This window comes from Glandiceps talaboti, chromosome 22, assembly GCF_964340395.1.
Source record: "Glandiceps talaboti chromosome 22, keGlaTala1.1, whole genome shotgun sequence".
NCBI classification, from domain to species: domain Eukaryota; kingdom Metazoa; phylum Hemichordata; class Enteropneusta; family Spengelidae; genus Glandiceps; species Glandiceps talaboti.
In genome coordinates, this window is record NC_135570.1 from 1,062,938 (window position 1) to 1,135,026 (window position 72,089).

The window sequence follows — 72,089 nt, forward strand, 5'->3', positions numbered from 1 at the left end:
AGGCGCTCATCAAATCATTTCCACGAACCTAGGAGCTTAAATCAACTTCATCTAGGGAAAAGTAATTTGCATGCCGAATCCACCCAACGTATTAGTAGGAATCTCAGACGAGATTAACAAAGCTCGCGAGATTTGGTTGAAAGATCATTGAGGTTGAACATAAGAAACCACGATATGAAAACAATCCCCTTGTTTTCAAGGGAATACAAGATAATGCAGTAAACATGTACGTCTTTTTACTCTCTTATTGCCGTCGTATACCTCTGAACAAATATATCATGTCAAATGCATTTACAGCTCTCATAAAATGTAGCCTTACAGTCGATTGGTTAATACAGTGTCAAAGGTCAACTAATTCTCTAACGATCATGCAAATTACACAAGGAGATATTGTCTTCTTGGAATTTATGATCATTACTTATTAGTTTTAAACATAGTCCATATTTGTACTTTCTATTTGTTTTATGTGGCGGGACAAATCACAGAATGTGATTTATATCTTAGATTGGAATAATTGTCAAATGAATCATTTGGCGCCTTAATATCTCAAGTTTTATAGAAACACAGTCTCTAAATTTGACGTCTTACAAACCTGGACTCGGGCTTCTGTGAGATTGATCTTCATGGCTAGATCTTCCCTTGTGAACACATCGGGATAGTGAGTTTTCGCGAAAGCTGTTTCAAGTTCTTCAAGCTAATAACGAAAATAAAAATTACATATCATTCATGAGACAAGATATTGTCTGTGAAAACTAGCGGGAAAATCAGTTTTCTCACCCTCACCCTCACCCTCACCCTCACCCTTTCTGTTTACATGTCTGTAACTACATATCTGTCTGTCGTAATAGTCGATTGATCTGTTTGCCTCAAAGTTTGTCTCTTTGTCAGCAGCACATCTGTCTGCATGGCTGGATGGTTGGTTGGCTAACAGCGTCATGTCTGTTGTCTTTCGACTTGTCTTGTCTTTCTCTATTCATATTGCCAACTTTTCTCTCTCTACCTATACCTTCCCAAACACACATCTACCAAACAAAATTACTAAAGACTGGACTTTTCTGTATTGTTCTAATTTTGTATAATCTATTATTTTAACTATTTAATTACAACAGGTGTAATATTGAAAATCAATTTCAACAAAACAAAAAGCAAGCTACGCGATTAAAAAGTTCAAAACAGTGGCAATCTCACTTTTTGTAAACGTAATGATTAATGATATTTGCAATACTTCGTTCTCAGTGATACTTAACTTTTGACTCAAGTATATTGATGTGAGGTCCATAAATATATGATGACGTGTATAACACTAAAATGTATGATGACGTCACCATAACACTGAGATCAGACAACAATGAATCAACGGCCATACACAAAAAACGTCGATTCTCGTATCTCTTCCGGAAAACAGTGCATCGATCTCCGATCGTATCACTTGCATTACGGCGTAAGTTCTCTTATCAATTCGCTAACATTACGTTGCCTGCCTACCTGTTGTAGAGTGAACGTAGTTCTGTTTCGTCTCTGTTTACGGCGAGCAAATCCGTCGTCGAAATCGGGGGGATAATGGAGGCCATCTGCAAGAGAAAAAAACATTTGGCCTTAATGTAGCATTAAGGGGTACTCTTTGCATTGATGATATATCGCCATTTGATCAGCGACATTAACGTTATATCAAACAGATTAATATTCAGATGGCTTGCAGCTTATAAGTGTCGGGATAGTCTACCCATCAATCATATAATACCGTTTTATGACAACGTGAGATTGTAAACGAGAGTAAACAGGTAAAAGAGGGAGTCGTTTCCCACTCTGTCTTTTCCCGCTCTGTCGTTTCAAATTGTATTTCTAGAATACACAGTGAAACATCTAGTTCTATCCTGAAAATCAACATTTATCAAAATGATAAATGATGCGGCTAAATTACAAACACTTTATCTATTTTTCACTATTTCATCTCTTTCTATGATGCAATTAGTATGTTTTATCAATTATTTCATATTCCTTAATTTCGAGTCGTTCTTTTACTTTTTCCCGCTAAATCTGTGACGGTTATTGTCGTTTTACAGCAACCATGCCCCATGGTGAGTTTGAGTAGAGCAAAGTACGCATACCAATCATCCATATTAGTTCTGTTTTGATTTTGTTTTTAAAATATAAAACATCAAATCATTTTAAAGGAGTGTGCTTTCCATTACATTTTTTTGTGCTTGGTCTTTGTAAGGATGGGGGGGTGGGGGTACATACATAGGCTAGCTTGTATGACTCGTACGATGATATCAGGGATAATCTTTGCAGGAAACATTTGAAAATGGGGAACTTTGACTAGAATGTGATTCGACTATTGACAATCATAGTTTCTTAAACCAAAGCTGTATAGACAACCTAATCTTTGCTACGGTCACTTTGATTTGTTAAAAAGTGGTCAATTGAATGCAATTTGATAGTAAATGTACCAAGCTAAATCTGTTAACATATTATATTCCTGAAGTTAGACATTCAAACAATAGTAGGTGAATCATTTTAATTAGTTTAGCTGACGACACTTCGACTTTCGCAACTTTTGGACAATGTGTGGTTGTTTATTTTGTTCCTAGAACTTTACAAGAAGCCTGTATTTAGCAAACAGCTTTCCATGATAAAATCTGTGCATTTGGCAAAAAAAAAATTAATGCTTGTTTGGTTGGGATAATGACGACAACAATGACGTGAGGCTTTGACAAAGATTGAAAAACTCCACTAACTCAGACACTAGGGCGCGCTATTTACTTCACATATTTTCCCAGGGATCTCTGCGAGACTCATCACTTTGTAGAGAGTGGACAGTTCATGAATGATAGATTGTATCATAATACACGAACGGTGAAAATGTTTATAGAATGATATGGTATAATGAATAATTCATAATGTTACCTTTCATCGAGTTGTTATGAGAGTGTCGCAGAGGCCCATGGGATTTTGACATTGTTTTTGCATTCTGCATATAAATTTACAAGTTTGGAATGATTCAACACGTCAGTTCATTAAAATCAACCTGTCATATAGTTTAAGAAAGATTTATGACAAAAAATATGACATTACAGAATTGCTTTTTATAATATTTAAAATATTAAAAAAATATATAAAAATAGTCTACTGGACGACTTGAGGGAATCTAATGTTGAGAGACTATTTCAAATACTTTTCAAGTCAATAATATTTCATCGCCGGATCTGCGTATTTTTATTTTCATATGTCTAACAAATTCTACAAAAGAGCTAGAGGACATACAGTGCTTGAAATACAGATTTTCTATTAGATTTATTTTAACCCGACACTTGTTCGGGATCAGTTTTCATAATGTCGACTGTTCGTTTATTGCTTGTCTGTTTGACCATAAATCCATCTGTCTGCCTGGCTGTCATACGTCTATCTGTCTCTCTGTCTCTCTGTATGTCTGCCTTACTGTCTTAGTCTTGTCGTCACGGTTTATCTCGTTGGTTTCATATGACAATATTGTCTTCATATTAGCTCTATTTATCAGACATACTTTTGAACTTAAGTCACTTATCCTACTGGTTAGAAGTCACGCGTATATCGACAATGCCAGTTTTAAGGTCTTCGGCCTAGTAACGTTTGTTCCGGACATTTGTATAGAAACAGGACACATAGTTCATTGTCCAGTAGCCAAACTCTACATAGTTCATTGTCCAGTAGCCAAACTCTACATAGTTCATTGTCCAGTAGCCAAACTCTACATAGTTCATTGTCCAGTAGCCAAACTCTATGGTAGTCATCATAAATAGACACCCAATTTTTGATAAATGTGTATCATTTTCACTAAAATTGACAAATCAAAGAGGAAATTAAATATATAGTATTCTTTGACTTTATATTAGCAGGTTGCGTAGAGCATTAATTAAGTGCATATGCTGTTAATTGACATCAAGACTGGCTTGTTTTTTTTGTTACGAACGGAGACAAAACTTATCACAAATGACTGTGCATAATTGATACATTAATTTGGTATTATCCAGACTATTGCTAATTTTATTAGAAAGATTTTTGTGATCGGAGTTGTACCAATTCGTCGAGAACTTGCATCAATTCGTCGAGTACTTGCACTGTAAAATTCTTTATATTAATATGTAATTCCTTTTGAAAGTTAAACTCCTATACAAAGACGAGTGTAGGTTGGATGCTAGGCAAAGTAGAATGTAGGTTGGGTGCTAGGCAAAGACGAGTGTAGGTTGGATGCTAGGCAAAGTAGAATGTAGGTTGGATGCTAGGCAAAGTAGAATGTAGGTTGGATGCTAGGCAAAGTAGAATGTAGGTTGGATGCTAGGCAAAGTAGAATGTAGGTTGGGTGCTAGGCAAAGACGAGTGTAGGTTGGATGCTAGGCAAAGTAGAATGTAGGTTGGATGCTAGGCAAAGTAGAATGTAGGTTGGATGCTAGGCAAAGTAGAATGTAGGTTGGATGCTAGGCAAAGTAGAATGTAGGTTGGAGTACATACATACGAAGTACATTTTTTTTTCTTCGTGTTTGTTTGTTTGTTTGTTTGTTTGTTTGTTTGTTTGTTTGTTTGTTTGTTTGTTTTGTTTGTTTGTTTGTTTGTTTGTAGTAGTATCCAGCTCCGATCGTGATAATATAGTGTAACTTTAATTCATAAAGTATATCTATGTCTAACCTCTAAACTGATATCACATTAGAATGGACTTTCAATATCCTCACATTAACGGGTAATAGCCATTGCAGGGTGAATCCTTTACAAATATTAATTCCAGCATACGTCAAAATATGAGTTGAGAACAAAATAAATGAAATGAAATAGATAAATTAACAATGATCTAAATGTAAAGTAGGAATTATTTATAAATGATTAGTCTATATTACAGACCTTGAGGTCCTGACGGATCGTAGCCTAATCAACGTAATTAGACGATTTACGAGCTGCCTGATTATGTTAACTCTACAATAGATAATATTTCAATATTTTAAATAGTTGATATTTAATAACCCCTCTCCATCAAAGGTTTTGACGACCAGTGAACAGAGCCTATACTTGCTAATTTTGCACGCTCCAGTCACTCCAGAATCATCGAAATTGGCAAAATTAAAAGAAAAAAAGGGGGATAAATTACAAACAGACACGTGCAAGGGATTCCATTAAAGCAAGCAAATGCTATCGGTAGCATCACTTACATGGTAACAATCACAAATTTGACCACTAGCATCTGATATTTCCTCGTCTAAATCTGAGATTTCACTTTCACATTTCCTCGGGTGAATTTAAACATTGTCTGTCTACGCTAAATGGATCAGCGACTTGTATAATTAAATTGGCAGAAGGAATCGCACTTCAGCATTCCGTGGTTGATGTCGAAACAGGCATATTCTGTTACCCTTATCAGACGGTGACTTGATGAACAAGGTTCATAGTTGGTGCCGACAAGCGAAATCGAAGCAGCGCTTTGAGAGATGTTCAAAGCATTAGCTTCGGCTACTCGGGGTTGTCTAGTAGTCTTAAGATCACAAAAATGATGGTACTCCCTTCAGATACTGTTGCTGTATGGAGGCACTGCAACGACATTTCTGAAAGGGAATTGTTCGCCCCTGCTTTTAGTTTGAGACACGCATCGGCTTGCAACGAATAATCAGCAATACAAACACATGATATCGTCTAATTATCTGAGTCCGAAGGCGATTCAAAGCGTTGTATACTTGTTTCTTATTGTCTACGGCACGAACGATGAACACGTTACGAACTATACGATCGGGAATGATTCTAATGTCAATGAATGAATGGTGAAAGCCTATAGAAAATAAGGAGACGTCTGATATATACCTCAAAGGCTTAACGTTCCTGTTATAAAGTATATACACACACAATTTGTCATCAAGATTATAATATACAATCTTTTTCCTAGAGTTTCTTTTGTTATTTTGTGTTCACAAGTACGATGGTAATGTACATTTTGATTTCGTATGACCGATGACAGTTTGCATTTAAAACACCCACATCCTTCAATGTTTTTAACAAGAAGTTTTTTTTAAATATATACTTCTTAACAATGAATCGTAAAAATGACAATCTAATATGTACAAAGGATAAATCTCACATATCACAAACGTGTTTTGTACTCAACGATCGACTAACATTATCAAATTCATATTATAAAAATGATATATTTTATTGGACTGTTTAATTGTACATACTAGAACTAAACAATTATATACATTATTATATACACGTTTGATGGACATATACATTTATTTATTTTACCTGATAAACATGCAACAATAAATGATTTTTTAGTAGTGAATGCGTGATTTCAAATATCTCTGCCTTTTACGCTAACCTAAGAGTTCTTCAAGTGCTCGACTGACAGGCTTTTGGAGTATAAATGAAGTTACAGTGACTGACAGACAGACAGACAGACAGACAGACAGACAGACAGACAGACAGACAGACAGACAGACAGACAGACAGACATACAGACAGACATACAGACAAACAGACAGACAGACAGACAGACAGACAGACAGACAGACAGACAGACAGACAGACGGACGGACGGACGGGCTGGCAGACAGGTAGGTTTAGTAGGTAGGTAGGTAGGTAGTTAGGTAGGTAGGTGGATGGGCGATCAAACGATAGATAGACAGATAGACAGACAGGTAGATAGATAGATAGATTCAATGTTTGTATCGAATAGATAATGTATTTTAAGATAAAATAACTATAAAATAACTATAAAATAACTATAAAAAACCTGATGTTTAGTAGATTTAATTAATTTGTCGTTCTTTACACACTGACATTAATTTGTGAAAGTAACGAATTATGCAATAACATTGTTTTAAGTAGCAATATTTGGTAGAATTGCTGTGATTAGCAATATTTGGTAGAATTACTGTGAGTAGCAATATTTGGTAGAAATGATGTGAGTAGCAATATTTGGTAGAATTGCTGTGAGTAGCAATATTCGGTGGAATTGCTGTGTATAGCAATATTTGGTAGAAATGATGTGAGTAGCAATATTTGGTCGAATAGCAATATTTGGTAGAATTGCTGTGAGTAGCAATATTTGGTCGAATAGCAATATTTGATAGAATTGCTGTGAGTAGCAATATTTGGTCGAATAGCAATATTTGATAGAATTGCTGTGATTACCAATATTTGGTCGAATAGCAATATTTGGTAGAATTGCTGTGAGTATGAATATTTGACAGAATTGCTGTGTATAGCAACATTTGATAGCATTGCTGTGAGTAGCAATATTTGGTAGAATTGCAGTGAGTAGCAATATTTGATAGCATTGCTGTGTATAGCAATATTTGGTCGAATAGCAATATTTGCAAAAGTGTTTATTGTGTGTTTGTTCGTTTATATGTTTGGTAGATTCTTTTTTTGTCATGATTTTATTTTCAATTTATTTGGGTATAAATCTGGATTATGTTCCCATTTAACGTAACCTATCAATATTAGGAATAAGTAGGTTAGAATGAATGCATATATTTTAGTGAAAAAAGTTCTCTATAGCTTGTTGCAATTGTATCCCTAAAATAACACTAAATGTCATGATTATAATAAATATCCTCTCCGATACACGTACAATTTATCTGCTCCGGGGGCTTCTTGTGATGACGCGGGTCAAATATCATTCGCTAAATTTATTAAGATAATTGTAGCAATATGAGTGGTAGTTTCAAAATAATACCCGGTGTGATTATTCCCTAAAACGTTGTACAATCAGCCAGTGAGAATTGAACAAAGGAACTTTGTAACTTAGCCTAGACGGCCAGTATGCCACGGGCCGAAGACATCGCCAAATGACAATTCCAATGTCTATAGCCTGAGGGACACACTTTCATCTCGGTGTACATAAATATCAACTGAACAATAGCTTTGAAAAAATATATCTAAATTTTGAAATAAAAAATTTCACAAAGTCTCTGTTTAGTACCTATATACTTAACCCGTTGACGTGATCTAAACAAGTCTAGAAGAGTAAACGTTGTAAACGCAGTCTATAATTTGGGGGAAACGACAATTTCTTGCCAAAAAATGGCGGGAAATGAAGTAACCGATTGAAAATGAGATCTTTGAATACTGTCTGTTTTGAAAGTATTACAATTATATATACTTACAAGTTAATGGTGGACAACCGGTCATCAGTGTTTCCATGTCAACGTGGTGGGCATGAGCGTGTGGTTGATACGGAGATGTACAGTGATAGCAGTACATCATGATGATGAGAAGGAAATAGCCACAAGATACAGTCACAAATTTGATCGAAACTTTAAGAGATTAGCTTTGAATTACCAATGTCAAGTTGTGAGATGTTAATTAGCTGAGATCTACTCGAGTTTTTCCTTTGATTTTGGAGCCGACGTGTCTTGTTTTTTAGTGACAAGTAACAGTCTCTGAAGTGTAAGAATTTATGTCACGACGATTTGATTATTTGCCGGAAAGTGTTCAGAATCGATGACCGAAAATTCCCTGTCCGCAGTCGTATCTGTTGTCAGCGTAGCCGAAGTATACTGTCACCACCAGCCACTCTGGGAGTCGATGTATTACAAACTTGCTTCTCCAACGACCTGAGAGAAATAAAATAAAGACATAATCTTAATTTGCCCATGCCTCGAATAAAGTGAGCTTTGGGACACTAATATTCTATCTGGGTTAAAAGCAACAGCTGAAGTAATGTCAAATAGACTTGCACTATCAAATGAAGAATTAAGGGGCGTGGGGTATCAATCGTAGAGACCTTGGGTGACTAGCTGATTAATCATTAGCCGTGTATCAAGGGTGTTATGAAATATCATTAGTATGATATTGTACGTTCCTACAATCAATAAAGTAATATATTTTCAATGTGTCATGTCAACGCCTTTGTGTCATACAAGTGTTTGTTAAGGTGGAACAGGTTAAGTGTTAGTTAACCTTAGCAGAAGCTGCCGGCCGAAATGGCTGGGATATATCGATGTTGAACATCTAAAACACCTTTAAATACAATGTTTATATTAACCCCGATGAGATGGGAATAGTAAAATCACACAGTTTGGTCTTAAAATGACGATTGTAATATTGAAGGGTACTTACAGGGCATAAGCTTTTTTTATGTATAGGTTTGGACAGATTGAAAATGGCGGACTGTAGCCAACAATCCTTATATCCAGATTAAACGCGATGTTTAATATATCTTAGAAGTAGTCTAGTAGACGCTAAAACAAAGCATACCATTTCAGTATTTTGGCATTTTAGGAAAAGAAAATATCCATTCATATTTATTTAAAATTCATCATTTTTATACACTGCTTTCCAGAACATAATTATTGCAATAACAACTCCAGCGTCTTTTTATTTTTCATATCAGAACAACACTTTATAGATCAGAAAAGTTAGTGTACTTAGTTTTCGTTGTTTGTTTGTTTGTTTGTTTGTTTGTTTGTTTGTTTGTTTGCAAAGTCTTTGGTCAGATTATTAGCGTTTTGATCACCTCAAGTGAATACTTATTAAACCAATTTAACCATGTTTAATATTAAGTGTAGATAAGGATTTACCTATATCACCACGTGTTGTGTTATTTGCTCTCTTTTTACACTCCAACACTAAACCGTGTTTCTATAGACTAAGAGTAAATATGTATATATAGTCAGATGTTAGGATAATGACACATTGTATAGCTTTAGAGTAGACAGCAGTAGAGTATAGACAGACCGTATAGTATAGACAGACCGTAGAGTATAGACAGACCGTACAGTAAAGACAGACCGTAGAGTATAGACAGACCGTACAGTAAAGACAGACCGTAGAGTATAGACAGACCGTAGAGTATAGACAGACCGTACAGTATAGACGGACCGTAGAGTATAGACAGGCCGTACAGTATAGACAGACCGTGGAGTATAGACAGATATAGCAATAATGCTAGAGTACAGTATAGACAGATAGCAATAACGCTAGAGTACAATAACGGTTATACACCCTAATGATGGTGTTATTTATATTACTTAAAGATGAATAGCAATGACAAATCAATCGTGAAACAAAACAAATTTCACGATTTATGACGAGGACATCATGAAAAGCGAATTTATAGCAGGCAAAAATTGGATTGAATAAACAACTTATTATATGTATGTCTTAGGTGACCAAACACTGCTATATATATGTGTGTGTGTATATATAGTTGTCGATGGAGACCACCATACAGGCATATGTCGAAGAAAAAGATATGAATAGCAATGCGAATTGTCGATGATTATATTTTAAATTTGCTATTGAAGAATAACTAGAGTTTGAATGGAGTGTTAGAGGATAAAGCACTGCTCAAGTGGAACCACTACATCGCCAAGTGAAGCAGAAATCGTTTTTCACAATTACGCTTCTTCGGTTGGTAATGTCGCGGGGGCAAATGGGACTTCACCCGGGGACTTGCCGTATTAATTACTAATGAAATTTAATACAATTTTCAGCCAAGCGAAGCAGTCTGTTATTATTGAGTCTCGAAGACAGGAATTACCTACAGGTAGCTATTCCCCTGACGACTTAAACCAAGCGATTCGATGAGCCTGTATTCCACCTAGACCCTTTACTCTACTTTTATGAGAGGGGCTACATGAGAACAATTCCTGAATCGTCTTTAAACGATATGGTTCAAAATAAAAGTTAAAATACATCTGAGAATGACGTAAACATGTCTTTTTGCAATATTATTCGTTCAATTCTTTCACACCATGAATGAGCAACTTTTGCAGACGATCTTTGAGTTCGGTCGTCCGAAAAAAATTGCGTTTCCCATCGTAATTTTCTTTGTGGCCTAAACCATCAAACATTACGTCTATTCATCTACGTGTTGACGAGAGGTCAACAAATTTCTATCCCTGGGCCAATAATTAACGCTATTAATAACAATTTATGCTGTATACAATATAGACCTGAATGAAATTTCCGAATTCGAATATATATGACTTTTAAACCCCTTGAGATGGTGCAGGAAATATAAGAATTACTTAGTTCACACTTCGTCCACGACGACAGACTGCGTTTGATATCTACGAACATTTAGTAACTTATAGATGAAGTATCGGTCATGGTCATGGCCATAAATTGATTTATTACCTATCATAATATCCGTTATTTAACACCATGTCCAAAAAAATCAGAGTGATATGTGTTTTTAAACACAAACCATATATTTTACCTTGTTTCCTAGAGCGTACTTCAATGTAAGCCAAAGTGATATAAATACGACAATGTAGTGTTGAACATTTCGTATATGGCTAAATAATAGAATCAATTTGAATAGTTTGAACTGCTTCCTTTGTCACTGTGCATCAAGACAGCGTGCCACAAAACATATACGTGGAGTTCTTTTATCCTTGTCAAGCACAGCAAACCGCATTTTGTAAAAGTATTGTGCGGTGAAACCGGTGTCGTGCTTAGAAGTGTTAACACGGCAAGAATTCTCGTTTCAGACTGTTAACGCCTCTCGGCTGAAGTCGACTTCTGTTTCAAAATCTCACGAAGGTTTAACTATTTTTTTCAGCATTCGCTTAGAGTGAAATAAACGATATATGAATGTTGTATTCAACCACTAGGACAATTTGAACTGAATGAGAAGCTGTTTTCATTGTAGCTTAAATCGTGAAATCTGATGTTAGTTGGCACGGTGGTTAACATGGAACAGAAGTCTATCCCCATGTTGCTCTCTGAAGCTAGTCTCATGGCGTAGAACGATTGTAATTCTTGTACAAACGTGTCAACGCAATATGACTCACCAGATGGCTGACAGTTCAGTTTTGTACTATTTAATGTAGTGGACGGGGAAAGAAAAACCAACACTAGGGCTGAAAACCTATAAAACTAATTTACGAGGCGACAATGAATGGCTTCGACGTACCACCATATACATGATATACACGTGGGTCATATTGATACTTAAATGCTCAGGTTTTTGTAAAAGCGCAATGGTTCCACGCGAAAGAAAATTTTCATTACATTTTTATACATATGAATACTTTGTTTTCTAAATTTCTGAATACTTATTGTAATCACAAATGCCAATAGTATTGGGAAAACGAAACATTGTTGGGTAATGTAGAAATAAGGTGAGGGTACACTTTCAATATTGCTATCTTTATCATCATCTTTGTATTACATTTGAAAAATAACAATACTTGGATTACACATTGCAACACATGTGCATACATCCTTTTTGTCAAGAAATACGTACTTTGATATCATAGGTATTGACCCACTAACATGAACGCAAAAGTCCAGAAGTTCTTTATGTGTGTGTTGATATTTCAGAGTAACTCCCCTTCCCAAAATTAAAAAAAAAAAAGTATTGAAAAGTAGCACATTTGCAGTACCGTGTATCCAGAATATTAATATAAGGGAATAAGATTGCTTTTCCAAATACTCGTTTCTGTTTTAACAAATGAAGATTTGTAGGAAGTATGTGAAATAAGTGGATATACTCACAGATCGATGATGGGTTCGCGTAGTTCACAACGAAGGAAATAATTGGTTTGCAGCTCATACAAGCGACCCCGACTTTAGTATAACCACAGCAACAACACCACTCGTACTTTGATATTCGCTCTATACCGATCAACAGCCCAACACTCTAGTCGTCTCGATTCTTTTCATTTTTTTCTCCAGTGTTTTTTTACCCCCTTTGAAGTGGCAAGATTTTAAACGATCTTAGTTTTTTTCTCAATACCGTATACGTTGGCAATTGAACGGAGTATTCAGCTGGGATGGCACTCAGGCACGTTCAACCCCAATCAGAAAGATGTACATGCCCGGTAGACGTCAAGCACTAATGGCGTACACAATGGCTCAACTAGTAGGGCGAACAGACAACTCAATTACTGTGAGCACGTAATTATATTAGTACATGATAAATATTTCATTACGATTTCGCTTGCATGAAAGTGTATAATGGGGTCGCACCTCGACAAAGGCCTCTTGCCGATGGCAAAATAAAGAAACGCCCTCAGAAAATTTCAATTCGTAATGAGGAGAGAACCTTCAGATAATCGCATTAGGTTTCAGTAGGCACTTCAGAAATGTAATGAGTTTGCGCAAATTGTATAAATTGATTTAATTCCGGGGTGTTGCTTCTGAACACACCTTTCCTATCATTTCCTGTATTGTTATAGTTTTTGGAGCTAATCGTTCGGCTATTAGGAAAGTCAACTCGACTCTTGCTCTGTGGCGAACTGTCAGTTCAGCTTTGATTGCGGCAGTCAGTCTGTACTAACATAATTCTCTGTCTAATTTCCACGGAAAATGATCCTACTCTCATTAATTTTCCAAGTGATGAGTCGATAATGTCACCGCCTCAGTCATTACGGGGTCACACATTACTGTCTGCATAGATGGCGCACCTTTGATTCGTACCTTGACAGATGTTGGCTCATTTACATAAAGGTGACGAAAGATATACAGAGATGGCAATGTACATAAGGGTTTATTCAGTCACTAGATGAAAGGAATATGCTATAAAATAAATCGAATACCATTCAACACATTCTGCACAACGCAACGTCAGTGTTCGGAATTTCAAAAGACAGGTAGTGTTCGAACGCATGAAGTTGATGTGAAATCACAACTCGCTACAATACCAAAATGCTGTGCGGAAAGTCAATGTTGTTCTTTACCCGTAGACGACTGAGTATGCGCACATCACAAACACTGCTTTAACTTCATAATGTGAAGTACATAATTTGTATTGGTATATCAATTCCCGGAAAACACTTCAAAATGAAAATATTGAATTATTTTAAAAATAAATAAAGCCAAAGTGATTTCTGTTAAGTTTTTCTTGCCGGCAGCGTAAAAAGAAATATTGCGCGTCAGATTTGCTCACTGAATAATACAATCGTGCTAAAATATTGCGGATATGGTTTTGGTTTGGTTTTTCATTTTTAACACACTAATCGGTTTAACCCTTGGGTGAGAAACCATCGGAAAACCAATTAGGAAGATGAAATCTCGGGTTGGAGAAGGACGTAATTCTCTCAAATTGTTTTTACTGGACATGAACAAACAGACGAAATAGTCCTCTAGGGGTATTGCTAACCAACCCACTAAATTATAAACAAACATATCCGTCTGGCATTAATAGTCATAGAATTCTGAGCAGAAATATGGCGCTTCGGATTCCTCGATTTTAAAAATGTATAAATTATAGTGGCGATAACAGTCCAATTTTAACGATATATAGATTGAAGCCGACGATGTTAGCTGACATTCCATTGCACGAGTCTGACTGACGAGTTTATGACAACTTAGAAAGCCAGGAAAATCGGTTTACAATTCTATGTTTAAAGTTGTGTTGGTAATTTCGTACCAATACACTATTTACATGACAATAGTCAGAAACTCAGAAAAACGCCCTAGCAACAAGAACAGTCTAAAAGAACAATTTGTGAAACTCACGCTCAAGCAAACTCCACGCACATGAAATATATTCAACATATCTCCCTTTTACTTGGCGTATAATAACAAATATCACATTTTGGTGGACTTTCCGACTTGGTTACAACCTAAAGTAACAGCGCCACCTGTCAACGGTAGGATGAATATTCCTAAGCCCTAACGGTGGCGCCCTTGCATTACACTGTCTAGATCACATGAACTTGGCGCAGATTTTGAAGAAAAAAATGAGGAAAATAACACATAGAGAAAATGTTTGAACTTTACACAACGTAGTCATAACTTGACAAAGATGAACACGCATTGCCTAAAATGAGTTAACTTGCCAAACATTCCCCTTCCAGTGACTTTAGACTTTCCGTTACCAAAATTTTGGCACAGGTTTCTAATGTCGGACATAACGTTTGCACCAAATTTTGAACAGCATATGGCAAAACATTATGTAGTAGTGATTTTTAGTCTGCCGATACCAAAAAACCCATGTCCTATTGTTATTCGTATATCATATTGAAATAGTTGACCATGGTCCTGATGAGAGTTCTGCCACTTATTAGACATGTTTCAACATGTTTTAGTAGCTAACATTATACACATGTTGACTGATCGCGAGGAAAACATCATAAGGAACTGTGGGTTACCCTAACACAAACTGTTTCCCGGGGGGGGCGAAGGCAATATTATGCGTTGATGTGACCCACAGGCCCGAGGGAAACTGAGTTGTAACAGTTCAATGAGAAGAGTTGTAATTCTGTGGTTTGACCATTCACTGAGTTGTAATAGTTCAATGAGAAGGGTTGTAATTCTATGGTTGGACCATTCACTGAGTTGTAACAATTCAGTGAGAAGGGTTGTAATTCTATGGTTGGACCATTCACTGAATTGTAACAGTTCAATGAGAAGGGTTGTAATTCTGTGATTTGACCATTGACTGAGTTGTAACAATTCAGTGAGAAGGGTTGTAATTCTGTGGTTTGACCATTGACTGAGTTGTAACAATTCAGTTATAGGGCGTACAAAGACAACTACTAAGACATAGTTTGTTTCCAAAGGATGATGACACTGACTAATAACAATGCATACCTATAGAAGTAGAACAACAATGCATACCTATAGAAGTAGAACGACAATGCATACCTATAGAAGTAGAACAACAATGTATACCTATACAACAACAATGCATACCTATAGAAGTAGAACAACAATGCATACCTATAGAAGTAGAACAACAATGCATACCTATAGAAGTAGAACAACAATGTATACCTATAGAAGTAGAACAACAATGCATACCTATACAACAACAATGCATACCTATAGAAGTAGAACAACAATGTATACCTATAGAAGTAGAACAACAATGCATACCTATAGAAGTAGAACAACAATGCATACCTATACAACAACAATGCATACCTATAGAAGTAGAACAACAATGTATACCTATAGAAGTAGAACAACAATGTATACCTATAGAAGTAGAACAACAATGCATACCTATAGAAGTAGAACAACAATGTATACCTATACAACAACAATGCATACCTATAGAAGTAGAACAACAATGTATACCTATAGAAGTAGAACAACAATGTATACCTATAGAAGTAGAACAACAATGTGTACCTATAGAAGTAGAACAATGCATACCTATAGAAGTACAACAACAATGCATACCTATAGAAGTAGAACAACAATGCATACCTATAGAAGTAGAACAACAATGTATACCTATAGAAGTAGAACAATGCATACCTATAGAAGTAGAACAACAATGCATACCTATAGAAGTAGAACAACAATGTATACCTATAGAAGTAGAACAACAATGTATACCTATAGAAGTAGAACAATGCATACCTATAGAAGTAGAACAACAATGCATACCTATACAACAACAATGCATACCTATAGAAGTAGAACAACAATGCATACCTATAGAAGTAGAACAATGCATACCTATACAACAACAATGCATACCTATAGAAGTAGAACAACAATGTATACCTATAGAAGTAGAACAATGCATACCTATAGAAGTAGAACAACAATGCATACCTATACAACAACAATGCATACCTATAGAAGTAGAACAACAATGTATACCTATAGAAGTAGAACAACAATGCATACCTATAGAAGTAGAACAACAATGCATACCTATACAACAACAATGCATACCTATAGAAGTAGAACAACAATGTATACCTATAGAAGTAGAACAACAATGTATACCTATACAACAACAATGCATACCTATAGAAGTAGAACAACAATGCATACCTATAGAAGTAGAACAACAATGCATACCTATAGAAGTAGAACAACAATCATAACATTAAAGGAGAACAAACTGAGTTTATAAATTTGTTACTCAAATAAAAATACTAATATCTCAAGTAAACTGTAATTCTAGTATGATGTTAACGTCAATGCATATCTTCTATAACGTTACAATTGTCTTCTGGCATTGTTAGAACAGTTGATTGCGTAGGAGGTATTTCCGCGACATTTTTTCATACGTATGATAAATTACGTTATCGGCTAATGTATAAGTTATATTTTTTGAGTTCAATCAGTTGCAAGTGACGGTTACGTATATTTTACTACGTTGAATACTACGAGTGCCTTTTAAACATGCAGCAAAATTTTACCCCTATTAAAACGTATAAACTCAGTTCGTATCCCTTTAACGACAACAGCAATATAAAGTGATATAAATCAATTGATTACCAATGTATCGCAGTCTACCGGTCCTCTTCCACGTTTCACCTTCAGCAGAATATTGTAGGACTGGTCATACAGATCTTGTTCTCAGCCAGGTGAACAGTTGATTTGAAATTCATCAAGTTCAGCATGGCTGTTTATAATCCAGGGGAATCCTGTAATGTAAATTGTGACGTAATGTATTTTGAAAAAATAATTCGTTTTTGTTTATGTTGATATCCTAACATTACATATTGAAACTCCAGTGGAAGTAACCATATACGTACATCCTAACATATACATGGTTTCGATATATTCCTCTTCGTCTCTTTCTTGCACACCGACCATGACATCATACTTCCGTTGGTGTACTAGCAATGATCGACTGACGTGCGAAGAACACATTGTTTTTGTTATAGTAGAGGATGTACATTTGTATACATTGGTCATTGTCATAGGAAATGTCAGTATGGGTTCCCTGATCAATTATGGTGTATGTTTTCAACTCAGTCTAGATACACGTTAACTTATGTCACAGACATAGTGGTCTGAGCTCATTTCATCGCTATATAAACATCAAATAAGACAGTCCAATATCGGTTACGCCAATCCTAAAGTAACACCAACTTTTAATACATATATCGGTGTGTTTGTGTATATGTCTGCATAACAGAAAATCGCTGGAAGCAATTCCCAGCACACACAAAAAAAACATTTAAAAAAAAAATGAAAAAAAGACGAAAAAAAAATTGCTGTTCAATTAAGTCTTGAAAAGCGCTTCCTGGAATATTATTCATTTCGTTTACAAACATTAAGCCGTAATTTTGTCACGTTCTTAGTTACCATGGTAACAACCCGGTCTTAGTTACCAGACCATTACTAAAAGGACTTTCCTATCGATCACCATAAATTAGATGTAACCATAGACCATAGATATATAACCATAGCCATAGAGTTATAACATAGAACCCTGATGGTATAACATAGACCCTGGAGGTATAACCATAGACCATAGAGGCCTAACATAGGCCCTAAATGTATAACCATAGACCCTAGAGGTATAACCATAGACCCTGGATATATAACCATAGACCATAGATGTATAACCACAGACCATAGATGTATAACCATAGACCCCAGAGGTATAACCATAGACCCCAGAGGTACAACCATAGATCATAGATGTATAACCACATACCACAGATGTATAACCATAGACCCTAGAGGTATAACCATAGAACCTGGAGGTATAACCATAGATCATAGTGGTATAACCCACATATATATATACTACGCATGTTTACCTATACCAGGTTCGGGTTGTTATCTAAAATAAAAATCTGTAGTGACGTCATTTGTTTGTGCACAAACCCTGACGTCACTTGTTTGTTCATTAGCTGAAATGTTTCAAACGACGTTCCTAAAAATAGTTACATTCCTACATCAACATAACATTTTTGTTGCCATGCGACCGTTATTGTTGTTCTCGTTCGTCATTTTACAACTAAAAGCAAAATCCCACGCACAAAATGTGAATATATATCCGCTATGCCTAAAACTATCTTTAAAAGATGAATGCAACAACACTTCGTTTGTAAACGTCATCGTCGTAATATATCATTCAGATTACGTTCAGTAAAATATGTTATACATTCTAATAGAGATAAATGCATACCTACCTACATATAAAGTATTCCAAGTTTAGCAGAGTTTTTTTCACAATACCCGAAATATCATTTGTAGCGACAAAAAGACGGCATTCCGAACAAAATGGTTAAAAGATGTGTTGAGTTTCATACGTTATTTGTTATCTGTGAACCATTGTAATAGAGTTGTCTATATGCAGAGACAATGGTATGCACCTTATCTTATTTAGGCTATATACTATGTTTTCTCTCCTGTGACTCACGGTTGATTGTCCAGCTATCGTAGTTCAGTCGGCTCTCACTGTAGACCCAATTAAAACTCTGGGTATATTCAATTAAGCTTGATTCGGTTAGTCTAATGGAGTACGAATCATTAATACCCATTTAAAATCGATGAACTGTGTTCATGTTCGCTTTATATACAAACACTGAACTGATAAGGCATAATTCAATTTGGATGTAATTCAATTTCCCTATTCTCTAAGGTTTACCTTTAATTTTACGGCATGAACTGAGTTTTGGGTGCATTTTAATAAGTACAAACGAGAACTGTTCAGATACAGCTTAAATACATTACATTAGTTTTGTATGTGTCTACGAACGAGCGAGGATATTCAAGTATTCACGCCTTGACAAACCGCGATATTTAAACCAGGCGAAATGATGTTCAGATACGTACAGACAACGATTATAGTTTCTTTGTAATGCAAGTGATTACTACATACTTAAATAACGCGGAAGTGTATATATTTGTATGTATAGTGAATATTATATATATATATATATATATATACATGTATATATATATGTGTGTGTGTGTGTGTGTGTATATGTGTGTGTGTTTGTTTATGTATGTATGTATGTATGTATGTATGTATGTATGTATGTATGTATGTATGTATGTATGTATGTATGTACTATGTATGTATGTATGTATGTATGTATGTATGTATGTATGTATGTATGTATGTATGTATGTATGTATGTATGTATGTGTGTGTGTGTGTGTGTGTGTGTGTGTGTGTGTGTGTGTGTGTGTGTGTGTGTCCGCGTTAATATTTCCGTGCACATTTCTGTAATTGTACATTTGTATCATTGTTAGACTAGATGCATAAGAGTGGACAAATTCTGACGATGGCTAGAGTTACATTGTAAGCTATGAATTGGGAATGACAGGACATATCGTCTCGTCTTGTATACATTGTTGTGAGTTATTTCAATGTTTTCGTCAGCCTCAGTTGTAAAGTAAGTCTGTCTTTGAGGACTACCAGGATTTGGACACCTATAGGATGCCAAGAAACCTAAATTCGGATGTCATATAAAATTTGTTGTTGGCATTGCACAGAATTCAAAGGATGTGAAATAAAACCACCTAACTGAATGAGAGAGCTGGGATAGTGTGTATGTATTGTCTTTGATGAAGTAATTAGTAGATATCTGATTGATGATTGGTTTAATGTTCAATTAAGTAAATTGTTAGTTGTATTGATTGATTAGACAGACAGAGAGACAGACAGACAGACAGACAGACAGTCAGACAGACAGACAGACAGACAGACAGACAGACAGACAGGAAGGTATAGATTGATACATTACACACACACACACAGACAGACAGACAGACAGACAGACAGACAGACGGACGGACGGACGGACGGACGGACGGACGGACGGACGGACAGACAGACAGACAGACAGACAGACAGACAGACAGACAGACAGACAGACAGACAGACAGACAGACAGACAGACAAATTGATTGATTGATTTGATAGAATTGCTGTGAGTATATTTTATCAATATTTGGTCGAAGGGGAAAAAAGAGAGAGGTGTTGATAGGGAGCAGGGAAAACAAATGACAACGATATTCAAAGATAAACACATACAAATCAGCAATAAGAAGAATAGTACTCTCTTTAATTTTAGCTAGAATACAATATCGAGCTGACGGCTTTCTCTCTGACAAAATAAACTAACTCGATCTAATATAGTAAACTCTGGTAGGAAGTGTAGGACACTCCTCATGTAAGTGAACTATTTAGTATAATTAAAAATCCCGGGAAATTGCGCGGAATTCTAGTATTATTTTAGCGGGAAATACAGGCAAATGTCGTTCACCAGATTTGTCGAACGTTGTCCTCATTATGCCTAACTGTCACCGATTATCTTATTTAAAATTCCGCTTATTTGCTCAAGCCTACATTAACCGTTAATAATTTATATTGTAGCACGTCTTTAATTAACTTTAATAAGTTGTTAGAATTCCCTGTTGGACTGATAGAGTCATTAAGTCTTCTAATCTTGCTAATTGTGTTCATATTGCCATTAAGATTAGCTTCTGAATTTAATTCTCGTTCATTTTCTGGTCTGGGAAGTCCCGTGGTAAGGCTACGCTATGTCACTGACGCCAACCGTTGTCCATGAGAATTGCATATGGAGATAACGTATCAAGAACACAGCCAATAAAAATAGACACAGTCATCTAAAAATCGATTCGTTGTAAATCGTGACGATAAAATCAATAAATAAACAAAACAAGATAAATATGTGACGAAAGTAAACATTAGATGTGATGAATTCATGCATATAACAATATTAATTATGAAACATTGCCAAAGAAATGATAATTCTCCTGTGTCCTTTCGTTATTATTTTCAGTTTGTGATTGATCAGGGACATAAATTCCATCACAAAATATGGCTGATTCAAAGCTAGGAAATTAAAAAAAAGATCATAACCATTTTTTCATAATTTTTCTTTTCATGTTTCTACTTAGGCCTGAAAAATGTTTGGTTCCGGTTACCCGATCCCATCTAGTTTTCACTGCCGACCCTAAACTTTTTTAATTTACGTATTCAAGAAAAAATATAATGATATAGCGAAAATTGTGAAGTCTCGCGAGAAATAGTGGATGCGGAAACTGACATCAACTTAAAAAGACAATATAAAACTGTTCTTCCAATCTGTAATAGCTGTGTACATCTGATGGGAAGAAACCAATAACAGAAAGATCATATGGAAAACAAAGGAAAACATAACTACCTGAACTAGAGACTCACATATGAAAAAAAATCAACCTCTTCTAAAATTGAGCGTAATTTAGAACTACACAATTTGTTTAGGCCTTATAACTAGTCTTATGCATATTAAAGTATAAACACCTAGTGATCAAATCACGTCAGCATAGCCCACATTTACAGTTTATGGACCGATGAGTGAGTAAATGGTTGGTGCCTTTTTTACCATTATTTACTCACAGACACCAATCTAGTTTATATATTGCTATCAACGATTGAAAAAATTGTCACCTCATTGTTCGATGGATATGTTTAATGAGAGTTATTGTGTTCGTGTGCAGTAAAACGAAATCGGTGTTCGTTAAGTGTATGCATCTATAGAGGTATTCAGATGGCTACATGTGGATTATTAACGTGACTTCCGTTTGTAGAAACACTATTTCACAGTCTCCGCACAATTTAATCCAAACTTTACGAGTGTGTGGACAATTTATAACTCAATGAGTAAATAACCCCGGATGCAAGGATTTTACAATTAACCTATTTGGAATGTCCAATTTCAACAGCGTACATATATAATACAAACAATTCATTTCATTACTTAAATTGTAATTGTAAATTTAGCATTTCTCAATGAACTATTTCAACTTCACGCATGAACTGATGATGTGCGACACTATTCGCAATACAGACATAACACTGATACAGTCGTCGTATGTCTATATGACCACAGTGTGATTTGTTGAATTGTTACAGTAACAGATAATGTTCAGAGTTGTAAGTTTTCGATAATGCTATGTTGTTCATTTCAATGTATTGAGGTAATGTTTATTCAAGCGGTGATGTCTCGTTAGCTCAGTTCATATCTAGTGTCTGTATTGTAGGTTTAAAGTGGCCATGTGGATGAGGATTGGGTATTCAGTTCGGATTTATAAAAAGGGATTTGGATAATTGTTCAAACATGGCATTGTTGTTGATAAAACATGAATAACCTTTTTTATTTAATCGAACGTTCGATTTGACATACTGGGTCAAAGGTCAAAGGCCACAGCCTAGGTGAGAAAACCAATCATATGAAGTGATTACCACTATGTATAATTGAAACGTTATTAAGTAAAAGCTGCTGATAGATGCTGCTGTGTTGAAGCCTTCTGCATACTAATGACCTCATTAACATAACGATTTCAGAAGGTAAAATTGACCAAACCTTGCGATACTAGTATTATATGAGATATCCGTACATTAATATGAAACAATTAGATATTATTTACCAATATTTTTCTTCGTTCAACCAAGGAAAATACTCGTGACCTAAGGGTTGTCACTACGAGTCGCTACCATCGCCAGTAATATAAAACAAATCGGGGAAAGTAATATCAATTTTGAGCGTTTTGACTCATTTCGAACACAGCAGAACCAATGACGGAAACACGCGTTGTCGTGACATAGACGAGCGTTGTCCTGACGAATGAGCAGAGTATATATTCCATATTTTTGTTGAACCTGGCTCATATGCATTGTATAATACAGATATTTGTAAATTAATATGAAACAATACAAGATATTTGAATACAACTAAATGGATGACAATACATGATTTTAAAAAGACACTACACAAACAAAACGAAAGTGGTATGGCTCAAAATATATTTTATTTTGTATCAAGTGTAACATGCATGACGTCATCAACAACTTGTCATTTGATGGTTTAGATGAATAGACAGAGGTGCTATATTGTCCATGTATAATCCCACATTGCAATCCAATTACATGTAGTTTAAAGTTAGAAGAACATTTCATTATACTTATATGAGGTTTACTAACACTCTAGTATTCTATATTCTGGCCATGTCTGACATCATTAAAACCAACCAGGCGATAGACAGGAAATGGAAAAGGAGCAAGGTGTAGGGGAGACTTTATTACGTTTTATTATTATTAGTCACAACTATATCTCGTCACTTGTGTGACATTGTCAACCTTGACTAATAAAGTAGACATTATAATGTTTGTACAAAGCACTTGGGGAGTAATTACAAGACATAGATCATTCTGTCTTCACGTGTGATGTGGGAGATGAAAACGTATGGCAATTCCAAATAGAGGTGTTTGTCATAAATTTTGTATAACTAAGAGTCAAAGCCTTAACTATATAATGCCATGTCAGTTTGTATACAAATGACTGTATGAGTTAAAAGCTATATTTCACTACTTTGTATTGATATGTATTCATTGACAAATACACCAAATTTTACTGTCAGCAGTCCAGTGCATGTAATTATTTGAATTCAGTTCTATTTGTCATTGACAGTACTATGCACACTGGTTTGAACTGTGAGTATATATGTGAACAGTCGTTCTACAAATTGTAAATTTGAATATATTTGTAAGGTTGGTTTGCTAAGCGATCATGTGTGCTTCAGCAAGTACAATAACTTAAAGGCCCATAATTGAATCCCATGTCCTCACATTAGTGCTATCATATCAGTTTTATTAGTCACCAGGATCATATAGCATGTTTGCTTATGTTTTTGACCACCTGTTAATATAGTTCTGCTAAACAACTGTTTTTCACACCTAAATACTGATCCAAATCCGAACTAGGCTCATAAATCGAAAATAAGGACATGCGTCATGAAAAAATAGTTTAAGCGAGTTTATTGTAGTGCATGTGGAGTCCTACTGTCGCCCACTTGGGTACAAGATGGCATAGTAGAATATAGATAATAAAACCTTCATTTCAGTAAACTGACCTCAAACTGAGGTTGGGTTACATGCTCATCTCTTTTTGTGTGATAATAATGATCCCATATTTTGTTGTAAGCGACTACTCCAACTTGTATTTACTAATAGTCTTTCTGATGTATCATAATGAATTAGGATCATGTCTGCCTCTGTTACAATGAATCACAAAGTGTTACAAGGAATTAAGTAAACAAACAAACAAACAAACAAACAAACACGATTTAGCGTACATTTCAGGCGACTATAAGAAATAATGGTCTGAACAAACAATGAACGTTGCTGTGGAAGCATTGGACAAAGTATAGATCTTGGAGAGTTCCCTCAACCTACCTGGTTACGTCAGGCTTATAATTAAACGTAGCCGACCAATCATTGCTTTGTTACGTCAGACTTATAACTTAGCCGACCAATCATTGCTTTGTTACGTCAGACTTATAACTTAGCCGACCAATCATTGCCTTGTTATGTCAGATGAATATATGTCCAGATTTTATAGATACATTTTTAATATTAAAATAAATAAGTTGAGACAGTTTTTGCGATTTCAAATGTGTATCTTCCGGCGTTTTGTAGTTTGAGAGACTTTTGATAGATAAATATACGACTGTTGTATGGGACGAACAGTTCCTCGTTCTGTCGAGGGAGCTGTATGCATTCGATACCCTGGCAATTTCCTGATCGCATAGGCACATGAGAAAAAAAAGACTTCACTATAATATGCAGTTCTTTATATGAAACAATTGAATCCTTCAAGTTAGCACTATTATCTTTCTACTATACACTACAGTATTTTATACTCCAGCTTGATGTCCGTGTGTAAATATTGTTTTTTCTAATCACAGATAATATTCACTCTACCTTTTATAAAAGCAATTTTAAATATAGACTTATCGACGAGTTAACAAATCGTTAGTGAAATATTTCATACTGCCCCTCTCAGGAAAATTCTTCATCAACTGCTATCGATGATGTGTTCAATTCAAGCCTGTTAACAACTGCAGTTCATATAATACATAATTGGAGGAAACATTCAAACAATCTAAACTCACATGGCCAGTTATCAGTTATATATTTTATTGAATAACATAAATCAGAAAGGAAAGTGGCATCACAATATGTGATAAAGGTTGCTTGTGGGGGTAAGATCAGATGATAAACCGGGGATGATATATATTGAGACCGTACACTGATAAGTGAGGCCAAATGCTGATAATAAGCAAACACCTAAATTTGATATTGAAGAGAAAGAGATATTAAGAAGGGTCAGAGGAAATGATATGGAGTTAATACAGTTGCTATGGTAACAAATCACCTAGAACAACCTTAGTTTCAATCCAATCATAGTATTCTGAAACGCGAGTGTACACTCCAGGGGCGTCAGGTTCGGCACAACCATAGCCCCAGCTAGTAATACCGTGTTGATACCAACGGCCAGTCATATCTTTACATACCAATGGACCACCACTGTCACCCTGGATGCAAGAAGAACAGAGATAGTTGTAATTTCACATACTTCATTTTAAGATATCGTTGCAATTTTATATACTCTATACACCCAGTCCTGTCAGATATTTGCAATTGTATATATTATATATACACCCAGTCCTGTCAAATATTTGCAATTGTATATACTTTATATACACCCAGATTTTTGCAATTTTATATACTTCATATACACCCAATCCTGTCAGATATTTGCAATTGTATATATTATATATACACCCAGTCCTGTCAAATATTTGCAATTGTATATACTTTATATACACCCAGATTTTTGCAATTTTATATACTTCATATACACCCAATCCTGTCAGATATTTGCAATTGTATATATTTCATATACACCCAGTCCTGTCAGATATTTGCAATTAAGACATTTTGTGTAAAAGTGCCGCAATAGTTGCAATTGTATTGGAAATTACTCATATATAATTATTTACATGATTGTGCTGAGAACTGTACTTGAGTTTCTTTTGTTATAATAGCGTGAAATGTTTTCTGTGCGATTTGGTCACGTTTGCTATTTTCTTGAAAAGAAAAAAATATCTGCCTATAAATTAATAAAGTAACTGATCTTTTATTTAGGTACAGCATCGCCAAAAGGTATACTGTACCTTATTATAAATTAATTTCCTTAATGACTAATGATAATATGATAGTTAATGTTACACAATATATAAAATATAGGTTGAGACGTGACATGAGACAGAAACACCTATGCGTAAAATTCATTAGCATTAGTTTTAATTATGTAATAATTTGTACCCGATATTTTCTATCCACAATTTTTTGGTTTAATTTGAATTTTCTGTATAATCTATTTTATGTTAGTTTACTTATTTCCGTTTCATCTGAGCTTTGTAACCTTTAGTATTTCCTCAGGGAATTATTACGTGTTGAAATAACGTTTCTGTTTCTGTTTACTCGGTAATACTAATAAGTTTACTGTATCTGTATAAACACGTCAGTCATATTTTTACATTAGGTACAGCATCGCCAACAAGTACACTGTATAAGGGGCGAGATCAATAGTTCAATGTGTAGGATAAAAAACGAAATTATTTTACTTTGTGTGTGTGTGTGTGTGTGTGTGTGTGTGTGTGTGTGTGTGTGTGTGTGTGTGTGTGTGTGTGAGTGGGTGGGTGGGTGTGTGTGTGTGTGTGTGGGTGTGGGTGTATGTGACGGGGGTTATGTAACAACTTTGTCAGTAAGAAAAGAAATATTTCACGTAAGACGACTATGTGATATCTATTCACTACATCTCTACCCCCGGTCTCTACCATGCAGTTTATTATGCTTATTCATGTAATTGTTGTTATGTTACTTAGTCTAATGAGTGGACATCATCAGAGTGAATAACAAATAGCACGTAGTGAACTCTACGGTACAGTGGATGATTCGTCTTGCAAATATATTTAGCAACATCTTGGGCGCTAGCCTTTGCGACAGCGCCCTCGACGACTATCATGTTTTAGAAGACGTCTTGAAACTGACATTCCTTTCATATAAGGTCAAAATAGTCTCAATGTCGTAAACTACATGCCAAATGTGATGGTTAGATTTGTAGTGGTCTGAGGTTAGACATACTCACACACAGACAAGTATACATATATACTAATACATACCTGGCAAGCATCAATGCCACCTTGATCATAGCCAGCACACAACATACCATTAGATATACCTGGTTTGCTGTATTTCTCTTGACACTTAGAGTTAGTCATCAAAGGTACATCAGCTTGTTGTAATTTCCAGGAATCACCGGTACCTGAAGTATTTCAAATTAATGCATACATTTGGACATCTGGTTCTCTATTTATAGCTAGCTGTATTCTTTTATAAATTTACAGTAGTACAAACGTGAGAGACACAAGTTTGTAAATAGTTTCGTTGTGGTTCACACTAGAAGAGAGATTTCTGAAGTCGGCAAATCATATAATATTATTTAATTCTAGTCGAAAACATAGTGTTATCTGATTTAATAAATTTAATAATATATGGTTTGATTAAAGAAATGACAAGTCCTTTTGTCTATACATTACATAGAATTATCAACGTTTAACGTAGACAAAAGCACCTTTTACCAAACCCAATTCTACATGTCTCCGAGCTGGATCACCATATTGTTGGGTTGAATATAGCTTCTGCAACAAACTCCTCTAATATTATATACTTTAGTCTAAATATCAAAGATTAAACAGCTGCACACTTCTCATGACTGTTTACTATCAGATAATTTAATTAGAAGATGGAAATAAACCCAGATGACAGATTTCGTCAAATTGGTGATTACAAAGGGTCAAGATATTTTAATCAGTAAACTTGCTCAATGTACATACTCAGATAATAAGTCTAGAAAATCAACATTCAACAAATTATCATAAACAAATATTCAAACGCCAATTGTGTATAACAATATGATTATGAGAAGTAAATAACACTTTAGTGAAAATAAAACATACAATACAGTTGGCACGTAAACAGAATTCAATCTACAAAGAATTGATTTCAAAACATCCACAAAGTAGTTAGCATTGTTACAGACGGTAAAAGGCTTTTAATAAGTAAGTGTTAAACTCTCATAAATTGTTCCGCTTCATTTACAAATTTCAATTCTTCTGACACAAGATCCTAAAAATAATCTTTATATAACATGTCAAATTTGTAATTTTAATGTTTTTCATTGTTTGAACATAAAAACAATCAAATACCATACCATACCTTCTGTGTCTCCCCAGCCTGTAATAGTACAGACACCGTCAGAAATGTATTCAGTGGCCAAACATACAGGTTGTACTTCACCAGTCCACACAACAGAACGGGACAATTCAAACAACGCAACATCATTGTACGTGGTAAAGTCGTTGTAGTTCTCATGTTTGATGATTTTAGCCACGTTATATTCTTGTTCAGGGCCTTCTTGGAGTCTCAAATTGTGTTCACCGACAACAACAGTCCATGAACTTGGTACTCCTGGTCCACTAGTAGTGATGATAAAATAAAACATATCTTTTGTTAAAATGGCCATATGGATGAATATTTGGTATTTAGTTTGGATTTTAATTGATTAAATAACTTTACTATATCATTCTACTTGAAAAAGTAATATGAAACAACATATTTCAAGCTCTTGTTTGTATCTCAAAAAATTGCAAAAAAGTGTAGAAAAAGTTTGTTATTGTAGTACGTACAATAACATCATTTTCTCACACTTTTTAATTAATTTTTTGTAATTTGTTGAATTATACACGTGGATTTTATCGATGCTGTTTCACATTTAATTTCAAGTAGAAAAAAGATCCTGATAAAGTTGTTAGTAAAAAATAAATCCCTCTTTGTCATCAATATAGCCATCTTAATTACTAGGGGGCAATGGTCGTCAGCTATGTTTTGTCGTCACTAGCAGAAAGTGGTACCGATGAGCCACGGTTCAGTACTTAAACAATTGAGTACAATACGCATTACGGAAGTTTGCTGCTGTTTTTAACAGGAGTGTCGTACATTTTCTAATTTAGTAAAACTCTAGTAATTAGAAATGTCTCGAATACACAACATATATATGAAGTACAACATACAACAAAGTCCAAGTCGTTATTTTTTTAACCAAATAAAGCAAAGACTACTTGAAGTCTACTTGAAATGTCTACTTGAAATGGTTCAGTCATCCTGATTAGCTGTATTACTTCTCTCGTTGTCGTTCATGGTACTGTATACACTGACTTGATGTCCGTATGTAAACAGTTGTTAATGACTTACGGACTATTAATTCATTTGATTTGTCTACAAGTTGTAAATTTATTGGATGCTAATTAGATTAAACTTTAGTAACGTAGATTAAAAAAGAGAAAAATAGTTTTATGGCCGGCTGGGTGGAGGTTATGACGTGACAAACCTTCCTACACAGTGAGCAGCAGTGAGTATCCACTTGTCGTCAATCAATGAACCACCACATACGTGTACACCGAGTTGTCTCAAACTTGCCTGCCATGGCCAACTACCAGGAACAGCTTCACTACCACCAACGATCAGAGTGGATGGGTCAGACTGAATTGTCGGCAAACCGCAAGTCATATCTGTGAAGTAAACATTCATCAAAGAAAACAGTAAAACGAAAGAGCATTGGGGGTTGGGTGGGGGGGGGGGGGAAGAGCCCACGACACTCTGCTAAATATTTATCAGCTGGTATTTTTAAGAAATAAGATTTATATAAATCTACTATGAAATTCTTATACTGATGGTGATAGTAACCCGTCTTTTGTAAATTTATGGGATACTGAATGTATTATATTTTTGAGTATGAGGCCATCATAAGCTCAGTAACACAAATTAATAACAAATACCACGAAAATTATATTTAAAAGAGGAAAAATAGTTATAGGTACAGATATTGGAGCTTGTGTTACAACCCGTCGCTATTAGCAACCAAGTACAAATGTCGATGGTCAGTTTCGATCAAATTATGATACTACTATACATATTTTCTTGAATCATGGAAAAGTGATGAGAAGACTACCATTAAGACTGGCAGAAATTGAACCCACGGCTAAAACTAGTCGTAATACACGAGATTATACTTACCATTAAGACTGGGAGAAATTGAACCCACTGCTAAAACTATAGTCGTAATACACGAGATTACACTTACCATTAAGACTGGCAGAAATTGAACCCACGGCTAAAACTAGTCGTAATACACGAGATTACACTTACCATTAAGACTGGCAGAAATTGAACCCACAGCTAAAACTAGTCGTAATACACGAGATTACACTTACCATTAAGACTGGCAGAAATTGAACCCACGACTAAAACTAGTCGTAATACACGAGATTACACTTACCATTAAGACTGGCAGAAATTGAACCCACGGCTAAAAGTAGTCGTAATACACGAGATTACACTTACCATTAAGACTGGCAGAAATTGAACCCACGACTAAAACTAGTCGTAATACACGAGATTACACTTACCATTAAGACTGGCAGAAATTGAACCCACTGCTAAAACTAGTCGTAATACACGAGATTACACTTACCATTAAGACTGGCAGAAATTGAACTCACGGCTAAAACTAGTCGTAATACACGAGATTACACTTACCATTAAGACTGGCAGAAATTGAACCCACTGCTAAAACTAGTATACCTACAGAGAACCACATGTTGATTGTTCAAACGACAGATTACAATGAGTTAAGATGTAGAGTGTCTAATTCAAAGTTGTCCATAATCCATTTTTATATCCTATTGACACGTGACAAGGGATTAAGATTCAGTGACAAATTATCAATAATCAATGATAACGTGTCATTACATGCATGACATTCCTGTATATAACTGAATATATTATCAGTCACAATTTGATTGACATATTTCCTCATTAAAGTGTTACAACTTAGTGACGTCATCAATTGTTATCAAGTTTATGCTGGGATTCAAACATATGGTGATGGGTCTGATGTTCAACACGTGACCGTGTCAAGGTATCGATCTGATTGGTGGTCAGGGCTTGTTTTGGTTTGATAAATTTTGTAATTATAAAAATACAACAACATTAACACGTGTTTCCTTTTTACTTCAGAAAGCATAACACTGAGCATAACATTGGGTATAGTCTGATTTCGGAATCCAAATATGCAGATTTTGGTTCTATAGGTGATCCGTTCTATATTATCTCAAAGTTTATGTACATCTATGAAAAGATAATATTTACCGGGAATGACGGTGTCACTATGTACAATATCTCCGACCCTTATTCGGTTGGTTATCTTGCCGGTGTACTAGTGTCGTTCTCAAATATTCTGATTTCCATCGTTGGCAAAAATATTCTATTGAAACAGTTGTGAATATCAATAAAGTTTTAAAAGAAGAAATGCTAAATAAACCCCTGCCAAACATGTGACAAGCGCTCAAGTACGCGCACCCCCCCCCCCCGGATTTTATTACTCTTAATTATTATTATTATCACCACAAACACTATAGTATACATCAATATCACCAGTACGTTTAGTATCGTTAATTTCTCAGCAAATATGCAAATCTAGCTATTGTGCATGATTGTGTTCGATCAATCGATCGATCGAGTGAGTGAGTGAGTGAGTGAGTGAGTGAGTTAGCGAGGAGTGAGTAAGTGGTTGGTTGGTTGGTTAGTTGGTTGGTTGGTTTGTTGGTTGGTTGGTTTGTTTGTTGTTAGTTGGTTGACCGATCGACCGAATGACTCACCGATTGATAGATCGATCGATCGATCGATCGGCCGACTGATTGACTGAGTGGTTGATTGATTGATCGTTTAGTTGATTGCGTTATATTTTGGAAAACGCGTTAAAGTAACATCTAGAATTAGAAAAGAAAATTTGACATTGTTCCATCACCTTTCACAAATAAAATGCTTCACCAAATAAAAGTTGGTTACATTAGTATACTAAAGATTACTCTACGAACGAACGTTCGCTAATTGAATCAACAGGTAGTCGTGGGTCAACGGTACATCTAAGTTTCCACCGATCTTTTATCCTATTTCCGTGAGTTTTTACTAAACAATACACTTAATCATTAAATTAGTACTCGTATAATGTATATTATACTATGGCTTTATAATGTATAGTAAATTAACGCACATTAGAACCTTTCTAGAGGACTACGTTGACGTAGATACACAGGAAATGACGGGGACTACATGTATGTTGACGTTGGTGGTCGTGAATAGGCAAACCACCACGGCTTCAATTATGCATCCGCTGGAAGTTCGAGTTACTTTAGTTGTTATTACATTTTTAGGATCCACGTGCGAACGGAACTGATGTTTCTTGGAGTAAACAGTGATAATCTCGATGGATTGTGTAATATGTTTATATACAATTAATATTTGCAAACTTAGGTAATACAATTTTCATATCAATTGATTATTAGTTTATTATCTATGTATACAGGCCCTGATAATTTGGTAAATAAACTTTTAAATAGATTTCTTATGCAATAAATGATTTTAAAAAAGTGGTTGTGAAAAAAACATTATCATTATTATTATATTTTTTAGAAATGTATTTGTTCCACAAGTAGAATTCCCACCAGAATTAAAAAATGAAATAAAACTATAATGTATGTATGCATGAGTGTATGTATGTATGTATGTATGTATGTATGTATGTATGTATGTATGTGTGTGTATGTGTATGTACGTACGTACATACATACATGTTTATATGTGTGTGTCTGTGAATGTGTGTATGAGTTGTGTACGTATAAACAAAGATTTCATAACATCATAATAGTTATATTGTTACAAATATTCCAATAATGTCATGTGATGAATTAATCAGTAATAATGTTTACATGTAATTAGTAGTACCGGTACTTTGACTTGATTAACATGACAAGTGTAATTGGATGGAAATCACCTTGATTGCCTATCTCATATCATGTCACATTTTTAGTTCATAAGTTGATTTGATAATATATATGTGAACCATTTAGGTTCAGCCATTTGCATGACACACATAAATTATTAATGTTTACTAGATACATAGACAATAAGTGATATCACACAATGCAGATTACACATATAAATAAGCACACAAGGCATTTTATTTTGTTCTCTGACTTTTATGGACATACAGTATTCCAATATATGTGTGTTACCTATAGTGTATAACATTGACACAGAGCTAGGCATATTTCAACTCTAGACTAACAATAACAGAGACACAATAAACACAGCAGGATCCTTTACCCAATTGAACATTGAACACTTACATGCATTGCTATTCTTTCACAGTGCAGTAAAAACAGGCTACTAATGAAAACATTATACAGGGACTTGATGAGTTTAAGGCTTCAAATTGTTTATTTTCTAACTGATAATCAACATTTCAACTTGACTACTTCTACATCCCCACTGTGCATGGCACCTATTGTAATTGTTTCTTTTGCATTAGAAGATGTTTGAGTGTGTGTATTAAATGTCATGTCATATGAGTGAAATACCAAGCCTACATCATTTTAGCTGCATAAAGGTCAACTCTGACTCAACTATAAACAACATACACGTTTCACAAGCTAACCTTGCAGAGAAAACTAAAGGTTATAGCTTGTATTATGGCATATACACAACTAGGCATTGTAAAGTGTTACAATTATGTAATTGGTCATACTTTCAATTCATAATTGTATTTTAACAGTCTGAATGACTTAGAAATGACAATTAAAAGTCAGATCATGAGAAACACAGAATTCAGCTTAGGCCGCCCTAATCTTTATAGCTCCACCGGGTAAGATAGCAGCAGTAGTGTGACAACCTGGGACTGAATTATTGGCCTTTATAGAATTGACAAGCATTGTAGAGATACAAAAGATTGTTTACAACAATGTCAGTTATAATTTAATTTCCATTTCATAATCATAAAGTAAAATATAAGTTTAAACAATATTGTTCAGTTAACAGACTAGTTGAATTCACAACTAATATATCAGCTTTTCCAACTTCCTTCACTAAAGGGGAACATCACTCCAGGATATAAGAGCCATTTTCATAAACTATGGATTCTGGCGAGTCATTTCATGATGTTAAATCTTCTACAATTACTTGCAATTATAGAGAAGCATCAAGTTGATCTTGTGCCTTTATAGCGTATTTTAGCGTTGGGCCATTGCATGATGGGAGTCAGACTGATATATTTGTAGTCTGCCTCTTGCAAGTTAAACATCAGATAAACATAGGCCCTATCAAAGTCTTTTTACATTTCCATGAAGTATACAATACTTGGCCATGGTGATGACCAATGGAAGCTTACATCTAGAAATATTTGATAGTTTGATGTACACATGCTCGCTTGCATCTACAAATATTTGTCCGGTGTACACATGCTAGCTTATATCTAGAAATGTTTGATAGTCCGGTGTACACATGCTAACTTACATCTAGAAATGTTTGATAGTCCGGTGTACACATGCTAGCTTACATCTAGGAGAGTTTGATAGTCCAGTGTACACATGCTAACTTGCATCTAGAAATGTTTGATAGTCCGGTGTACACATGCTAGCTTACATCTAGGAGAGTTTGATAGTCCAGTGTACACATGCTAGCTTACATCTAGGAGAGTTTGATAGTCCAGTGTACACATGCTAACTTGCATCTAGAAATGTTTGATAGTCCGGTGTACACATGCTAGCTTACATCTAGGAGAGTTTGATAGTCCAGTGTACACATGCTAGCTTACATCTAGGAGAGTTTGATAGTCCAGTGTACACATGCTATGCTAACTTGCATCAAGAAGAGTTTGATAGTCTGGTGTACACACTAGTCTGTGTCTAATATGTCCTAAGACTGACATATCTCCCTTCTGTTTTCCTTCTGTGATACGTACTGATGCCAAATCCTGCAAAACAGAAACAAAAACAATTTAGAATGTTTGTTTGCTTTGTTGCCTGTCAGAGTATTTTAGTGAGGTTTAGCGACCGCCAGTAACAGAGGGGAAATATTGCACATCTTGCCTAGATTTCAAAATATTGTACTACAATATTGGTACATGGTGGAGAAGTCAGGTAGATTTTAACTACGTATCACTTTGTCAGAACCTATTAAGTTGTTGCTGAAGTGTGATAGTGATACAAATTTTATCAAATTGGAGTAATCTGTGACTTTGCCACCATTGTCGGCATATGGTGTCTCACAGCCTGTGTAAACCTTTAATGGATACTGAAATACTGTACATACCTGTAAAAATCCACATGGGGTACCCATATTAACATCTAGAGCAACATTGCCAAGAAGAAGTCTAGTTTTGCCAGATTTGAGAACCTGTAACTTTCCAATGTATCCTTCTGAAATATCCTTTAATGTACATTTATCATCCTCCTTCTCTTTGTTCTTGTCCTGGAAAACAAAATGATGTAGTTTTTATACCATTTAGTCTAGTTCCTATACAGTATCGTTACCATTTACACCTCCACTCACAGTCTAGTTCCTATACAGTATCGTTACCATTAAATGTCAACTCACAGTCTAGTCAAAGTTGTCACTCTAGAAGTCCTGAGATGCATGATATGCAATTTAAAATTCATCTACAGCCACCCACACAGTCATTAACATCATGTCTTTGTTAATCAATCACAAAATTCTAACCAATAACACAGTGCCTCATAAAGTTAGTGTTTATTGGGGCAGTTATCTAATGTCCAAATATGGTATATTTGTCAGCTAAGGATGCTACTTATAAGTTATACACTGTTTATGTCACTATAGCAGTTGGGGTTCACTGATTGGATGAACAACATTTTGTGCTGATTGAGGGACTTTGACCAGACTGTTTAGTACCACAAGTTGGCATCCAGACTATGTGACCATTGTGCTCTAAGAAAGAAAATGTCATGTGTTGATCATTTATAAATGAAAAGGCTGGTTACTAGCTAACACACCCCAACCAAAACTATACATAAAAACATATACTCACTGCCTCTTGTCGTTCCTTCTTGATTCTTCCATCCCCACTTTCTTCCTTTTTCACTACTTGCTCAGTATCCCTTGTGGAAGGTACTGCAGGTAGTGTGTCTGGAAACTGGAAGAACAGGAGTTGTCCTTCTGTTTTCTGTCTACTTTTACAAAACAATGTTGCCATGGTGACTTCTTGGACTTCTTTTTTGACTGGAATCTTATTTTTAATTGGCACTTTCTTTGGTTTTACCTCTGTTATTTCAACTGTATCTTCAGTAATATTTTCTTCCTTTCTTTCCAAATCTTTCATTTCAACATCATCTGATTCAGGTTCTTTTTTTACTGGACACAGAAAAAGGAGAAATATATAGTCTTAAAACAAACTTTAACAAATCTTCGATATTTTACTACTCCATAAAAGATAACATAAAACTGACAAAGACAACTTTTTTTTCACTGACAATGTCTTTGGACATCACAATATGGACTTAACTTGCTTAAGTCTCTGGGGCTTTTTTTTCACTCTTTATTCAAATTTTGATTTCAATGTTTTTTTCACTCCTTATTCAAATTTTTCTAAACACATTTTTAATACTTGTGTGAAAGCAACCCGAGTGAGTGATTGCAAATAGTCGTGTTCACACTGAGCCCACAGACACTCAACTCACCCACACTTCATGCGTATACAAACCATTTTGATCCAGAACTCACCCACAGACACTGAGCCCACAGACACTGGACTCACCACAGACACTGAGCCCACAGACGCTGAACTCACCCACACTTCATGTTTATACAAAACAGAAAAGAATACATGCATGTAACTTGTATACTAGTAACTTGTAACTACATTACCTTCATCAGTTTCCATGGCTTCGTCTTTTATTTCCTCATTTTCTTCATCCTTCACCTCTTCTTTGAATAATTTACCAGTATTTGACAAAGGCAGCTGAATAGGGATGTAATTTTTATCTTGGAATGGGGAATCTTTGTCATCTATAAACTGAGAAAACACAAACATCATAGTGGTATTGTAGCACAACTGATTGATTAAATATATTTCATTCCATATTGTCATTATTTTGCTTTGGTCTGATGATATACCTTTGTTTCAAACCGTGTATACTTGCATCATCTCTTAAATAACTGATCAACAATGTCTATATCGTTATTTGATCTGATAATATACCGCCATGTCAGTATACTTACGTCATCTCGTAATAACCGATCAACTACATCAGTATCAAGATGACCTCCTTTTTCCTTCTTAATGTAACCAGATGACCTACTGTATCCAGAACCAGATGATGTTGGTAAATCATCTCCAAAACCAGTACCTACATAAAGATATATCAATATTGCACATTATACCATGTACAAGCCAAGTTAAACAAAAAAATATGGAATTTATATCCTGATCACGTGACGTCATGACAACTGCTGTTTAAAATATGATCAGAATGTTCAAAATTGCCATTATTGTCCCCAATTTTTCTTTGATGTTACTGGAGTCTGGTGCTGGTGTCATTATATTATTTCCCAATATTTTTTCTTTCATTCAGCTGGAAAATACTTATGACCTAAGGGTTGTGTAACAACTTGTAGTGATAAGGCCCCTTAGGTCATTCTTATTTCCGTATTTCTGTTGGCTGAACAAAGGAAAATATTGTGGAATATTATATCTAATTCCACATGATATAATTATGCAATGTAAAACATAAATAACTTCACCAGTACTCCTGAAGTCCAATCACAGAGTTCACAGCTGTCATTTCCACATTTCTCAATAGAATGACAGAACCCCATGATGTGCAAGTGTCGCGTACTCGGGGTATTTGCACGAGTGCTCACACTGTCACAGTGATCTCTGTGGCAGTACTTTCATGAGTGTAGCGAGTGAGAGTGCAGCTGAAAACACTGCAAGCATGAGTACAAATACTCCTGAGTACCCACAATGGCACTCACACAGCATGGGATTCTATTATTATTATATATGTTTATCCAAAACAACAAATTTCCATAATTATGACACTATGCTATCACAGACTTTTGTGTGTCCTCATTTGCATATCATTTGCATGCAGGTATGCAGTAATATTTTCAGTATTGCACAGCAGTGCACATATGATTAGTATGCACGCATACCGGTGCAAGTAATCTCTGGTATATATGTAATACTACACAGCAATGAAAACTCTAATAACCTTCTACTTCTACTTATTTACCTATCAAGAGCTCAACTGATTCTTAGCAGATGAGTTTCTGTTGGTTGCTCAGATAGTGTAAGTTGTAAATACTAAAAATTATGTCAAAGGGCTACAGGTCAAAGGTTAAAGATCAAGGGTGAGAAAGTACTTGTGTGTGTTTGTTTGAATGTCTTACCTCTTCTGCCAACTAATCTTTCAGCAGGTCCTTGTTCAAATATTGAATGTGACTGTATTATTTCTCCCCTCCCTCTACCCCTCCCTCTTCCTCTTCCTCTACCTCTTTCCCCTCTCGGTAACCTTTCTGATCGTTCATGGCGTACATTAGGAGATGCATCATCTCTTACTCTATTGGACAAATTGATAATGAGCAACTTATATAACATAACATACACATGTAACGTAACATTAAATAATGTAACATAACACAACAATGACATGACATGACATGACATGACGAGTACTAGTAATTCAAAACATATAATTACCATTTCATGACGTCTTGGGATAAATGTCAACTTTTTTATTTACATTTTGTATATTTACCAGACTTTCACTTCAGTAGTAATTACACGTACTTGTATTTTGTTTTCATTTGGAATTAGTCAGTTAGTTTGTCTGAAGTGCTGTCCATATCTACCCATATTGCACTATGTCAGTATATCTACCCATATTACACTATGTCAGTATATCTACCCATATTACACTGTCAGTATATCTACCCATATTGCACTACATCAGTATATCTACCCATATTGCACTATGTCAGTATATCTACCCATATTTATACACTACATCAGTATATCTACCCATATTACACTATGTCAGTATATCTACCCATATTATACTGTAAGTATATCTACCCATATTGCACTACGTCAGTATATCTACGAATATTGCACTACGTCAGTATATCTACCCATATTACACTATGTCAGTATATCTACGAATATTACACTACGTCAGTATATCTACCCATATTACACTATGTCAGTATATCTACGAATATTGCACTACGTCAGTATATCTACCCATATTACACTACGTCAGTATATCTACCCATATTGCACTATGTCAGTATATCTACCCATATTACACTACGTCAGTATATCTACCCATATTACACTACGTCAGTATATCTACCCATATTACACTACGTCAGTATATCTACCCATATTACACTACGTCAGTATATCTACCCATATTGCACTACGTCAGTATATCTACCCATATTGCACTACGTCAGTATATCTACCCATATTACACTACGTCAGTATATCTACCCATATTACACTACGTCAGTATATCTACCCATATTACACTACGTCAGTATATCTACCCATATTACACTACTTCAGTATATCTACCCATATTACACTACGTCAGTATATCTACCCATATTACACTACGTCAGTATATCTACCCATATTACACTACGTCAGTATATCTACCCATATTACACTACGTCAGTATATCTACCCATATTACACTACGTCAGTATATCTACCCATATTACACTACGTCAGTATATCTACCCATATTACACTACGTCAGTATATCTACCCATATTGCACTATGTCAGTATATCTACGAATATTTATACACTACATCAGTATATCTACCCATATTACACTATGTCAGTATATCTACCCATATTGCACTACGTCAGTATATCTACCCATATTACACTAAGTCAGTATATCTACCCATATTGCACTACGTCAGTATATCTACCCATATTACACTACGTCAGTATATCTACCCATATTACACTACGTCAGTATATCTACCCATATTACACTACGTCAGTATATCTACCCATATTACACTACGTCAGTATATCTACCCATATTACACTACGTCAGTATATCTACCCATATTACACTAAGTCAGTATATCTACCCATATTGCACTACGTCAGTATATCTACCCATATTACACTGTCAGTATATCTACCAATACTATACAATCAAAGATAAAAACATGTGTTACACAGGCAGTTTCAGTGATGTCTGTGGACATTGATTGTAAGATTAAGAACTACAATGTCTATGATTTGTTGCCATGGTAATCCATTTGTCTTTACTTACTCTTCTTTGATTCTGTTTCTCCTGTCTGGTAGATTTGGAGTGAACGTTTTCTGTAAGATAAAGGCAAAGTTTCCAATCAATGAAATTGTCTAGTGTAGGCCAGTGGCATAGCAGTGTGTAAAGATACAATGATAATAAAATACCGTAGTACTCAGCATAGACTCTGTGTTTGCTGGATTTATCCTGAGATTTATCATGTAGACTCAGACTTAAATTTATATTCACTAAGACATTCAAGAACATCTAGAAACTTGGATGACTTAAAACAAGATTTCACTTCTCTTTGGTGTACAGATGCAAAAACATAATTTTCATAAGTTTTTAAATTTTGCAAATCCATTTATGTTATGCCCAGTTACAATTTCATTCTCCTTACGCAGTGCATATAAAGACTATTAATTGCAACAATAAGACTCACTGTGACAACACTGACCAAATTTAGAACATTACAAGGTTAACTCTCAAAATAGTATCAATTGCTCTTAATTGCTAAAGTGCTCTGAATCGAACAAGAATAATATGGTATCATAACCTTGGCAGTGTTGGCATGACAACATAAGGCTTAATGAAAGAAAATTGTGTGGTTCCGATTACGCTCAATTTTAGAATAGGTGGGATACAATGCAGGTAGATTTTTTATTTTATTTTATTGTATTTTTTTTCAAATCAAAGCGGGAGATACTTTTCCAACACTATAGTAACATACCTTTTTCACAAAATCAAAGGTGAAGATTATTTTTCAACACCATAGTAATGATAATAATGATAATAATCTTTATTTATACTGGATAGTTCTTTAAGCATATAAACACTTGTCGCCCAAGAAGTCCAGTGAGGGCCATCCCTCATGGGTTCAGTGTTAATGCAGGAGGAAACCGGACTACCCGGGGAAAACCTGCGTTGTTCGATAGAGTGAAACTGAACGACACGCTTCTTACTTACAGCGTGGTAAATTTAATCAAACACTGAATGGGGTTTGAACCCCGACCGCAGTGGTAAGAGGCAAGTGGTTTTTAACCACTCAGCCACCGACAACCCTAGTAACATCAGTTGTGTATCATTTTCCATTTGTGTCTGGAGAAAATAAATAATATATGATGATATACCTTTTTGACTCCACCAAGAGTAAGATCTCTCTGTCCTTTCAATGAGGGCAGTCTTGTACTGTGTCCTGTTGCTGCTCCCCTTCTTGACATCAAGCCCCTTGGTAAGGGGGAACCAGATGAAGTACTACTAGGAGTTGGGGTTTGTTGTTGCTGGGACATACTTTACACCGAAATCGCCCCCTAGAAAACATGTAACATTTTATGAATATCACTACAGTAGCTACATGGTGGATGAATACTTCCATGTTGACTTGAGGTTTGCACACTGTTGTGCCAGGGAGGTTGTTTTCACAACCATGGAAGTATCACCCATGGTAGAAACGCCATCAACCATCACACACACGAGTACAGGCACACGTAAAATTTAAAAACAATGGAAACGGACCACTCGTGATCAGGGGTAAAATTGACAAATCTAAACAAATTTACTAATTCTCTTGATGGAATTCATCATCCATAGCTTTCACTACAACCGATTTAAGTGTATGATTTTAGACCCGTTCAATCACCGTACCGTTCTATTCAATATTGCAATCATCAATGTAGTTATCATTCCGTTCTGGAATCAATCTCAGACTCAGGTCAGAAAATGAAATTTAGCTGAACTTGGAAGACGATCACCCAGTTCTAAAATTAATGATTTATTTTAACAAATACATCCACGATAAATTGCATTTACTCAATATCTATTTATCTACTAATCTTAATAAACTTACGATACTGAATCCCAGCGTGTACAAGTCTGTCAAACTTATATCAATGGCATTCCCAATTCCATTAACTCTAAGTTACTTGATGCAACATTTCACGTTGTGATTATGACCTGGGTCAGATGTCACCGCACAAGCGCAGTGGATAGAGCGGACTAATATCAGACGTTTGCTTTTGGTGAAATATTATCATCTTCTGACATTAAAAGACTAGAGTCGGGGTTAATGTACTATACTTTTACCACTATAGATAATTTAAGGTGTCTAAATCCATGAAATTGAAGAACAGAGTATGTTTTTGTCCGTCCTACATTCTTCATCGGTGGAGGTGAACTCATTTGACCCGAGGTGTTATTAGGCATCTGGAGGGAAATTCTGAAAAGTTTTGACAGCCAGTGAAAACCTTTATTTCGCAAGAAAGGCAAAGGTTTCAAAATTCAAGTGCACAGGAAAATTATATATTTTCAATATGGCAACCTTTTCTCCGCCAAAATTGACGCTAGCCCAAGAAAAGAAGTTGTAAGTAGATACACAATACACATGTGACATTGAAGTCTGTTCACAGGCATGTGTTTCCCGAGATATGTATCAGAATGTTTTTATCAGAATACAATAAAATGTCGATAACATCGTTAATATTGACGTATTTAGCCAACTATATATGAAAGGGGTAAAAATACACTTGTTGCTGTGATCGCGCAGGTTCACTCACCGCGAAAGAAAACACGTGTTACTGTCACGTAAGAAGATGCTTTTTACTTTAAGATTTGTAAAAGATGTAATATAGTTTCTGAATTTCAGTTTCATTTTATAATTTAGCTGTCCAATTAATTATGTTGAAAGTGTTAAAAAATTAATCAGACAGAAAGAATTTTCTTTCTTTACAATGAGACTACCTCATTACTTGCAGAAGGCAAATTTTGGAGAAAAAATCTCTGTTTTGGTGGCTCTTGTTTATAACAGAAGTTTGTACTGTATTTGAAAAGAGAGTTGGCGAATATTGTTGCATTTAAGTTTTTTTTTTACCTTACTATACCTACAGAAAGAATACTATCATGTTTTTGTTTTAAAACAATTTACTGTGGGTCAAATTTTAGAAATCTTGAGGTAATGTGTTTACACAAGTATATGTGACCATGTAACATACCAAAAGAAGTTTTAGAAACCTTCCGTAGAAAAATAAACATGAAATAAAAACTCAGAAAGAAAATGAAAGAAACAAAAACTAGACAATAATCAAAACCCAATGAAATGGTACTAGTAGAAGTATTGTTTTTAGCACAACTGACTCAACTGAGGTGCAGTGTGCCATAGACATCAAGTTTTGTCTGTCTGTCTGTCTGTCTGTCTGTCTGTGTGTGTATGTATGTATGTATGTATGTATGTATGTATGTGTGTGTGTGTGTGTGTGTGTATGTATGTGTGTGTGTGTGTGTATGTATGTATGTGTGTGTGTATGTGTGTGCATGTTTGTGTGTATGTGAACATCTTAAAGTAAGAAACCACTAACCAATCGATTGATTTCAAATTTGGTAGGGACATTGCTTATGGTGGGTGTGTACAGTGGTTTTCAAGTTACTTCCAGACAAGTGATTTTCTGTCAAAATAAGTCGTCTTTCAGTAGTTTTAGATGGAAGTCTGAGGTGTGTTTATATAATGTTACATAATCACTTGGCTAAAGTTCATGGGATGTTCAGTTATCCTGTAGATTTTTTTCCATGTTTGAAGTGTGTTTCTCTCACTACATGTGTATGTCAGACATTGGGTTTCAGTTGTGTGCTTTGCCATTGGCAGTATTTTTAAATTTTGCTGCCTAAAGTTGATCTACCATTCCTTGACATGAATAACACATGTTGGTAACATTTTCCCATTGTATTTATTTCCCCATGAAGGAGTGAGAGAAGATGGACTGAAAAACTTGAAACGTTAGAGCAAAAAGAAGAAGTCTACAAACAGCATGTTTTGGCACCAGAATATAAACCAAGGTAAAGTAGATATTTGATATCAGTGTATTGTTAATGTCATCAGACAGTGTTTTCATAGAGAGTAGTTAGTCATTTAAATCTACCTGATTTCCCCAGTCATTGTATCAGGGTTCCTTACCGGTGTTTTCATAAAGGGCAGTTAGTTGGTAAAATCTACCTGAGTTTATCATACTCTGTCATTTTAACTAGGGTTACCTACCAGTGTGTTTGTTACAGGTGGTCAAATCTACAGCGTTCCCAGTCACTTTACCAGGGTTCCCAAACAAACTTATGATACCGTGTACGGAACTTTTACCATATTTCCTCAACTTTCCCAAACCTTACTGAAATGAAACAGTCAGATTATATACCTTGCATTTTAGGTGACATCATCATGTGTAGAATTGTTATTATTTGGCCAAATAAAAACTCCAAAAAAGATATTTCTTTATTCTCATCCACGTGACCACTTACAAGTTAGAGAGAATATAGTATTTGTTATGTCTGTCACTCTCCATAACAGCACAGAGAACAGTGAAACTAACCTCAAACATTATATTTTGTTATGTCTGTCACTCTCCATAACAGCACAGAAAACTGTGAAACTAACCCCAAACATTATATTTTGTTCACCAGACTAATAGATCCTAGTCCAATGTGGAGAGAGTTTGTTAGGCAGAAAGAAGCTTTCGGATTTGCTGATAGTTTCAATGAAGTAAGTATGAACTTAAAAAGTTGAACTTTAACTAGCTGCAACTAGGGTATTTTGTCATCAAATAACGAAAGATATATTCACAAAAATTGGTCTGTTACTTAACGAAAGATATATTCACAAAAATTGGTCTGTTACTTATAAAAAGATATCGTATCTGTTAATTAGTTGTCAATATTATCTGTAGGTAGTGTAGTGACAATCATTAAATCTTGATTGAAAGCTCACTTTTGAATGTCATCCTCTTAAAACTGTTCCAGTTGTAACTGGAGTATCATTTCTTCCGTAAGGAAGAGATGTATTAGGGGGTGAAAAAAAGTGTGTGTGTGTGTCCGTGTGAGTGTGTGGCTGTGTGTGTCTGTGTGTGTCATCGTTTTCTGTTTGTTGTCTTTTTGTTGTTGTTTGTTTATTTATTTATATGCTTTCTTGCTACATCTCATTTTTATAGGATATGCATGTATTTGCAGTTGATATGGATGAATTTGGTCAAAAAAGATACATAGTGACTTCATATCAACAACTAAAACACACAGTATTCCAGTGGAATGGAAATGAACCACCTCACTTCTATGAAATCATACCAGAAGGTAAAAAAACTTACTTGTATGAGTCGCACTAGAGGGTAAAATATTTACTTCTATACATGAATAGATATACTTAGCCAGGGCTTGAAATTAACTTTTTTCCTTGGTAGTCCCAGTGCGCTTCCAATTCCAGAAATTGGTAGCCCAAGGATGGTGACCAATAGTCTCATATTCCTGAACTGAAAACAGAATTCCACTATTGGAAATACATGTGTGTGTGTGTGTGTGTGTGTGTGTGTGTGTGTGTGTGTGTGTGTGTGTGTGTGTGTGTGTGTGTGTGTGTGTGTGTGTGTGTGTGTGTGTGTGTGTGTGTGTGTGTGTGTGTGTGTGTGTGTGTGTGTGTGTGTGTGTGTGTGTGTGTGTGTGTGTGTGTGTGTGTGTGTGTGTGTGTGCGTGTGTGCGTGCATGCATGCACAAGTTTAATTAAAATAATGTTCATAAATCTTCCATCCTTGAAACCATGCATAATCAGTGGTAGCCTGAGTGGGCTAACAGCTGCAAATTGTGGTAGCCCCATAACAAGAATTGGTAGGCATTGGACATGGGAGTACTGTTAATTTCCAGCACTGTAGTCTAGTCCTATACACATTACAATCATCTCCTCCATATAGTCACGTGGATTTCTCTAGTATTGAATTGTGTGATTTTTACCACCAACAGCGATAGTTTATGGTATAGGAACATTGATATAAAATTGATGATGTTATCACATCCTTACGTCACTTACATGTAAACTGGAGGTGGCCGAGTGGTTAAACCACTTGCCTCTTAACACTGCAACAGGGTTTGAACCCCATTCAGGGTTTGATTAAATTTACCACGCTGTAAGTAAGAAGAGTGTCATTCAGTTGACTGTATCGAAGGTTTTCCCCGGGTACTCCGTTTCCTCTTGCATTAATATTAAACCCATGAGGGATGGCCTTCACTTGACCTCTTGGGACATAAGAGTTTATATACTTAAAGAACTCATCAAGTATAAATGAAAGATTACTTAGTATATAGTTTGTATTAAACTGAACGAAGTAACACAACTGAATGTCAGTGTGTAATAGATTAATACTGACATGCACTAATCATCCTTTCCCATGCAGGAATTTTAGCTCGATTTTTTAAATTGAATTTGGCCGTTTGACTATACATGGAGACAGAGAGGTTGTAGAGAGTGACTGTACATATAGTTACTATACTGATTTATTTTTTATTGTTCACTTCATTGACAGGTGCAGCTTGTCATTTATATTTTGATTTGGAATACAGCAAGGAGTACAATACAAATTGTGATGGAGTACAAATGGTGAATACTTTAATAGAGGTAAGACTTAGATTTAGATTACAGTAAGGAGTAGAATACTTCACTACCGGGTTTGCAAGCATAGAGAAATCTTATGAAATTGTTCTTTGCCTCAAAGGCTAGCAATTTGCAGGGATTTGCAAGTTTGCAGGGTACTGCAAGCATGTCACAAGCTTGTAGCAAAGAGACTGAAACTTGACCTCTGGGTTTGCAAGCATGCACAAGCTTGGTGCAGTCTTCAACTAAACCCTACAAGCTGTCTACAAGCTTGTTGCAAACTTGTACATGCATGTAGCAAACTTGCGACTTTCGTACGGGATGTTGCTCTGTTCTTCTGGCAATATTGTACATTTATAAAAGCACACATTATCATATGCCATTCTACAAGCATGTGACAAGCTTGCAGAGCTGAGAGAAATCTTATGAAATATTTCTTCGAAATATTTCTTTTGGAGAATAATATAATTATACCAGAGCCAATAATCATGAAAAATTGGGGAAAGTAATGTCATATTTCGTACACAGCAGAACCAGTGACATAGACACGTGTTGTTGTGACGTAAAACGACCAGAGTATATATTCCATATTTTTTGTTCAACTTGGCTCATGCATAATATAATGAATATTATACTACACGAAAGCTAAGTTGGACCCTTTTGAACAAAAGCTATTGGATTTATTGCCTAGTCATCTTGTGTTATTGGTTCTGCAGTGCCCACAATATGAGTACAAATGTTTAATTAAACCCCTTATTTTTCTGGATATTTTAAAATTATACTTGTGCGCACACAGTATACTATTCTCCAATTTTTGTTTTCATTTAGCCAGAGAGTACTCCTGAATGTAAACACTGATATTCATATGTATGTTCACTTTGTTTATTTTATCTTTCATTCAGTGTGTTTGCCATTTTCTAGAAGAGATTTATGATATCCAGTGTGATAGAAGAAATGTGATTGATTTAGATTCTACGACAGACAAGAAGTTTAGTAGACATCTGATATTCCAACTGCCGGGGGCTGCTTTTAGAAATAATAGTCATGCAGGTAAGAGAACACCACTCTGAGTATTTTCACAAAGTTTGGCTTATGGTAGAGTCAGTTCATGATTTCACTGTCATATCACATAAATTGTGCATGAATTATAGTCATGCAGGTAGGAGAACACCACTCCAAGAATTTTCATAAAATTTGGGTTCTGATAGTCAGTTCATGATTTCACACAATGCCCTCTAAGCCAATTTGATGTCTCACTGACGCACACAATTTCTAGTGATGCACCAAAATTTGGTGTTCCCCTATCTCTTACTATGTAGTGACTCACAAGAAATCCCAGTTTTTCTCATTTTGACTCACAATGTGGATGACTCACAATAGAAAAGGGGTTCGGAAAACAGCAGTAATAGAAATGACAATACAAGCAAGTAGTAGAATACACTGGGAACTCTGTTCTTTATATGTACGTGCACTCCAACTTGTAACTGAAACTTACATCACACAAGAAATTTTGATGTGATCGTCTGCCTTATCGTCGGGCTGCGTGCTGAGTGATTGATTATGTATGCAGTATGACTATATAATGAGTTCATCAGAAACGTCAATAATGTTAACAACAACAACGTATAACACAAAATGTGAATCAATAAATGTAATTCACGACACACAACAACAAAATTTGGCTATCATTAGAGGAGGGCACAATGATTTCACATCACATAAATGTTGCATGATTGCTGAGAAACACCAAATTGATACTACATTTCATTTCTATTGTTCTCCCACTGCCGGGTCCACCATTGCCTCATGGGACGCAACAGACCTATATGTTCATTGGTTGATCACTGAATATTCATGACTCATAAGCAGTGTGCCCTCGAGTGATAGCCTAATTTTGTTGATGTAAGTCAAAATGTTACAAACTGGCATTTCTTGTGAGTCACCACATAGAGATAGGAGAACACCAACTTTTGGTGCATCACTAAATATTGTGTGCATCAGTTGTGTGTCAAATTAGCTTAGAGGGCAACTGGTAATATGTACTTATTATGTTTAGATTAATAGTGAATTACAACTAATGTATTTTATGACAGCATTGAAGCTATTAAAGACTTTGCTTGTAACTTTGTTCCTGATGTACGCCCCCACATTGCTAATTAATATACACAGTCACCTTTTGTTTTTTTCTCTCTGCGCAGGAAGTTTTGTGAACCATGTCTGTACGTCCATTGCCAATCACATTACGCGTTCAGTTTCCCATGGAACTGATGAAAACGACAATGAAGAGGCACAGAATAGCATTAGTGGGTCAAGTGAAAGCAGAGAAGAACCCAAAGTAAAAAGACTGAAAGTAGACAATATTGACCAAACAAAAGAACAGTGTTTCCTTTCACAGCATGATTTACAAAAATTGTTTATCAAAAACAAAAATGGTGAAAAAGTCATATTTGTTGATCAAGGTATGTATAAATTATTAAATATGTTATTTTCAGATTAAAGTGCTGTTTCTCTTTTTTTTTTAAATGTTGATGAATTAATAACAAAATGAAACATTCTTGTTTAGTTTTGTATCATCAGCTAACAAAGATGTTGCACATTTTTAGACACCCTCATATTTGGATCCAAAATTGATGCATATTACATTACACAGACATTCAGCTTGTGCTTAGTGAGAACATTATGACTGAAAACATTGCATAGCTTGCAAGAAGTATGTTTCCATAGGACTACACCAGTCTAAGTCTTCTGAGTGTATTTTAATCGTTGCTACAAAGATGAATCTGTGTCTTTTTATGGTATGAGGGCTTTCATCTTTGTAAGTGTATTTAGATTTATTAAGTTATGACTGATGATGGGGTTGTCAGTGGCTGACTGCATTTAACATTATGAAATGACACTTGTTACAAATAGGGAAAGTAAACAAGTGAATTGGATTAATAAGGTCAAAAAAAAATTTATCTGGTTCTGGTCAGGGTAAACTTTCTAAAGTGGTGTGACGACGCGAATTTTTTTTTTTCCTAGGTTTTTTTTTTGGCAAATTAGTAAATACACATTTTTTTGACACTTTACATACTCTGTTCTATCATATTTATCTCTTGAAAAACTTTCTTTTTCTTCGAAGCAGTTTAGGCTTTGTATTTAAGCAGTCATGGCGTGTAGGGTAGATTTCAGCTGCTTGTTCTCCTGATATCAGGAATAAATAAGGAATGGGAAAGCAAAAATTATCGGAAAAAAAAGGATCGACACGAGGATATTCAGGGCACGTGCGCGCTGACCAAAACCAGATATATATATTTTTTGGCCTAACACTTGGCACAGCATGTTGGAAGTACAGAAACTTATACTTTATTTCATGGTTTGATATAAACAGCTCTATGGCTTCTTTACATGTACATAGAATGCCACGGACATTTGAAATTCATTTGTGAATGTAATGAGCTATTATGTAAAGAGGCTATAAAACTGTTCTTATCAAACCATGCAATACATACAAGTCTGTTCTGTACCAACATGCCATGCCAAGTATTATTAATCTAATTCATTTGTTTAATACATTCTCTGTTTGTAAAAGTTCCACTTGATTAGTGCTTGGCTGGTACTGGTTGTGATAAATTTGGATTAATAAGTTTTTACATTTAATTGCTGTCAATGTCCATACCGATATTAATCTTTTCTAGGTGTATACACTCGAAATAGAAATTTCAGATTATTCAAATGTGCTAAGGAAGGGAAGCCAAATATCTTAGAGCTGTCTGCAGAGAATCAATATCAACCTAAACTAAGTTCCAACAGCAGGACACCCATGGAGCACCAAGTCTTTTTAGATTCCTTGATAAGCAATGTCTCGTAAGTATTTGGATTGTACAGTGGTTTTGCTAAGGACAGTATGTAGGTAAAATCTACCAGAGATCCACAGTGGTTCTCTATCAGTGTTTTGCTAAGGACAGTGTGTAGGTAAAATCTACCAGATATCCACAGTGGTTCCCTATCAGTGTTTTGCTAAGGACAGTGTGTAGGTAAAATGTACCAGAGATCCACAGTGGTTCCCTCTCAGTGTTTTTGTTGAGGATGGCAAGTAGATAAAATCTACCAGAGTTCCCCAGTCATTTTACCACTGTTACCAGTGTTCTTGCTAAGGGTGCTAAGTAGGTAAAATCAACCTCAGTCCACCAGTTACTTTAAAAGGGTTCCCTATCATAACTCTAATGTTGGTTTTTACATATCAATTTTTTCAATCAGTGTTTTCGATTAGTTTTATTAGGAAAGCTGAAAATAGTTGGAACTAAATGTCCCACGACATGTAGAGTTACTTGTATATGCCTACTATGTGAATACGGCATGGTTATCCGAAATCTCATGATACATGAGACTTATATTAGCTAACAGATATCAGATATGTTCATGGACTCGGGGTTCATACCTACTTATGACAATTTCTACTCACAGAGTCAAACAATTTCTTTGAAGCGAATCACAAATTTTTGCTTATATCTTGTCAGCATTGTGAGGGGTGTACTACAATAGGCTATTGTCATACCAGATACAAGTATTGTGAGGGGTGTACTACAATGGGCTATTGTCATACCAGATACAAAGATTGTGAGGGGTGTACTACAATAGGCTATTGTCATACCAGATACAAGGATTGTGAGGGGTGTACTACAATAGGCTATTGTCATACCAGATACAAGGATTGTGAGGGGTGTACTACAATGTGCTATTGTCATACCAGATACAAGTATTGTGAGGGGTGTACTACAATGTGCTATTGTCATACCAGATACAAAGATTGTGAGGGGTGTACTACAATGTGCTATTGTCATACCAGATACAAGGATTGTGAGGGGTGTACTACAATGTGCTATTGTCATACCAGATACAAAGATTGTGAGGGGTGTACTACAATGTGCTATTGTCATACCAGATACAAGTATTGTGAGGGGTGTACTACAATGGGCTATTGTCATACCAGATACAAGAATGTTGATTAAAACTGCAAATGGAAGGAGTGGATAGCAAATATTTTTACAATGGTTGTAAACATGGTAAACATTTTAAAAGCAGCATCATAGTGCTGGTAATTTTATTTACTGCCCCCCCCCCCACCCCGCCACCAGACCTATAGCAACACAATAATTCTACATAGCTTTGTATCCCCAATCCCATACAGAGCATATCAATATTATATATTTTCCCCCTTTTCAGGTTCAGTTCTAAATTGCAAATATTAGATTGTGAGAGTGATTTTGTAAGAAGAGCTGTGAAATTAGATTCATCCATTGACCCAAGTCACAGTAAGGATGGAGATGTAGGAAGTAGCAGTACTCCAAAAACAACGGGTAAATATGATACAGTTTACGGATGATTGCACAATGTCACACGAGCTCAATAAGGACAATTGTACAATGTCACACGAGCTCAATAAATGAACTTTGTTATGTTAGGAGGAGAGGGGGTCTGGCATCAATGCAATTGCTGAACTTCAATTTTTGCACTTCTAACCAAATTTTGAAAACTTTCCCACCTTCAATGATATTGATAACAGGTTCTTTATATACTACTGAGATGTTGACAAGTTGTTCCAATTTATTGCTAACATGATAAACAGTGCTGGGTTTCCAGTTTGTATTTTAATGTGTACACTGTGTTTTTACACTGTATCGATCGTAATAATGTGGCTGCTACAACTTTCACCATGGTTTACTCTTGTATAAACATGTCAACTTGTGAATGTTTGTTTAGCTGAGGTTTTTTTTTGCCTATATGAATGAAGTTCATCTATTGAGCTGTGAGTAGAAAATACTGATATCACAAAACTATCAACAGAATGTATTGTCTGTTAAAGTGATAACAAATTACAACAAAGGTATTGATATTAAATAGTTTGTTTATTCCTCATTAGGCCACAAGCCAAAATGATAATTATGAAAAACAGAATACAGTATAACAGGTTGAAACATGTTGCAAAACTTATCAAGCAATATCAAGGGTTCATATAACCAAAAAAAACTTGAAATAACAGACCAAAACAAAAGCAAAACACACACACACACACACACACACACACACACACACACACACACACACACACACACACACACACAAAGAAACAAGCAAGCAAGCAAACAAGCAGGAAAACACGCGTACGTACGTACGTACGTACGTACACACACACACACACACACACACACACACACACACACACACACACACACACACACACACACACACACACACAACATATGCATGGAGAGCAATGTCTTAATACCAAAGTTAAGTGTGCTTCAGTAATACAATACTGTACAGCCTAAACTACACCCAAATATGTATCAACTCAGTTTGTGCCCCCTTGTAGGAACATCATGCTCTGGATATCTGTGGGGGATTTATTTTCAAAGTGTGTTTAATTTTGTTTATTTTGCAGCAGAAGATGTTGTTGAAGGATTGCAGAATTCTCCCTACCCAGATTTAGATGACTTTATCACGACACAAATCAACAAAGGTGGAATACAAGGAGAGATTCGTAAATGGACCTACTTTACCCAGGGAGGATTGATTGTTTATGATATACTTAAAAATAGATGGTGTGGTAATATTGGTCGTCAACATAAAAGTAATAACATCATGTGAGTTATATACACATGTTTATATATCCTATTGTGTATTAAAGTGGCTATATGGATGAGGATTGGGTAATTATTTGGGATTTTTAATTTATAAAACTATTTTATCATGACTTCCTACTTGGAAAATCAATGTGAAACAACATATGTCAAATCCTTGTTTGTAACTCAATAAATTGCAAAAGCTTAATAAATGTATAAAATCTATGTTATTATATGTACAATAACAAACGTTTTACGTATGTTTTAGCTTTTTGCAAAGTTTTGAGCTACAAATACTGATGGATCTAAAACAGACCCCTTAGTATAATGACTATTTATTTTGATAGGATACTGGTGGATCTAAAACAGACCCCTTAGTATAATGACTATTTACATTGATAGGATACTGGTGGATCTAAAACAGACCCCTTAGTATAATGACTATTTATTTTGATAGGATACTGGTGGATCTAAAACAGACCCCTTAGTATAATGACTATTTATTTTGATAGGATACTGGTGGATCTAAAACAGACCCCTTAGTATAATGACTATTTATTTTGATAGGATACTGGTGGATCTAAAAACAGACCCCTTAGTATAATGACTATTTATTTTGATAGGATACTGGTGGATCTAAAACAAGGCGTATTTTATCAAAAATGTCATGATCCCGATTGTAAAGCACAAAACTACAAAAGTACAGACCTGTCAGTGCCATCACAATATCTACCTACTTTCTCTGATGACGTGGATGATGATGAACTTCTTAAAATTCTTGTGGAGCTGGAGAGAGAAGGAGCCAGTGATAGTGATTGCCATAGCAATTGAAATTCACCCCAATAAGTTGGTGATGAGGAAGAAGATAGGGATTGTATACCCTGAATATTTCTTTATACAAGTATAGCTGAAATTATTCATGCTGTTCCATCGATTGTTCTCTTTGTAGTCACAAGAACTAAATGCTGTTCTATCAATTGTTCTCACTCCTTGTAGTAACAAGACTACAAGATATAGCTGAAATTATTCATGCTGTTCCAGCAGTTGTTCTCTTTGTAGTTACAAGAACTAAATGCTGTTCTATCAATTGTTCTCACTCCTTGTAGTAACACAACTACAAGATACAAGTATAGCTGTAATTGTTCATGCTGTTCCATCAGTTCTCTTTGTAGTTACAAGAATTAAATGCTGTTCTATCAATTGTTCTCACTCCTTGTAGTAACAAGACTACAAGATATAGCTGAAATTATTCATGCTGTTCCAGCAGTTGTTCTCTTTGTAGTTACAAGAACTAAATGCTGTTCTATCAATTGTTCTCACTCCTTGTAGTAACAAGAACTAAATGTAGTTCATGAAATGTTCTCACCCATTGTGGATAACCATTGATAGTTCTAAAATTGATTAGATTTTTATTTCATAGTGATCATGTAAATTATTTGTCTGGAAACAATGCGAAATGATTACCATAATTCATTTTTGGTTATTGAGCAATAAATATTTGTTGTAGTAATGATGACAGTTCTAGTATCATATCAGCTGTATATCAGTTTTATTGAGTTGTGATTTTGTTAAAAGTCCTGTCAATGTCTGAGAAAGAGTACTGGCATTAATGATTTGAAAAAAAATATCACCTAAAAGTGGCACCATAGTGATGACAAATGGGTTTTTATTTTTTGGATTTTTAACAACTCTGCTATGTTTTTATACTTGAAACAACATACTAGTATACTAAATATTTCTTTGTGACTCAAAAAATTGCAGATATTAAAAAATGTTAAAAATATTCATTATTTGTTAATAGGATATTTTTTACACACTTTTTAGCTTTTTGTAATTTATTGAGTCACAAACATGGATTTGGTCGATACTGTCTCATCGTTTTTTTTTAAAGTAGGGAAACATAAGAGTAACTTGTTTTATGAATTCAAAATCCAAAATAAATATCCATTTGTTATCCATATGAGCACTTTAATTAGGAAGCCTTCAGTGTTTGTCCCTATGGTAACATGGGACTATGTCACTATGGTAACAAAAGACCAGAGTGATGTATTTTGAGTTGAATTTTATAACTTTCATTTAAAGAAACTGTTCTCTTTTGAAAAAAGCAACAACTTTATATTGACTTTATGTTTATTATAACCACAATTGTTTGTTTGTTTGTTTGTTTGTTTGTTTGTTTGTTGGGAAATGTTACCTCCCTTGCCAAAAATCCAACTTGCTGTATTTTGAGTTGCATTTATAACTTTCATTTAAAGAAACTGTTCTCTTTTGAAAAAACAACAACTTTATATTGACTTTATGTTTATTATAACCACAATTGTTTGTTTGTTTGTTGGGAAATGTTACCTCCCTTGCCAAAAATCCAACTTGCTATGTTACTGTTTAACATTGTTATAAATAAATTATTTGTAGTTTTTACCGGGTATGTTCAAATGCTCTGTCTTTTGTTCAATTACATCATTCACCAAGATATACATCTTGATGGGTACATTTTGGACGGTGTCATAAAGAGTTTTGTGGTGTACGACGTTAGGCTAGTGGGGAAAATACTTTCAGTTTTATAATATAAACAATGGATTTCTGTGTTCATAGAAAATTGATGAATTTCCAAATAATATGTTGACACAGACTCAATGTGAAGTAATTTAATATAACTACTAAGATGGCCATTACTGAAACTTAAAGTGGCCATATGGATGAGGATTGGGTATTTATTTTGGATTTTTTATTTTTAAAATAATTTTATCATGGTGACCTACTTGAAAAGTTAATATGGAACAATATTGATAAAGTTTGTGTTTGTAACTCAATAAATTGCAAAAAGCTAAAAAATGTATAAAATGTTTGTTATTGTACGTACAATAACATACATTTTATACATTTATTAATCTTTTGCAATTTATTGAGTTACAAACAAGGACTTGGCATATATTGTTTTACGTTGATTTTTTCAAGTAGGAAGCCATGATAAAATTGTAAAATAATTAATCAACAATGAATTTGAAGTCAAGATAATTACTAACATACTATGTCATCTAATGGTCAGAATTTAGTAACAATGTATATTTAGTTATATGGTCAAATAGTATCATTCACTTTGTAGAAATCTCAACAAAACATAATTTTATCAATCAACAGTGCAATAAAATATAGTCTTCCAATATTTCGATGACTGACAGATAAAGATGGCTGTTACGTGTAGAAATATTGGAAGACTCATATTTTGTTGCACTGTTGTTTGATGAAATTAAGTTTTGTTGAATATATTAAGTTGTCAATTAAATAGTGAATCATCACAGTAAATGCACCAAATCATCTCGTTGCTTAGCAACAATATTATGCTACCATTGCTATGTCATCTGTGAATTGTTATCAATGCCATCATTATAGTTATCCACTGTTGTCTTTGGAGAGGACCGAATACTGATGTTGGTGACAAGTACATACTGAAACATGAAAAAACAAGTAAGATAAATATAATTTCAATGGGCAAACATTTCATGATCATTTTTAATCGTCATAATTATGCAACTTTATGCAAAGTTATAACGGATACTCAATCCACAGGGGCATGTAACATTTCATAGATTGTTGTTTTCTTATTGCTTAGAATGTCGTTTTCTTAGGAAAATATCGTACGAATCTTGCTGCTACAAATGTATCAATCTCTATACTATGAAGAAATATTACTTACATGTCGGAATATATATTTATCAAAAGGTTGTTATATTTTAACTGTAGACCTGGAAAACAACAATCTATGAAATATTACACGCCCCTGTGCTCAATCAATGTATATACTATACCGTAAATGGATAAGCCTACACAAGTATTCCTACTTCAATGTTTTGGAGAAAAAAAATAAAAACAAACTCATGAGAAATTAAGGGACCGGACAGAATTTACGGCAGGGGGGGGGGGGCCTGGGGAGAAATTATCTCTGACTTGTTTTTTTTCCTGGCCCCCCCATCCACTGTGACCAAAATTTCACAGCCCCCCCTTTCAAAAGTATAAAAATTTCATGCCCCCCCCCCCAAAAAAAAAGGAAAAAAAAGAAAAAAAGTGCGCAATATCCTGCCCCCTACAATAACTAAAAAGAGTACAAATTTTTTTGTTACTGTAGCACAACTGTAATATTTCTTTTGGTACTACTATTATGTTACTATTTCAGCCCAAACAACTTTAATAGTAGTTGTAGAGGAAGTTTTTTAGAAAACAAAACAAAATAAAACATTTTGACCATACATGTAATCATACACATGTGGTATAATCTTGTTTATTTCCCAACTAGACACCATAAGTAGTCATCACTTAATACCTAGGCATTTGATGTGGTGGTTTTAACTGTCATTCACTGATACATACACAGAAACACAGACACAGAGTAAACACACATTCACATGCGTGATTTGTGAAAAACTGTAGTGGGGACATTTGTGGGGAGTATCTAAGGACATCACATCACCTACATAGTGTATTCAAATATCTATTTATACTCATAACACAATAACTATCTAATGTCAGACATTTGTGATGTCATGAAGTGCTAGCAAACTAAGGATTTTATGCACACTGAGGTCTGACAAATATAGCTTTCACTTTCCTACACCAAATGCATTACCAATACACATGTAAATGTAAGACATTTGTGACTTCATGAAAGTGCAAAGAAATTCAGAATGTTGTGGAATACTTAGATGTAATCAATATGCTTTCAGTTCCAAAACCATACATATTTAAACCTATAGTGTCAGGCATTTGTGACTTCATGATGAAGACAGCAAATTCAGAATTGTATTCAATACACTGTACAGTGATCATATACGGCCAGAAGGCAACTACCAAAGTTAGTGCAAAGTCACTGATGAAAAAACACTTAACACCACGCAGACATCTAAATGCTTTACAATATTTAGTACAGATAGATGCATTTGATGATGCTGAGGAGGGAAATAGTTTAATTTCACTGGTTTTAGATAGAAAGAAAGACAAGTCTTGCCTCACATCTTCAGACTCTAGTGAGTCTGAGAGTGAAACTCAAGAATAGTGTCAAGGAAAGAAATAAAACACCTATCTAAATCAGGTCCTATGCTAGTATATATATATATATATATATATATATATATATATATATATATATATATATATATATCCTTGATGGTAATTACACACTGAACCTGTTTCCACAGTACTAAAATGTATGTATGTATGTATACATATGTGTGTGTGTAAGTGTGTGTGTGTGTGTGTGTGTATGTGTGTGTGAACAACTTGGAGTATATAAGAGTAATGCAGGGTGTATCAAATTAATCTTGAGTAGTGTTTTTATGCTTCACTAAATAGGTACATACAAACGTACACACATTCATTTTAATACATAAATGAAAGTGTAGACATTCAATTAAAGGCGATATCAAGTGCTATCTCATGCAATGCTAAATTTTCTAACATATTAATTTTTTTCAATGACAAAATATTTCGCGGCCCCCCCTTTCAAACCATGAGAATTTTCATGGCCCCCCTTCAAGCCTCCCATTTTTTTCATGGCCCCCCCAATTTCTCCCCAGGCCCCCCCTCTGCCGTAAATTCTGTCCGGTCCCTAATGTACATTCCATAGAATAACCATTATCAGTCACACTCTCAAGTGTACAGATTTAGGCTAGAACAACCAGATGTCCAGACTTTGAGAAATGGATTGAAATGTTTCCTGTTGTTTTTTACATTCGGCATTCAAATTGCGAGTAGATAACTAATAGTACTTAATCCACAGTGATTTGTTTCATGTTCATATCTTTTATTTGTTATTTCTGAAACACTTTTTGTGTTTCTTGTGTCTGTTTATTGTAAACTGAGTGAACGATGGATGGAGCGTCGTTGAAATATTGATAAACAAAATGAACGAACTACGTGGATACTGACTAATAAGTATTTCTGTCTGCCAGTAATACAAATGTACCGTGATTCTATTGTCAATGATTGCATCGGTTCGTTATCAATCAGTTCGCTTGTAATTCTTCCCAGGTACTGTATACCGCCGCCAACGACAGCCTTTAGTTTAAAAGGTATGTGATGTCATCAATCCAGCCGCCTTAACTTGCCGGCGATGGGTTCTTTATTTTTATTTATCGCAGGATTTCGAATAAGTGTATAACTGTGACTTACCCAAGATGATTGCTCATTGTGACGGTATTGGAATGTTTTAGCGGACTGTAAACTATGGGAATGCTCTTTTGCCAGATATTTTCCTGAAATTGAATGGTTACGATGACAACCGCTGCAGACGATTCATAAGTTACGACTAATTTCTGGTAGCTTAAGAGAGCTTTCATTCATTTCCCTGGTTTATCCGAACACTGCATTGCTTTCGTTATCATCGGCGTATCGTTGTAGTTGGTGGAAAGGAGGTGAATTCGCTGCGGATCACCTGTGATTTTAAACAATTACCGTGTTAGACTATCACCATGAGTACAGAACTTCGACATCGGGGAACCGAAAACGTTGACAGCGCAGAGGCTAAGGCAGAAACATCGTCAACAAGCGAGGTACGTGAAATAAATGTCAGACTCCTAGATACGATACGAGCAAGTCGAGCAGCACGGTACGAACTGATGTTGAACGACTGAATGTACACTTAATATATATAATTACATATATTGTAGAATTTAATCCACTATTTAGTTCAGAATTAGATCAATTCTTCCAATTTTTTTCCTGAAAGCAAATTAAAATATCAAATTCACGAAATGTGTATTCTTCAGGCTCAAGTTCAATATTCATGTACAAACACTGTGTAACGCCCTGCCCAGGGCCATCGGCATCTTATGAACAATACAACTGTACATCGTGTCTATTTGTGCAAATCATTTATCATGTCCTTGTTGTTCATCACAGTCTGCCAATACCAATGTACACATTTTGAAAGGAGTTGTGTCTGGAGCAAACAATATTGTTTATTATTAGAGGTAAATTAGGTTTTTACATAGTACACTACAGTAATATGTCAGTGTCGGCAGCTACTGTAGGTTCATTTTGTTTGGCATACTAACAAGATTTATTACAAAAAGTAGATGCATTTGTTCCTATGGTGATATTATTCATGTAATTGTTTTTAGTTTAGTAATTAATTGATTGATAGTATTCTGAAGTATTACCATGACAACTGACACCTAAAAAATATTTATTTCAAATCCCAGTGGCTTTTATGGAAACAGTGTTTTTATAATTTTCGTTCCTGTTGTAGATTTAGTACTATTGTTTTAAAGGGTCGTGATCAAATCCAGGGTCATCACATACATGTAGGTGTTATCTTATCAGTGAAGCCACCAGGAGTTACATGTAGACTATTAGTATTAATGGGATTGTTTTGTTGATGAGGACTAACTTTTTTCTATAGCTCTACCAGACAACTGTTTTTTACATTTTAATCCTAATCTGAGTAGACCCATACATGTGTGTGTGTGTGTGTCTGTCTGTCTGTCTGTCTGTCTGTCTGTCTGTCTGTCTGTCTGTCTGTCTGTCTGTCTGCTGTCTGTCTGTCTGTCTGTCTGTCTGTCAGTCAGTCTGTGTCTGTCTGTCTGTCTCTGTCTGTGTGTGTGTGTGTGTCTGTCTGTCTGGTTGGTTGTTTGTGTGTGTGTCTATGTATGTATGTATGTATGTATGTATGTATGTATGTATGTATGTGTCTGTCTGTCTGTCTGTCTGCCTGCCCATGTGTGTGTGTCTGTCTGTCTGTCTGTCTATCTGTGTGTGTGTGTTTGTCTGTCTGTCTGTCTTTCTGTCTGTATGTATGTGTGTATCTCAGTCTGTCAGTCTGTCTGTGTCTGTGTGTGTCAGTCTGTCAGTGTGGTCTTTGATGATAGCCAAATTTTGTTGTTGTGAGTCAAAATGATAAAAACAGGCATTTCTTATTAGTCAACTCATAGGTGAACACCAAATTTTGGTGTGTCATTAGAAATTGTGTGTCAGGGGTGCATCAAATTGGCTTAGAAGGCATACTTATTTGTGTATGTATGTGTGTGTGTGCGTGCGTGCGTGCGTGCATGTGTGCGTGCATGCGTATGTATGTATGTATGTATGTATGTATGTATGTATGTATTTTTATCATGTCTATGGTCAACCATCCCTGTATATGAATGTAATGTTCCGTGCTCATCACCTTGAACCTGACACTGTACTTGACCTGATGGGTTTGTACATGTATAGTTCATTCATTCATTGATATTGGCATACCTTTATACATTATATATACACTATAGTTCATTCATTGATATTGGCATACCTTCAGTGTGCCCTCTAATGATAGCCACATTTTGTTGTCATGAGTCAAAATGATAAAAACTGGCATTTCTTGTGAGTCACCACATACATTGTAGTAAGAGATACGGGAACACCAAATTTTAGTGCGTCACTAGAAATTGTGTGCGTCAGTGACGTGTCAAATTGGCTTAGAGGGCACACTGCATACCTTTATACATTATACATACACTATAGTTAATTCATTGATATACCTCCATGTACATGTATACACATGTCGTGATAGTATATAGAGTATAGATATGATCTATACAGCATGGTCCTACAGTGTACGTTGTTCACCCAAACCAGCTTTTGACTGCAGGCAATACAAAGAATCAATTTTCATGACTGTATGCATAGAAATATAGATTTAAGAAAGTGTTGTGAACAAGTTTCCCAATACATTAATTTCATAATTTCAAGATGTTGTTATTGCTCCAAGTCAGAATTATTTAGTTTTTATAATACTTTACTAAACCCTGCACTAACTACAAGTAGTACAAGTGGAACATTTTTTTTTCCATCAAGCAACCAAAGACATTGTACATAACACTATTAATTAGTGGTTGATTTGGAATCATGTGTTTAATTTTGCATGGTAAAAAGTAAAAGAAGTAAGATGAGAAACAATTAAAATAATGTGTCTGGCCCAACAATATGGTAATGGTGGCAGTTTATGGCCATTACTCATAATCAAGGCAGTGGAATGTCATCAGGGACAGTTAGCTATTAGATATTCAACCAATTTTGTCACTAATTGTATCTTGATGTAGGAAAGAAAAATATCATGTTACCACCATCTGCTGGGAATTTTACCGTCAGATATATTAAAATCACGTCAAGAATATTTACAGAATGAAAACAAAACATCTACCGACAATATTTTTTGTCTTTTCAAGTTATGTGATACAATCTAAGCAAAGATAATTTGCAATTTAAACCATGGTAGTGTACATATTGTTATGTTGGGAAGGCGGCCATTGTGTTATGGTTTAACAAGATGACAGCCATGTAGTAAACAGAGAGAGTGTGCTTAAAATAGATGACCTACTAATATATGTCAGGTCTCAGGTATGTGTGACGTATAGTACTTGCTACTCAAATTTATCAATGGTGAGTCTGTTTACATGAATGAAATAAAGTAGTAAGTGTCATTGAAATATGACTATGTGCAGTGTACCCTCTAATGATAGCCCAATTTTTTTGTTGTGAGTCAAAAAGAGAAAAACTGGGATTTTTGTTGCCACACACTAGTAAGAGACATGGGAACATCAAATTTTGGTGCGTCACTAGCAATTGTGTGTGTCAGTGGTGCATCAAATTGGCTTAGAGGGTACACTGGTCACCACATAGTAAGAGACAGGGGAACATCAAATTTTGGTGCGTCACTAGCAAATGTGTGTGTCAATAGTGCATCAAATTGGCTGTAATAGGGAGCACAGTGACTGTGCATGTATGTCTGTCTGTCTGTCTGTGTCTGTGTCATGTCTGTGTCTCTGTTTACTATATGCTTGTGTGTGTGTTTGTGTGTGTGAAGTGTATTTGTATGTTTACCATATTCATATGTATGTGGTGCCTTATATTATAGCTATAATAATCTACTTATACCATATACTGTTTGTTGAGAATTTGAACACTATTTTAATCAACATCCAATGTATAAGGAAATTTACCCCAATTTGTTGTAAATATCTAGTCTACATGCTGACGTGGTATTGAATCAAAGAGAGATCTTGAAATTCTATGCCATAGATAGCACTATGAGACTAGTAAATATCTACATTGTAGGTGCTGAGTATACATGTATATTCACATAGTATCAAATGCTGGGCAGTGTACATGTAACTGTAGTAGAATACAATGTATACTATGCATAGGGCCAATGACATAACCTAGTTCTGGTATTATAAATAGTAGGTGACAGAGTGCTGGCATATCCACATTATGTAGTCTATACTACATGTACATACATGTACATAGGCCAATTGAAGTTATTATGTATCCGACATCTGTCACTTTCAAACCCTACCCCTGTGACTGTAACATAGATACTAATAACAAAAAAGAAGACAGATTTGTAGATACATACATGTATATTTAAATAGCTTAGCACAACATTCATATTTTTCAGTCATTAATTGATCTGTACAAACATTAAGACTAGTAAATGACACATAATATGAACTCAGCCATTACATTAAAGTCATTTTCTGTTATCAAATACATATACTAGTAATATAATACTAAGAACTTGGCTATTATTACATTTTCTATGTATCATAGATGTAGTTATGATGGTATTTCACTTTGATAAATAATTTATTTCTAGTTAAATTTATACCAGCTACATGTACATCAAGAAGTTGTGATAATGCAGTGTGTGTACAATATATAATTATTATCAACTTTTCAGTGTTCAGGTATATTTTCAGAAATGATGACAACCACAAGACAGAGTAAGACATTACATTTAAAAGTCTAGATGTGTACATTGTGTTTGTCATGTGTATTTGTATTTCTTATAATATATAGTATCATCATCACCATTGTTATCAGGCATTGTTATCTAGCTCATCTTAAGATACTGATCTATAGTAGAAATACAGTAACCTTTGACCCCTTAGTCGACTGACCTAGTGAAGTACTGTAGTCATAATACATGATCTATACTTCAGTATTAAAACATTGAAGATAGACTTCTGAGAGCTAATTAATAATATAATGGCCATTAAGTTAGCATTTTACAAGATTATGAATAATAAATGGAAATTATATTTTAAGAATAAATATAAATTGTTATTATTTTGAGAATAAATTATTATTTTAAGTATCATTAAAGTGTACCACTATTTCTTTAACCAATTTTGGTCTAGGCCAATGATTAGGCAAAATAATATAAAGTGGGTGTTCCCGATAACCTGACCGACCCTAAGCCGCCGACTCAGAACAATTTTTAAACATTTAAAAGAAGAAGATAATAAATTTTTTTGTCTTCTTGACCTTCATGCACTGTCTTTTCTTTCCTCAGTCATGTCTGTACATATTTCATCAAACTATCACAGAAGGGGTAGTTTGTGACCGGCATTTTGTTTGGTTTTGGGTCATATTTGTCAAAAATAACAATAAAAAAGATAAATTAAAATGAAATGCCAACCTGCCTACCGTATTTTCTGAGGCCACTGTTAGACAAAAACAATTAAAAATGATTGTTTCCGATAACATGACTTCAGAAAATAGGGGTAGGTAGGTCAGGATTTCATTTCATTTGACATTTTATTGTTTTTTTAATTACTTTAAAACCAAAGACAAGATACTCATTGGTCACAATACTTCTGTAACAGTTGATGAGGTATGAAAGAAGTAAATGAAGACAATTGTGTGATTCAGAAGTATATAAACACAATATGCAGACTGCCATTTTGCACATAAAAAATGTTTAGAGTTGGAGGCTTCATTAAGCTACAGAGTTGGTTGGGTTATCAAAAATACACTTATTTTTTCTGCCTTATAGTAGAAGTTTTAGCACTATTGTATCTTAATTAAATAGATTTGTTGTAATTGGCTTGAAAATCAGAAACTAATAACATTAACAAATGATACTTTTGTATGTCACAACCTCTCAAAAATACAATTTTTACAAATGAAAAAGTTTCAGTACTGACTGCCTATTGTGAAAGATATGTTATCAGAACTGAAAGATGCTTGACTATATTTGGCCCAGTAAAGGAATACTACAACAAGTATATATATGTTCAGCTTTAGGACACAATTGACCAAATAGTTGCCCCATAATAATACATGTATGTCAAATTTTAGAGAATGTTGTCGTCATAATTATGCATTTACTTTGTTTCAATACATGTAGGTGAAATGTGGTATTTGAAAAGATACATACATGTATATCTGCCTTTTGAGGTTTTATATTAAGTATATTGTAAACTCATTGAAGGATGGCATGATATCCCTGCATTGAGCATTGGTTTACAGAGTTCAAAGGTCAAAGATACAAAGCTCACCTTATCATAGAGGTCACAATCAGTGAGAGGACAACTATTTTAAAAAAATTGTTTCTCACCATTGAACAAATTAAATTTATGGGTTCAAATATAATTTTTCTAGTAGATGAAGGAGTAAGGAAACTTTTATCAATAAGACATTTTGATCCCAATCCATTGCATATTTTCAAGTTGTAAAGTAGATGTAATTACATTGTGTACATGTATTTGAGGTATCAATTTTTGAGGTCAAACAGAAAAACATGTTCCTGTCATTTGTAAGATCCTTAGAAAGGAAACACAAAAGTAGAATAGCATTGCCCTTACTACAAATCTGTGTGGACTGATTCAAATCTGATAAAAGATAGTTTCCTGATTAATCTAAAATATTTGTGTTCACTGTTTTTCACCTTTGTGTGTTTGGTAATATTAACATTTGTAGATTAACATATATTATTTAAAGTGACCATATGGATGAGGATTTGACAATTTTGGATTTTAAATGACAAAACAGTTGTATTGTGGCTTCCTTGTGACTTGAAAAATCAATGTGAAACAACATTGACAAAGTCTGTGTTTGTGTTTGTGACTCAATATATTGCAAAAAGCTAAAAAAAAAAAATGAGCCATTTTAGTTCTCATCCTACAAAAAACAATTTTAATTTGAATGGATCTATTTTGTACCCCTAAATATAAAATTTTCTAAAAATAAAAATCGTCAAATTGAGAAATGGAAGAATTTTTGCTATAATAAATGCATGGCACTAAGATAAATTATATCGTCAACAAAAGAACTATTTTTTCCTCACTACATACATTGACAAGTTCACTGGCATTATATAATATCATAGCACTACATTCATTCTGATATGAAATTGATTGTTCTGTCTGAAACATTTTCAATTTTGGCCAATTTAGTAACAAAGACTACACTTTGTGATATTAAGATTTCCAAAGCTTCCTTTTTTCCATAATGAATGAATAATTGATACAAACATACTAGATGCTGCATTATTATTGCATTTTTCATTTATCCTTTGAAATATGTGTTAGCCTTTCTCAGACATATTATAGCACTCAGCAGTCAGTCCATTAATCATTTTTTGTCATGGTATTGTTTAAACTAGTCATTTCCTAATTAATATGGTAACTTAATATCTCTGAAATTAATGAGGATGGTATTACTATTCACATGAACAATATACCGATGGAGAAATCCCTAGAGAAATGAAGGGAATATTTATGTGCTATTAGTTTTGAAGGACACATACACAAGTTGATTAAAGTCGTACACTTGTATGTATTCTACCGCAGAACTCAATTTGGAAGCCTGTGATCGATCCTGAATTAGTAACAAGCATCTGTTACTAGAAGCTCCGTATTTCTGTTTAGTTACATTCATTGAGAAGTTCATGGACATTTATTGATCTAAGATCAGCAGTGTGTTCCTGTGTGTGTGTGTGTGTGTGTGTGTGTGTGTGTGTGTGTGTGTGTGTGTGTGTGTCTGTGTGTGTCTGTGTGTATGCATATGTATGTGTGTGTATGTATGTATGTATGTATGTATGTATGTATGTATGTATGTATGTATGGTTACATTGTTATGTCATTATGTTATGTGCTGTTATGTTGTGTTATGTTACGACGTATTGAAAATGTTGGAGTCAAATTCTAATAATTTTCAGAATTGGATGTAAATGCTGTTGTAGAAACCACCAAATATAGCATTAAAGAACATGTGCCATATGTTAGTCACTGTGATATTACAAATGTTACAAAATTTTTTTTTTCATAATTATAATTAGAAAATATAAATAAATAAGAATAAAATTGTTGAAATATGAGATATATCAATACGTTTTGATCAATCTCAGTAGTTATAGTGAGTAAAATTATTGCTACACATGTACTTGTTGGCTTTGATAGTTCAAGTTTAAGATATTCTGATAAACTTATGCTGAAATCCACAAGTACATACAACATGTACAATGCACTTTTATCTACCATACATTGCCAAATGAAATGAGACAGGCTTTTCCATTTACAAGGTACTGATAATCATATCAAGAGCTTGAAATGAAATATTTCTCTTTCTTGTTGTTTGTCATGTGTAATGAAACAAATTGAGAAACAAGGATGTTGAAGTGTGTTGGAAACTAAGGAATTCCATAAGGAATGGACGGACACACATCAAACTGAATATCAGTCATGTTGCTTAGCAACAAGAGGCCACAAGAAGTATATGCAGTATGAGGAATAACCATATGTTATAGATAGAGGATACACATCATAGCAGACCATTACACCTGCAAGGCCTTGCATGTATGGAATTCCTCAAGGAGTCTGTACACAATTAGGAAAAACTAGAAAATAACTTCTGCTTTGGATGGGATATACAAATGTTTTTAGGTAAAAAATGGCATATGGCATCTACAGCAATGCATCCCTCAAATTTCAAGTAGAACAGTTTTGTGAACTTAACTCAGCTAATACCCCTGGACAAAACTCCTGCGTAGTATTATAGATACGCTGACCTAAACATGTAATTTTTATATTGTGAATGAAATATAATATATCGTTGTATTCATGTCAAGTCTAGTTTTCTTTGAAATCTTTAAATCAACGGTATTTATCTAAAAAATATCTCTCTGTCATCAAAATAGTGACCTATAAGTCTTACAGATTTTCTGCTTCTTTAAATTTCAGCCTGTTTGTACGGGACACATCCCTCAAGATATTGATGAACTTCTGCCTAAGTTAGATGAGAAAGCTCCCCCAGTACCTCCAGCACAAGAACCTGTACCAGAGGTACTCAAAGGATTACCACCAAGGTAGGCAGTGTAATAATTAGATATTATTACCCAACCAGTGGTACTCAAAGGATTACCACCAAGGTAGGCAGTGTAATAATTAGATATTATTACCCAACCAGTGGTACTCAAAGGATTACCACCAAGGTAGGCAGTGTAATAATTAGATATTATTACCCAACCAGTGGTACTCAAACTTGGATTACCACCAAGGTAGGCAGTGTAATAATTAGATATTATTACCCAACCAGTGGTACTCAAAGGATTACTACCAAGGTAGGCAGTGTAATAATTAGATATTATTACCCAACCAGTGGTACTCAAAGGATTACCACCAAGGTAGGCAGTGTAATAATTAGATATTATTACCCAACCAGTGATGATACCAGAAAGAATCTTGAGACAACAAAGATGACCATTGTAGTGTGGATAGACTTTGACACTTTGTTGTTTATGTTGTGTTACAGATGGAGAAATTGGATAATTCGTGGTCTGGTCACAATTTTCTTAGTGGGAGGATTTGTTCTTATTATTTGGATTGGACCATTAGCTTTGGTAGCCTTGGTAAGTTCAATAAACTAATTTTTTTAGCCTTGAAGGAGGGGGGCTATTACTATGAACTCCATCCATCCAATTTCATTCAAACCTTCCACAAAGGTGACATATCATATGAGACATATGCACGTCAGTTTGTGTCACGCCATATGCAAATTTGACTGATCGGTGACCATATTTGTAGTTACAACTCAATATTTACAGTATAATTCAAATTAAGGAAAAGAATTATTTGGTTTATTATTTATAAAACAGTGTTGTAAACAGTACATGATATGACACATACATTTGTATTTTTTTTATCTGACTCACATTTTTGCAAGTGTTGGGTCATAGATAACATACTCTATTCAGTATGGTACTTATCTGTACAAATTAGTGTTATGTCTAACTATATTTCATTATGACATTGTTGTTTACATTGGGTAAAATAATAATTTTTGTAATGTCCCAGAGAATTGAAAGTCACATGACACCATATCCCACTTATTGAAAGGTTGGCTGCCATACTGGTGATATATGTATCAGAAAAAAAGTGATTTTACTCAATATATTGTTCACACATTCTGTGAAATTATCAATATTGTATGTTTCTTACAGATTATGTTAATCCAGCTGGTTTGTTTCCTAGAAATTATCAATATTGTATGTTTCTTACAGATTATGTTAATCCAGCTGGCTTGTTTCCTTGAAATTATCAATATTGTATGTTTCTTACAGATTATGTTAATCCAGCTGGCTTGTTTCCGTGAAATTATCAATATTGGTTATGCCGTTTACAAATCACAAGATTTGCCATGGTTTCGTACTCTCAGTTGGTACTTTCTACTTTGTGCAAATTATTTCTTTTATGGAGAAAGCATCAAAGATTACTTTGGGATGTTGGTACACAAAGACCTTGTAAGTAAACACATTTGTTGTCGTATATGTATTGTCATCGCGATTCGTCTTTCAAAACACTTACAATTCAGGTAATCAAGGTTTCGGTTTACTAAGATAGACACAAACCAAAACTATTATTGTTTGATGTGATAGATTACACACATGGAGTGATAGCTGTTTCTCTGTTGTGTGAATCTAATCACCTTGTGATCAAGATAGTGTAAACATTGAACATCCCAAAACACTACACTACAAGATACATGTTGTGGAACTCTAGCAATAAAACACTATATGTGTTGTCCTATGGACTGCTACATTTGTAGGTGTGTGGCTACTTGGAAAAAACAACCAGCTTTCAAATTTCAGAGACACCTTCCTACTGAGACTATAATTAACCAACATCCATTCTTTAGTTTATCACTGTTGTATTAACATGTCATGACAATAGTTTCAGTTTGTGTCTATCTTGGTAAACCGAAAGCTCAGTTGCCAGAGTAGTATATCAACACACAACAATAGTTTTTGTTCAAGTCTATCTTAAGTAACCCGAAGCCTTGATAACTAGAGTAATATCTCAACAGACTCTTCATAGAAGACTTTTCTTTTATCATATTCATTTGTCAAAAGTGACCAAAGAATCACAATTTTGGGTGAAAGGCAGTCATTTGGTAGATCATTACAAATTTTTGCCAGAAAGTTCTTTACTATTGCCCTGCCATCAACCTGTAAGATTAAATAACTGAATCACTGCAACATTATGAAAACAACTGTGTTAAATCGAAGGTAAGATAGGTGACAACAACAAGATTGCCAAACAAACATCCCATACAGTGAACTTGACTTATTGTAAGATATGAATCACAGATAAATAATACTAAGATATTTGTTTTGTTTTTTTCAGGAATTTTTGCAGCCGATAGCCAGCTATCATCGCTTCATTTCTTTTACTCTCTATATCCTTGGATTCTGTGCTTTTGTATTATCATTGGTCAAACAACATTACCTTGTACAGTTCACACTGGTAAGACTCCCATAATGCACTATTCTGTGTATTTGTATTATCATTGGTCAAACAACATTACCTTGTACAGTTCACACTGGTAAGACTCCCATAATGCACTATTCTGTGTATTTGTATTATCATTGGTCAAACAACATTACCTTGTACAGTTCACACTAGTAAGACCCCATTGTGCCACTAATGTGAGAACCTAAGATAGAAACATTTGGCTTTAAAGGGCTAATTTTCAATCCCAGGTCAGTGTCTTGACACTTTCAACATGTATTGATGATTTTCTCTCAAATACAGTCCCCAAAACAGAACTAATTTCAAAAACACAGTGACAAATTTATTTCCTGTATATTCATAATACCGTAGTCTAACATTAGGAAATACAAAATCTGTAATACTCTCTAAACTATCAATTTCATGGGCACACTGTGAGCTCTGTGAGTGTTATTTTCACGGTCAAAGTCATTTAGCATAATGAGTATCATCTTAATCTGACCCCTATTTATATGCAGAGTAAGTTTTTAACAAACAAACAAAACACAACACAACAAAACACAATTTCAACCTTCAGAACTTTTCAATGATTAAAGTGAAATGTGACATGACTTGGTCTGATAAATTAGGATATAAGTTTAGGGTCTTTGAATAACAAGGAGTAGTTTTCAACAGTAAAATTCTTGAATGTCTGAAATCACAATAACCAAGTTCAAAATGTTATTACTTTGTTTACAGTTTGGATGGACCCATGTAACCTTGTTGATTGTTGTCACCCAATCACATCTCTTGGTACAGTGTGTCTTTGAAGGATTAA

The 72,089-nt window shown here is 34.8% G+C and overlaps 5 protein-coding genes across 5 annotated transcripts in view; 2 read left to right on the forward strand and 3 right to left on the reverse strand.

Annotated features, from left to right (window-relative positions):
- LOC144452146 (dorsal root ganglia homeobox protein-like) overlaps positions 1 to 8,226 on the reverse strand; it is a 16,036-nt gene extending 7,810 nt beyond the window's left edge. Inside the window, exons 1-3 of the mRNA XM_078143182.1 lie at positions 8,127 to 8,226; positions 1,486 to 1,571; positions 593 to 694 (exon numbers count right to left, since the gene is read on the reverse strand). Coding sequence (XP_077999308.1) covers positions 593 to 694; positions 1,486 to 1,571; positions 8,127 to 8,226 — 288 coding nt within the window. The remainder of the gene's footprint in view (positions 1 to 592; positions 695 to 1,485; positions 1,572 to 8,126) is intronic.
- Positions 8,227 to 25,805: 17,579 nt separating this feature from the next.
- LOC144452380 (trypsin-2-like) lies at positions 25,806 to 31,202 on the reverse strand. The gene is made up of 5 exons (XM_078143472.1): positions 31,142 to 31,202; positions 29,934 to 30,114; positions 28,763 to 29,022; positions 27,667 to 27,809; positions 25,806 to 26,013 (listed from the first exon to the last, which is right to left on the reverse strand). The coding sequence occupies exons 1-5, from the start codon at positions 31,200 to 31,202 to the stop codon at positions 25,837 to 25,839; spliced, it is 822 nt and encodes a 273-aa protein (XP_077999598.1). The 3' UTR covers positions 25,806 to 25,836.
- A 2,434-nt stretch (positions 31,203 to 33,636) lies between these two features.
- Positions 33,637 to 42,703, reverse strand: LOC144452170 (DNA-directed RNA polymerase III subunit RPC4-like). The gene is made up of 9 exons (XM_078143212.1): positions 42,586 to 42,703; positions 41,870 to 42,049; positions 40,764 to 40,813; positions 38,852 to 39,021; positions 37,679 to 37,806; positions 37,325 to 37,472; positions 36,489 to 36,811; positions 35,753 to 35,911; positions 33,637 to 35,414 (listed from the first exon to the last, which is right to left on the reverse strand). The coding sequence occupies exons 2-9, from the start codon at positions 42,026 to 42,028 to the stop codon at positions 35,295 to 35,297; spliced, it is 1,257 nt and encodes a 418-aa protein (XP_077999338.1). The 5' UTR covers positions 42,029 to 42,049; positions 42,586 to 42,703; the 3' UTR covers positions 33,637 to 35,294.
- Positions 42,704 to 42,862: 159 nt separating this feature from the next.
- On the forward strand, positions 42,863 to 55,366 carry LOC144452147 (DNA-directed primase/polymerase protein-like). Its single transcript, XM_078143183.1, has 11 exons — positions 42,863 to 43,098; positions 44,472 to 44,564; positions 45,180 to 45,258; positions 45,704 to 45,842; positions 47,060 to 47,151; positions 48,030 to 48,177; positions 49,326 to 49,586; positions 50,805 to 50,973; positions 52,333 to 52,466; positions 53,552 to 53,753; positions 54,323 to 55,366. Exons 1-11 carry the CDS (start codon positions 43,049 to 43,051, stop codon positions 54,561 to 54,563), a joined length of 1,608 nt encoding a protein of 535 aa, XP_077999309.1. The 5' UTR covers positions 42,863 to 43,048; the 3' UTR covers positions 54,564 to 55,366.
- A 4,769-nt stretch (positions 55,367 to 60,135) lies between these two features.
- Positions 60,136 to 72,089, forward strand: part of LOC144452157 (phosphatidate cytidylyltransferase 2-like) — a 16,868-nt gene continuing 4,914 nt past the window's right edge. The window contains exons 1-6 of the mRNA XM_078143195.1: positions 60,136 to 60,274; positions 68,726 to 68,850; positions 69,297 to 69,393; positions 70,105 to 70,284; positions 71,168 to 71,287; positions 72,011 to 72,089. The exon at positions 72,011 to 72,089 is cut by the window's right edge and continues 60 nt beyond it. Coding sequence (XP_077999321.1) covers positions 60,194 to 60,274; positions 68,726 to 68,850; positions 69,297 to 69,393; positions 70,105 to 70,284; positions 71,168 to 71,287; positions 72,011 to 72,089 — 682 coding nt within the window. The 5' untranslated portion in view covers positions 60,136 to 60,193. The remainder of the gene's footprint in view (positions 60,275 to 68,725; positions 68,851 to 69,296; positions 69,394 to 70,104; positions 70,285 to 71,167; positions 71,288 to 72,010) is intronic.

Coding starts and splice junctions, on each gene's coding strand:
- LOC144452170 (XM_078143212.1), bottom strand. CDS start 42,028: ATGTCCCAGCAACAACAAACCCCAACTCCTAGTAGTACTTCATCTGGT. Junction 40,814..41,869: donor CTCTTGGTGGAGTCAAAAAG/GTATATCATCAT, acceptor TTTATCTTACAG/AAAACGTTCACTCCAAATCT. Junction 36,812..37,324: donor AGCCATGGAAACTGATGAAG/GTAATGTAGTTA, acceptor TTCTGTGTCCAG/TAAAAAAAGAACCTGAATCA.
- LOC144452380 (XM_078143472.1), bottom strand. CDS start 31,202: ATGTGGTTCTCTGTAGGTATACTAGTTTTAGCAGTGGGTTCAATTTCT. Junction 29,023..29,933: donor GCTGCTCACTGTGTAGGAAG/GTTTGTCACGTC, acceptor CATCACTACTAG/TGGACCAGGAGTACCAAGTT. Junction 26,014..27,666: donor GTGGCATTGATGCTTGCCAG/GTATGTATTAGT, acceptor TCTTGCATCCAG/GGTGACAGTGGTGGTCCATT.
- LOC144452147 (XM_078143183.1), top strand. CDS start 43,049: ATGGCAACCTTTTCTCCGCCAAAATTGACGCTAGCCCAAGAAAAGAAG. Junction 44,565..45,179: donor GCACCAGAATATAAACCAAG/GTAAAGTAGATA, acceptor TTTGTTCACCAG/ACTAATAGATCCTAGTCCAA. Junction 52,467..53,551: donor CAGTACTCCAAAAACAACGG/GTAAATATGATA, acceptor TTTATTTTGCAG/CAGAAGATGTTGTTGAAGGA.